General features: G+C 30.2%; 7 protein-coding genes across 13 annotated transcripts; 1 reads left to right on the forward strand and 6 right to left on the reverse strand.

Moving 5' to 3' along the window:
• Positions 1 to 1,349: 1,349 nt before the first annotated feature.
• Positions 1,350 to 3,928, reverse strand: LOC126836772 (uncharacterized). 3 transcript variants are annotated; one of them, XM_050570404.1, is made up of 7 exons: positions 3,756 to 3,928; positions 3,492 to 3,678; positions 3,341 to 3,394; positions 3,010 to 3,068; positions 2,685 to 2,865; positions 2,391 to 2,507; positions 1,350 to 1,542 (listed from the first exon to the last, which is right to left on the reverse strand). In XM_050570404.1, exons 1-6 carry the CDS (start codon positions 3,831 to 3,833, stop codon positions 2,428 to 2,430), a joined length of 639 nt encoding a protein of 212 aa, XP_050426361.1. In that variant the 5' UTR covers positions 3,834 to 3,928; the 3' UTR covers positions 1,350 to 1,542; positions 2,391 to 2,427. The 3 variants fall into 3 exon arrangements, with proteins under 3 accessions (XP_050426361.1, XP_050426363.1, XP_050426362.1); XM_050570406.1 differs by lacking the exon at positions 3,341 to 3,394 and having other exon boundaries at positions 3,501 to 3,678; XM_050570405.1 differs by lacking the exon at positions 3,341 to 3,394.
• Positions 3,929 to 9,691: 5,763 nt separating this feature from the next.
• Positions 9,692 to 12,816, reverse strand: LOC126836670 (uncharacterized). Its single transcript, XM_050570271.1, has 6 exons — positions 12,742 to 12,816; positions 11,935 to 11,960; positions 11,588 to 11,774; positions 11,104 to 11,162; positions 10,780 to 10,960; positions 9,692 to 10,555 (listed from the first exon to the last, which is right to left on the reverse strand). Exons 3-6 carry the CDS (start codon positions 11,724 to 11,726, stop codon positions 10,497 to 10,499), a joined length of 438 nt encoding a protein of 145 aa, XP_050426228.1. The 5' UTR covers positions 11,727 to 11,774; positions 11,935 to 11,960; positions 12,742 to 12,816; the 3' UTR covers positions 9,692 to 10,496.
• A 2,801-nt stretch (positions 12,817 to 15,617) lies between these two features.
• LOC126836654 (myotubularin-related protein 14) lies at positions 15,618 to 23,246 on the forward strand. 4 transcript variants are annotated; one of them, XM_050570244.1, is made up of 12 exons: positions 15,618 to 15,813; positions 15,875 to 16,073; positions 17,386 to 17,442; positions 18,271 to 18,635; positions 18,722 to 18,907; positions 18,979 to 19,201; positions 19,261 to 19,592; positions 19,668 to 19,778; positions 19,865 to 20,245; positions 20,317 to 20,391; positions 20,466 to 20,548; positions 20,640 to 23,246. In XM_050570244.1, the coding sequence occupies exons 2-12, from the start codon at positions 15,960 to 15,962 to the stop codon at positions 20,669 to 20,671; spliced, it is 1,959 nt and encodes a 652-aa protein (XP_050426201.1). In that variant the 5' UTR covers positions 15,618 to 15,813; positions 15,875 to 15,959; the 3' UTR covers positions 20,672 to 23,246. The 4 variants fall into 4 exon arrangements, with proteins under 4 accessions (XP_050426201.1, XP_050426202.1, XP_050426200.1 ...); XM_050570245.1 differs by having other exon boundaries at positions 15,618 to 16,073; positions 20,466 to 20,576; XM_050570243.1 differs by having other exon boundaries at positions 15,618 to 16,073.
• Positions 23,247 to 23,401: 155 nt separating this feature from the next.
• On the reverse strand, positions 23,402 to 27,877 carry LOC126836517 (protein Wnt-16-like). 2 transcript variants are annotated; one of them, XM_050570011.1, is made up of 7 exons: positions 27,430 to 27,877; positions 26,328 to 26,617; positions 25,293 to 25,449; positions 25,048 to 25,198; positions 24,841 to 24,981; positions 24,505 to 24,774; positions 23,402 to 24,442 (listed from the first exon to the last, which is right to left on the reverse strand). In XM_050570011.1, exons 2-7 carry the CDS (start codon positions 26,470 to 26,472, stop codon positions 24,341 to 24,343), a joined length of 966 nt encoding a protein of 321 aa, XP_050425968.1. In that variant the 5' UTR covers positions 26,473 to 26,617; positions 27,430 to 27,877; the 3' UTR covers positions 23,402 to 24,340. The 2 variants fall into 2 exon arrangements, with proteins under 2 accessions (XP_050425968.1, XP_050425967.1); XM_050570010.1 differs by having other exon boundaries at positions 27,092 to 27,877.
• A 2,570-nt stretch (positions 27,878 to 30,447) lies between these two features.
• Positions 30,448 to 34,529, reverse strand: LOC126837211 (carboxypeptidase B-like). The gene is made up of 7 exons (XM_050571032.1): positions 34,526 to 34,529; positions 34,199 to 34,414; positions 32,663 to 32,798; positions 32,377 to 32,605; positions 31,294 to 31,453; positions 31,000 to 31,189; positions 30,448 to 30,463 (listed from the first exon to the last, which is right to left on the reverse strand). The coding sequence occupies exons 1-7, from the start codon at positions 34,527 to 34,529 to the stop codon at positions 30,448 to 30,450; spliced, it is 951 nt and encodes a 316-aa protein (XP_050426989.1).
• Positions 34,530 to 35,875: 1,346 nt separating this feature from the next.
• On the reverse strand, positions 35,876 to 38,413 carry LOC126836668 (uncharacterized). The gene is made up of 2 exons (XM_050570266.1): positions 38,287 to 38,413; positions 35,876 to 36,396 (listed from the first exon to the last, which is right to left on the reverse strand). Exons 1-2 carry the CDS (start codon positions 38,350 to 38,352, stop codon positions 35,989 to 35,991), a joined length of 474 nt encoding a protein of 157 aa, XP_050426223.1. The 5' UTR covers positions 38,353 to 38,413; the 3' UTR covers positions 35,876 to 35,988.
• A 2,719-nt stretch (positions 38,414 to 41,132) lies between these two features.
• LOC126836742 (uncharacterized) lies at positions 41,133 to 43,594 on the reverse strand. The gene is made up of 2 exons (XM_050570365.1): positions 43,459 to 43,594; positions 41,133 to 41,646 (listed from the first exon to the last, which is right to left on the reverse strand). The coding sequence occupies exons 1-2, from the start codon at positions 43,489 to 43,491 to the stop codon at positions 41,245 to 41,247; spliced, it is 435 nt and encodes a 144-aa protein (XP_050426322.1). The 5' UTR covers positions 43,492 to 43,594; the 3' UTR covers positions 41,133 to 41,244.
• Between the last annotated feature and the right edge of the window lie 28,294 nt (positions 43,595 to 71,888).

Here is a 71,888-nt window from a genome sequence, read left to right on the forward strand (position 1 = left end):
AAACTGTTTCAATTATATTTTATTTGCTTCATTGCAGAGCTGAAAGGTGTTGGCTTTACAATGAATTAACTATTTTTTTGCGTGTTTATGGACTCAAAATGTACTTAAATTTTAAAAAAATGTACTTCAAGGCACTTTTCTTTAAAAAAAACGAGGAGGCGATAGCCGGTAGCTCGACCGGTGGATTCCAATGTTGTAAGCCAGCAGGCTTTATTTGAACGCCGTGGTCGTGTTTTTTGTACTGATTTGACTTTATTTTGAACTTTGAAGCATTTTAGCTTAGAACTCTTTTTTAATATAATAACGGACTTAAGATCCCTTAGCTGTGTTGAAACACTTCCCTTTTTCTACTTAACGACCATTTACACAGAATTAACGAAGTTGTTTTGTTTCACTAGAATTTACATAATATATTTTACAATAACAGAAAATTAATATGTCTGAGTCACTTCACCTTGTTCCCAATAGAATAATAAAGTATAATTTTTATAGTTTGTAATGCATATTACATAATTTTATAAGGATGTTGGGTACCCACTATAATGTATAGGTACAGTAAAACTGTAACATTGTATAATAATGTTTTGTACTCGTATTTTATAATCTACAAGCTGTCCGGACCCGGCGTTTCCCGAGATTTAGTCTGCCAGGGCTGAGTAAAATAATTCCTAGTTATGGACTTAGTTATGGATGCAATGTCCATAAAATAACAAGTAGATAATTTGAGACAAAAAAAGTACATCAGAAGGATCAGAAACCGCTGCTACTGAAGCATTAGTGTTTATGCTTGTGCGTCTACATGCAAACAGAAAATACCAGTTGGTTATGTTTTTCAGAATAAACTCAGTGCTATGTGTCAATCTCAATTAATCAAAGCTGTACTTAACTTAGCTCATAGCTCTGACTTACGTATATGGGAAGTGACATTTTATGGAGCAGTTACTAATTTTACATCATTTAAAATGTTGGGTATGTTTGGAACTGATATTATAGTTTAAAAAAAAATTATTTAAAAATTCTTACCTAGTCGGCTATCTAGTTGTAATATAATATGTCTGTGGTTGTAGATGCGAGTCATGGTATATTATGCCGCAGAATAAGAAAACGTAGTGACTGGATAATTGTATACAGGTAATAGTATTAAGGGTTATATCATTTATATGTTTACATGTACAGGTGTATCGGGTATACAGGAGGTTAAATCTTGAAGGAATATGTTTTTTTTTTTAATTTTTTGATATATTAATCAGCTCCGCATAGAAGCTTAATATATTTATTCAACAGACAACGAGTTGTTTAACATGTTTATAATGTTTTAATGTTTAAATATAACATTTACAAATCACACAAATAGTACAGTACCTAGTCGATAAACACAAAAATAACCCTTAAACTTTTTAGAATTTTAAGAAAACATACAGTTAAAATTAAATAAGCTACCAGCATACTACCCCTAAAGAGATAAATTAAATACTTTAAGTAGGCAGTTTAGATTTTTGATTATAGTGAACGTCGGTAGGATAGTATAGTAATTTTGTAGCCCTGAAATTTTGATAAAAAATAAAATAAATTTACAATGTGATAATAATTCAGTATATGTAAAACGTCGTAATAATCGTCTTAACAAAAGCATGTTTACTCTTTCTGAGCATATTGATTTTTGATTTTTTTGATATTTTATATCCCGACAATATTTTGTATGCGATTATCGTAGCCAAAGATTAGTAGGTAAAATGTGTATAATGGTCGTTGAAATTTTGTTTGTAATTTAGCACTAAATTTAGTTTTTATTCAAAAAAACATCTGCTCTAGGTACGTAGGTACCTACTGTTCCCCAAAATAGTGTAGCTGAGAAGGTATATTGTTTTTACAATGATATTATTATTTTTTTGTGCATAAACTCATGGCATATTCTAAAACTCTACACAGATTTCATTACGTGGCATTTAGAAAAAGTTCATTCTTCCCCCTTAAAAATTGATAAAAACATCCAAATATTGTACACATTTTAATAACTTAAAATTAGGACGCTCTACGACTTTTATACAATTCGTTTTTTTAAGTTTTTTATGGTATAAATTCATTAGATAATGTACTATCGAAACATTGACAAACCAACAAATATCAAAAGGCCTTTCCCACCAAAAGGGGTAGATAAATATTAATATTTCTTCTCTTTCTGGGTGTAAACCTCCCCTCCCCCCACTTAATGTGCCCCGTCTCCATTATGCCTGATCCCACTGTACTGGATTTTTAAAATATGTCGCAATTTTCATTTTAAGTTATCATATTAATAAAAAAGAAAACCATACTTTATAACGAAACGAAAAATGTACTGGTAAAAGGGTGAAATAATTACTCGCCTAGAGGCGGTAAAGTTTTTAACTCACCACTGGCTGGTTCTGTAGCGTCCACATTATTTAAACATTATTCAATCATTATTTCCACATAATAGTTGTCTTGAGATCTCATCAATTTTTTAAATTTCTTTCTTGTCATATGTTTATCTAGAAATCATTATAAAAGTATTCACTTTATAAATTACAAAAGTGTATTGGTTAACCTGTAACGAATGGACTGTTTATAATATTATTATTATTACGTTTATATATTATTACGTTATAACTTATATTATTATATACTTTACAACATCTATTACTGAATTATTATACAATTTAACGTACCCCGCAAGGGTGCAATTATCCCTTCGACTTGCCGTGCAGCTAATCCATGATTGTGGAGTTCCTTATTGAAGTATTTTCTCGCTCCATCCTTGGTTACTTTTTTTGTTACGCTCGTGCGACACCGCTTTTTTTCCACAATTGTTTCCCTTCTTTTAATCACATCATAAATTGCGTTGAGTTCCTTAAATCATAACATTCTTATTTTTAAAACATAATATGAATATTCCTGTTATAGAAAGAATGCCACAATAATTCACTAGGTTTATAGAGTATTTTTTTTTTCTCTAATGAATCATATATTTAGATAGAAAAAAATTCAAATTACCCCATCAGTAAATCTCTGATTCATTGCTGATTGAAATGCCTTTAAAGACATATGATGAGCTAGAAATTATTATAAAGGTATTTGCATTAAAATTTACCACATTATATTTCTGTTGCGGCGAGTTGATTGATTGCAATTAATATTATTGCGTTTTTATGTACAATAATTGGCCATAACGTGTGTTGCCAAAAGCCATCTAAAATCATCATATTGTTGGTTCATTTGTTTAGTTTTTTCAAAAATTTATATAAAATTGCTAGAGGAATGTCGTAAAATTAATATTTCAATATTAATTACAATTATTAGTCCAACCATATAAAATTATATTTACAAAACTTCAGCGTGATAGTATAAGTACTCCTCAGAAATCTTGTAAAAAAACATACTATCGATAACAACATCAATGTGATTATTGGTTATTTACATTTCACATATTATATATTTTACAATACTCATTACTGAATTATTATTATTCAACTTACGCCCCATACGTAGTATTATGTTGTGGACATCTTCTCCATCTAGGTTAGGCTTGTCTTCATCAAGGTATTTTCGTACTGTAGTTAAGGTAAAGCTTCCTCGTATAAATGGCTGTTTATAACAGTCAGCTAATCTTTGCCTGTTTTTTTTATCTTTAAGTGTTACCTTGTTATAAAAGTCGGCGAGTTCCTAAAAATATTACATTTTTATTTTTAATATAGGTACTATGTGAATTATAATACTATTATAGAAAAAATTCGAATTACCTCAGTAGTAAGTGTTGCATTACTTACTAGTAAGTAAAATAACATGTATAAAAAGATAATAATATATTTGAAATACATGATTAAATTATGTGAGAAACGTATAACACTTGATATTTTGCAGGGATTTAAGACTTTAGTGATTCTTATTCTTTATATTGGCTACTGTTATTGCGATTTCAGCATACAACTTAATAAATATATATATATATATAGTTTGTTCAACATATGTTCATAATATACGTATAATATTTGAAGCTGTGAATCATAAATAAACAGTAGTGGCTTGGCCGTTTGACAAACACAAAATATGTTCCTATTACCTGTTTAAACAACCATCTTATAAAAAAATAATATTTTTTAGCTTTTTGTACACTAACCGTTTTGTTTCATCGAGGTAGTACGTTAAGAACGAAACTACGTCATACTCTCTCTATTCAAGTGTACCTAACACTTTTAAAGAAACAATTTTTTATTCGTAAATTACACTTTAAATTGTACATAAATTCTATCGTATATTTATTAACTTAGACGCCTAAAATTAAAATTAAAAAAAAAAAATTTCAAAAATGTATTTTAGTGGGTATACCGGGTGCCTATTTTAACCACTAGTTTACCCTTAAAATGATTGCAATCATGTAGTGTTTCTTTTGGAAAATATTCTTATTTATGATTTAGTACAATATTCAGACAATATTAAAATTATTGTTATTCAAGTTATTCAAGTTTAAAATTTAGAACGGGAGGTGGAGTTGAGTGTGGTTGAAAAATGCGTGCAGATAAAAATAAACTCTACTCTCAATTGTAAAATTTAGAGCTTAACATTTACCGAAATAATTTTAAAAAGTTCCCACTATAAGTACTCATTAAAATCGAGTAATACAAACTAAATTATGACAAACATGTAATTTAATATGTAATTAAATTAAAAGTGTTTAAGGTTGAAAAAATATTATGTAAACGTGTTGAAGATATTCTCGATTTTAAAGAGGAACTGTTCGAACTTTGGCAACATTTGGCCCACAGAATTACTATTTAGCTCAGATATCTAATCTACAAATTTAGTACATAAAGGAGTTACATGCAGCTCAACGTCGACGCTAATAAATAAAAAAATATATTTATTTTTTTGTATAATAAAAATAAAAATTGCAATCTCATCAATAGGTAATAGCATTATTATTGGTAGGTAGTTTTAAGATAAGAATTTATTTGTGATCTATTGTTAAAGACAATAAAAATTGGAATTGTCCATGGATGTATTCCAATAGGCATTCTAAGTAAATTATTCTTAATTTAAAAAGCTAAATAAATATTTATGTTGTCATTTAAGTTTTATAAGTTAATATAACTCAAGAAAATACTAAAAAAGATATTTTTTTTAATATTGTCTAATAAACATAACCGAAAAATGTTTCCAAAAAGTATCACTGCAAAGTTGCAATTTTTTAAAAGTAGTAAAACTAGTGTAGGGCGTTAAAAGAATCCCCTGATATTCATAATTCATACACAAGTCTTCATAAATATAAGCCTAGTAAGTGAGCAACAAAAAACAAAATATGTTTTTATGGTTAATATTATAATTTCTAAAAAAAAACACACAATATAATATGTTTGCATCGTTTGTGCGTCATTTATAGGTGTTGTTTTAAATTATTATTGTAGCGCCTAAAATCCAATACTGTGTATTTGATCAGAGGCCCTATCATATTGGCAAATATATTATATAATATTATTGTGGTCGTGGTTACAGGAATCCTGCATTACAAAAATATTCAAAATTAACATGGCAATCAGTGTATTAATCAATAAAGGTTTTTAGAACTTGCTATTGTCCATGTGAACCGTTAGGCGACTGACTTTAATAGAATATTACCAGCGGTAAATTATAATACGACAGTTAGGTTAGTACTACCCTAAGGACTGTAACGACACATAATGTGTATAGAAATATGTATAAATATAAATCGCAATTGTCTTTTAAAAATACTGTTTTTGTTGATTGACAAATTGGTGTCCAGCATTATTTCACCATTGACCTCAAGTTTATCAGAAATGATAAAAGTTATATTTTATAAATTGTAATATTTGACAATAAAAATATTGATAAATTGATTATACAACGGTAATATGTATGTTTAAAATGTTTAGCTTAATGTTAAGTTTTAGCAAAATATAATTTATTAACTATTGGTTATTTGCCTATACAATGCGCCTTAATTAATGCTAGTATAGAGGCCCCTTGAGAACAATTTGCTGAGAATGTTGACTGGTCGATAATCAGTTTTGAAGGGTTACTTTTTAAGTTTTTAAAGGTTAAAATTTAAGTCGAGAGGTTGAGTGCGGTAGAGTAATTTTTATTTGAAAGCATTACACTTACCTACCGCATTCCACCTGCTGTCCTAAACCTAAAATTTAAATAACTTTAAAAGTAATTATCCAAAATTGGCTGTCGACCAGTCAAAATTCTCAGAAAATTATTCATAACAAAATGGCTGTATTTAAATACTTACCGCTAAGCCACATTATCTTATGTAGCTGCGTGTTTGTCAAACATTTTTTGAGTATCATATTCTTTAAAATATATATTCATACAGACTTTGTTAAATAGATATATTATCGCCAAATTTCATAAAATTCATCTATGATGTCCTACTCCTGTTATTTGTTGATTCAAGTTATGGAACAAAAAAGCTATACATTACAATTTATAACAAAATTCAACATAGTAAGAAATATGCAGAATATATTAAATTTAAGTAAATACAGATTTTTTATTTTTATTACAATATTTTTCTAAACAGGTATTTATTATTTTGTAAAAACACATAATTTAGGTTTACCTGAAGTATATATTTCTTTTAGTGTAAAAATAAAAAAAAAAAACCTTACATTAATTGTTTATAGTTAATACTGTCATGGCTTAGATGTAGTTTAATAGTTCAATTATAACTATTATTCACTATTACATCCACAATTTTCTCTCTAAATGTTTTTAATGTGCCTTAACCCGATAATTATCGTGTTTGAAACAGTCTTCATTAAAGCCCATCAACATTTTTCTATTCAAGTTATTGAAAAATATAAATATTGGTATTTAGTTATTTTAGAATATTTTCTGTACTACAAAGTAAATTTCTAATAAATCACTAATTCTATTGAATTGTTTGCTATTATAATAAATTGTGGCTTTTACATTTATATTCAATTTGTGATTTTTATTTTTATTTAATGCTTTTCTTTAACTCGATAACACGTACGTACGTTTGTACGGATATTTTTCAAATCTTCCAAAATGAATTTATTAATCTATTCACCAATTATTAAGTACCTTTAATATAGCTAAAAAGTAAAAAATAAAATAAATAAATAAAAAAACTTTTTTAAAATCATGATTTTCCAAAAAATAGGTAAAAGTAACATAAAAGTTGAAAGGCTAAAAAGTAAAAATCTTTAATTTTTGACTAAAAAGAAAAGCGTGGGCCCTATTCAACAAAGTCCAAATTCATAGAGTTAAGTATTATGAAATGTATGTGTCACACACTAATATTGAACCAATTTAAATTACAAACAAACTTACAATATAAAACATTGTCTGATAAATTCAATGAGGAACTTTGTTGAATAAGGCTTTTCTTTTTAGTCAAAAATTAAAGTTGTTTAACATTATTTAAAATTGCAGTTAATTTTCGGTTGTTTTCAAAGTAATTGAAATTTTAAATAATATGTGCTACAATTTATCGGTAAATTGTTCTTGTAATAAAATTTATTTTTACTTTTTAGCTCACTTTTAACTATTTTTTAGAAAAGCATGTTTTTAAAAAAGTTTTTTTTACATTTATTTTCTACTAAACGACCATTTACAGCGAGTTTTACGCGTGTTTTTGTTGAACTAGAATATATATTTTAAAATAATAAAAAATTAATACGTCTGAGACATTTCACCTTGTTCCTAAGTGGGAAAGAAAACATTATTTTCATAATCTGTAATGCATATATATATATATATATATATATATATATATATATATATATATAACAGCCTCTATATTCAACTTGATAACTTCTTTTTTAAAAGACAAACAATTTTGTATTTCTTAAAAACTAAAATTAATTCAAGGGAGTAAAGTGTTGAATGTAGTAATGAGTGTAAATGCACGAGGTAGTGCAAGGAGTACCTGAAAAAGAGTAAATTTTGATCGGTGGTGATATAAATGAACATTTAGGGAGTGATTGGACGAGTGGAGGAAATAAATCATAAATTCATTGTTTAATGTGGAGGAGAGAGAGTATAAAGCAGTGTAAGGATAGTAAAATAATTCCAGGTGACAGAGAGTGAACAAGAGGAAAGAGCTAATAAATAAAATGCCAAAAATTAAATGGTGGAAGTTAACGGATGAAAAATGTCGTTGAGATGACATTATGTTAAAATAATTTATTTTTAATTACAATTATAAATCTATTAGTTATTCCATTGATTTTTTCCTAATAGACAAAAAACATTTCTTATAGAGTTATGTCTTTAATATCACACATTGTGTAGTTAATGCTCCAATGTATAAAAACCAAGGAATGAGATTATAACAATATACACATTTTATAGATCTTTTCACAAACTAACCCCTGTGGGTTGGGGTTTATTTATTACAAGTAATTGAAAGAAGTCTTTTTTGCATCATTTAACCTGTCTATGGATTTAAAATATATACATGAATACATATTTATTATATATTTAATTGTATAAAAAACTATGTTTTCAGCAGAGCCAAGCAGTTTAAATACTTAGGGTTAGTACTAACTGAAAAGAATGATATAGATAAGGAAATTTCATATAAAATATGGTGTTCTACTATTAGCTAATCCATCTTGACTAAAACAATTATTATTAAAAAAAAAAAAAATTATTCAAAATGTAATTTAAGTACCATACTTTTCTATTAAAACAAATTACATAATCTAAATTGTAGTTATAGTAAAATGATTATCGGCACCGGTCCAAGGTACGACTCATTATTGTCCAATGTGCGACCAACACTTTTTTATGAACACTTAGACTTGGACCGGTGCCTGAGTATCTTACTAATATCATACCTCAATAGTATTGAATTTGGCTCTCCTTGATTTTTGAGGTGAATAGCCTGCTAATTTGTGTATTAAAGTTTTCTCAACAATGTCATTAGCATTGAAATGTAATGAACATACAAAAGCTACAACACCAACTCCTTTTATCTCGAGAAAAACTAAATATTTAATATCTGTTACCTTTATCTACATTTAATAGGTTTATTACTTTGAATTTGCAAAACCCATTTTTTTTTTCCTCATTTTTAGGAAATTTGTGAAGATGGATGTGTGGATTTTTGTTGAGACCTTTGCGCCTACTGCCACTTAAACATCCATCAAAAACACAAAGAGGCATTTTAAATTATATTTAAATAAACAAAATAAATATACTCTTTATACAGTCTTATTAGTTAATTATTCTCTTCTTTAGTTCTATTTATTATATACATCATTTACAAACTAAAGTTTTGGCGGGCATATAATTTCCTGATAAGATATAATTTATAGCCAATCACAGGCGGATAAAAGCTGTCGCCATTTCTGCGCATTCGATTCATAAACTCGTATTTTGACATCATACCTATCTATTTTGTCATGGGTAATAGTATTAAGAAATATATCACGGAGGTTTACATGTACAGGTATCCGGGTATACAGGTGAAATCTTTTAAGGAATATATTCTTTTTAAATTTGTTATACATGTTCATAATATTATTAAAACTAACCTGTGTCACTTAAGGTTAGCTTGTATATTTAATCGACAAAAAACGAGTAATTTAACATTTTTAAAAAATGTTAATGTTTAAATATAACAATTACAAATCACACAAATAGTATAGTATGAGATTAAACCAAAATAAACCCACACCCCCTTTAGAATTTAAAGTTAAAATTAAAATTAAATAAGCTAACGGCATACTACCTCTACATATTTTTTAGGAGATAAATTAAAAAATACTTAAAATAGTTTGGATTTTTGAATATAGTAAACGACGGTAGTATGTTATAGTAATTTTGTAGCTCTGAAATATTGTTAAGAAAAATAAAAAATAAATTTACAGTGTGATAATAATTCGTCTGTGGGGGAAGTCACCGTCTTCAGGAAGATTTATTGTTATATCTAAAAGTGATAAATTTACTCCATAAACAAAAAAAAAATGCTTTAGAAAACGGTAATGTGCACAAAATTGTACCTATTACGTTTAGTGTTTGTCGTTTCTCTACAATTATTGTCTATTGTGACCAATATATTATCGTAAATAATTTATAATATCATATTGAAACTATTTCTCAAATACCTTAAGTATACTCTAACAAAACTACCTAACATTTTACCACGGTTTAAGGATAATTTAATCACTTTTCTCTTTAGACTTTAAAGCCCAACTCAATACTCGGTCAAATTCAGAAAAATTAAATTAAACAAAAGCATGTTTACTCTTTCTGAGCTTATTGGTGTTTTAATTTGTTTGATATTTTATAACCCGACAATATTTTGTATGCCATTTTCGTAGCCATAGATTAGTAGGTAAAATGTGTATAATGGTCGTTGAAATTTTGTTTATATTTTAACATCAAATTTAGTTTTTATTAAATACATATCAGCTGTACATACTGTTCCACAACGTATTGTATAACTGAGAATGTATATTGTTTTTACAATGATTCATACACATGTTTCACTTGTTGTCTTGAGATCTCATTAATCTTTTAAATTCCGTTCTTGTCATATGGTCATCTAGAAATCATTAAAAAAATATTCATGTTATAAACTACCAAACTATAATAACCTGTAACGAATGGACTGGTTATAATATAATTATTATTATTACGTTTTTATGTACAATACTTGGCCATAACAACATCATTGTACAACATCAAAGTGATTTTTAGTTTTTCAAATTTCACATATTATTATATATTTTACAGCATCTATTACTGAATTATTATTATTCAACTTACCCTTCAAGGATTTAAGTATCCCTTCGATTTCCCATATATCTAGTCCATAATTGTTGAGTTCCTTATTGAAATACTTTCTCACTCCATCTTTGGTTACATTTTTAGTTGTTCTCGAGCCAAACCGCGTTTTTTCCACAATTTTTTCCCTTTTTTTAACCACATTATAAATTTTGTTGAGTTCCTTAAATCATAACATTTTTATTTTTAAAACACAATATGAATACTCCTATTATAGAAAGAATGTGACTATTATTCACTAGGTTTATAGAGTATTTTTTTTTCTGTAATGAATCATATATTTAGATAGAAAAAAATTCAAATTACCCCATTAGTAAATTTCTGTTTCATTGTTGATTGAAATGCCTTTAATGACATGTGATAAGCTAAAAATGATTATAGAGTTGTTTGCATTAAAATTTACCAAACTATATTAGGTATGTTGTAACGAGTTGATTGATTGCAATTAATATTATTGCGTTTTTATGTACAATATGTGACCATAACGGGTATTGCCAAAAGCAATCTAAAAACGACAATTTTGTTGGTTCGCTTGTTTAATTTTTAAATAATGTATAAAAAATTACTAGAGAAATGTCGTAAAATTAATATGTCAATATTAATTACAATTATTAGACTAGCCATTTAATATTATCTTTACAAAACTTCAGCGTGATAGTATAAGTACTCCTCAGAAATGTTGTAAAAAAATTTTCTATCGATAATAACATCAATGAGACTATTGGTTATTTACATTTCACATATTATATATTTTACAATACCATCACTGAATTATTATTATTCAACGTACGCCGCATATGTCGTATTATCTTGTTGACATCTTCTCTATCTAGGTTAGGCTTGTCTTCGTCAAGGTATCTTCGTACTGAAGCTAAGGTAAATGATCCTTGTTTAAATGGCTGCAAACAATTTAAACCTTTTGTTTTCATGCGTTTTGTATCTTTTTTTTGTACCGCTTTATAAAATTCGTCGAGTTCCTAATATCATTACAATTTTTTTTTGAATACACTATGTGAATATTAATATTAAAGAAATAATGTGTCTCAAATTATTAATAGTAAAATATTCCCTAGCTCTTAGAGCATTGTTTTTTCTTTCTAATAAATCAAATATTTAACTAAAAAAAAATCAAATTACCTCATCACTAAGTACTGCATTAGCTACTAGAAAATAAAAAGCAATGTAAATAATAATAATAATATACTTAAAATACATGATTAAATTTTGTTGAACTCGTAAGATACTTGATGTTTTGCAGGGATTTAAAACTTTAATGATTCTTATTCTTTTAAATGGCCGCTGTTATTGCGTTTTTAGCGTAAAATATATATATATATATATTTTTTTTTTGTTCAATAATAATCGAGGCCGTGTATCATAAACAGTACTTGTTTTGCCGTTTGACGAACACAACAATTTTTCTTGTCACCTGTTTACACTACCGACTTATGACAAAATGATAGTTTTTAGCTTTTTGTACCCCAAACGTTTTATAGAAAAGCGATTTTCTTCAAATCATTACCATCTTAGTACTTATATTTTGGACGTTTTATTATTTGCATTAGGTTTCTTTCATATAATTTCACTAGTGAACTTACCCAAGTTTTGTTAGGAATTGTTGATTTTATTTTCACTGTTGTTAAACTCTTTTTTTTTTTTTTTTTAACGAATGAAGCAAGATTTAAACCATATGAAAGAAACAACAAAGAATTATCGCCTACATAGTTTGTATTATAGTTTAGCCGATTTACAATGTAGCCTCGAAAACTGATTGCCAAAACCAACTGTTTTGAAATTATCTATTAACAAAAGATTAGGTGGTGGACGATTTCATTTCAATAGATATTTTTGTTCGTATGTTATTCTGTGGAAATTTTTTAATAATAATACGTTCGACAAGATTTTTGTTTTTTACATTAATAAAATTAATATTATGCGCCTTACTATTTTTAATGAAACCCGTTTCAATACCGCCTATATCTTGCTGCTTATTCTCCCCGACTGCCTCCGCCAAGTCCACTGATAACATTACAAGTTATAGTTGAACAGTCAGTCGACTTTATCTGCTATTATCTACAAAGATATGGACTGATAGTAGAGAGATTGATAAACGTACCCGCGTTTGAATAGTTAACTACACTGTATATCTACCTCCAGTCGACAGCTTCTAACGTGCCCCCAGCTGTTATCAGTTATGGTACACGTCACAATATATTATTATCAAATTGTAGCATACGGGTGCCGCACAACAACAGATTATACGTTATAATAATATTATTGTTTACGTCCCTTCAGAAAGTGAGGTTAGATTAGGGTGCGTTCTACAAGGCGTCGTAGTAAGCGGTAATATTGTTGTTTGCTCAGCGTTCACACAGAGTCAAAATAAAAAAATCGCGCCGCCTTTTGAAATTCGATTACTACGATTCTAAAACCCTTCTTCGCGGTTCACCGCGAGCGAGATATAATTGTAAAAAAAACCCCCGATACATCTATAAGCTGATATTATATTACTGTAGCGGTCATTGTCGTAATGAGTTTCAGCTGGGCCGGATAATACATATTTTCTATCCAGTGTTTACTTAATAAATTAACCATAGTTATAGATTACATTAAAGCGTTAAAATGTTCAATGAGAAACAAATCTCGGATTAATCGACGAGGCTTTTAACTTGGCATGCATTTTTAATGTTGATACAGAATTAATTAAATAAATACCAAAAGAGTCTAAATGACAACGTACACGGTACGAACTATGCACATAAACGTGCAAATATTGGAATTGCATTTTTGCAAACAAAAAAAATATGACAGACTACCGACGCACTACTGCCGACCGTGAGTGAATTATATTTATTTGTAATATTTTAGTAATACATTAGCTATTAAATGACACGAAAATCGATTGTTTTAAAAAAACCTTGAAAAAAATGAATAAATATTAATTTTGTGTCTCGAGAATGTCCTTTAAAATCCATTAAAACGTGTGGCCGACAATAATGGCAAACATAGATCTAAGTATGTAAGTAATGTGGGAAAATCAACTTTACCAAAAAAGCAATTTTATTTCAACCACAAATACCGAATTATATTTTTTCTCCTTTTAAATGTCAATAAGTGACTAATTGAACGCAAAACAAAATGTATTAATGATATATTGCTATTGTTTACACACCTAATAGATATTAGATATAATTTAACACAAGAACTATCTTGTTTCATTCAGAATTTGTGGTTTTCAGAAACAACCCTCCTATTTATTTGTAAACTGTGTTATATTGTACTCGAGATGAAAATAAGTAAATTATTATTATTATTTAAGTACAACTTACAATATAGGTACACATATGACATATTATAACAATTGATAAAATTAAAAAACCTATGACCAAACCACTACCAAATGAATACCTGTTAGCTTTGTTTTTATGTACAACTTATCTTTATTGGTGTAACTACAAGCTCTACAAAATAATATTGTGGTAATTAATTGGTAATATTTTCCAGAGGGAACACTAACATATTTAAGTCACGTCACACCACAAAAGAGGGAATACTTAGAACGTGTTCTTCGTTTGCATAATGTTTTAAATTCTTATTTTTTTTTTTATCATACACAAACTAACCAGAGCAATAATAGTGAATGGCAGCCAAATGTGATTCAGTTGTGTGCAGAAGTACATATAATAACGACAGACCTTATAAGGTCTGTAAGCACAACAAAAATTGTCGAGTTCCTACGAATTGCGTTTATAATACAATTACCATACCATTGTATTGTTATTGTTATTATTCGTCTGCGTGGGAATCATTTATTGTAGCAACTGTTTTTTTTTTTTTTAATAAATAAAATGTCTTGGGCGTGAGATTGCGTCGTTTAAGATAAGAGTTAACTTGTACAATTTTAGCTTTGACTTGCGCTTATTTTAAATCTATAGGCTCGCATTAGAGTAAGTATAATTTAAACAAATTGGGTTTATAAATGATAGCAAAAGAGATAAATTTTTTAAAATTTTTTATAAAGGGGCTTTTGACATAATATTAACTGTCTAACACGGGCATACTAAATTGACGGTTACGAATTGTGTTTATATAGTTACTATAGTATCAGATATATATAAAAGACTATGTTTTTTTTTTTTTGTAAATCATTATTGTGTGTGTGTGTGTGGGACCGGTGTTTGTTTAAAGTCAAATAAAAGGTATGCGGCGTGGGATTGCGTCGCGCCGTCCGGCTCTGTTCGATAAGAGTTTATTTGTTATACAATACATATTTGTTTTTATACTGATGACGTTACCTAGACGTGTTGACTTTACGATTTCGTTTTTTATACTCAACTTTGCCACTCGACAGCGTTTCTAATATCGAGCAAAACGACTATAATATTGATAATTGTTTTTATGTTTTTTTTTTATCGATGGCGTTACGGCAACAGCTGCTCTCTGCTATAGCTGGTGTTGGAGGTAGACTTTACGATTTCGGTTTATTCAACTCACCTTTGCCACACGACAGACACGATACGGAGCAAAACGACTGTATTATATTGATAATTTTTTTGTTTTCAAGTTTTTTCACCATCGCTGATCGCCATCGATCGCGTTACGGCTCTCTCGGCAGACGCTGCCGGCGGAGGCGGTTGCTGTTATCACTGGATCGCGGACCGCGGTTTGTTGTTAACGTTGCGAACGTGATAACGGTTATCATATACGATGCAACGTTATCACGATGAAAACACGACGGTCGGGCTGGGTACTGCGGCCGCGGGCTACGGCTGCAATAACGTGGGCATGACCTCATGAGAAGCACGTTGTTTTGTTGTTTTTTTTTTTTTTTATTTCTCCTTTGCCCGTGGGCCGTGTTTCCTTGTCGAGCGTGTCGTGCTGTGCTGTGTTGGCCGGACATCCGTGATGTATGCGTTTTGCGTGCGGTGTCTCATACGCAGTAAACAGTGACGACGACTGCAGCCTAGTGGACGGGAAAAAAACCACCAACTGCGGCGACAATCCAATACACTACTAGTAGGTGTAATAATAATATCGTTATTATTATCATTACTATGTGTACAACGTAATAACGCAGTTTCGGCGGAAAAAAAAATGCCATCTCACCGGTATCGGACCGTCTGATCCGCGCATCGGGCGACTAGCCGTCTTCTACGGCACCCATGGACCGACAGGACAGCATAATGGACAAAAACGTCGTGTCCGAAGACGACATCAGCGCGTTGATCGGGAATTTTGCCAAGGAAACGTTCAAGTGCACCAACAGCGATCCGTTTGTAAGTTAACCATTCGTATTGGTTCTGATTACCAGCTTAAGTATAAAATCTCTTTAACACCTATACCTACAATCCTTACTCGCCTCTTCAAACGTGGTTACACTTCTAATATCTACTCTCGAAATATATCGTAAGACGTTTGTGTCCACTGAAGCCCCTATGGAGACAAGATCGCACACAGTGCTCTTCCCTTATGGGTACAGATTTGTGTGTTTTATTTTTATAACTGTAGTCAATTGACTATTGAATATATTGTTTTTGTCTTGTCAGGTGTTTCAACACTTTGTATTTCAAATAGTAAACTTTTTAAACTCTAACCACTTATCAATATGACCTTTGTATATGACCCAACCAATGATCTTCAACCAACATGTTCCTGATATGAGTGTTTTTTTTTTTGTAATCTAGTTACATTGCATAAAATATGCATGTTTTTTTATTACATAGTAATAACACATGATAATTTGTCAAATGTCATTTGAGTTAACGAAGTTTTCTTTTTTTTCTAATATAATATATGAACTAAAACTATAAATGTTAATTTATAAATTAAAAAAAAATGTATTGCCGTGCTCTTATCATTTGCTAATGGTTTTAACTTTTGGTTAAAACTAATAACTATTTTTATTATCATTACCTTGACTCCAGGCTCGTTTTAATATTAACATCTTCAAATACATACTAGATATAGATATATAATATTATTGATTCCTCATAAAATTACCGCTATTTTTTTTTTTAAGAAAACATAATAAATTTGACATTTTAAGAAAAAAAAATGTTATTATATACCCAAAAAAATTGTATTTTTTTTTAAATAGAAACAAACAATATTTGACACTTTCTTAAAAAAGTAAAAAATATTGGAACATTTTTGAAATTGAGTTTTTTATATTTCTTATAAAATACATAAAATTAAACTGTAAAAATTAAAAAAAAAAACAATTACGAGATTGTAAAATATATTTGTAGATTACATACTGAGTACAATGACTTCCCGAAGATGATAATATATGATTTCAACTATTTAACGTTTCTGTAAAATATTTGTTTTCACATTTAAACATTTAATAGTTACAACAAAATTTAAAAGAATCAGTTAAAAACAATAATTTAGGTCTTAATTAATAAGAAGTTGGTATAATCAACTATTTTATTAGTAGACATCTTTTTCGGTTGTTTCTTCTTGTGGCTCTTTTTATTATTTGTTTTTATATGTTTAGATGTAGGTTAGGTTACAAATTAAATATTTAATAATAATTAGTTTTTATTATTTTATTAACCTTTTATTTTATTTTTTAATATGTTTTAGGCTCTTGATGTTATGGACAAGTGCTTAAATCTTCTAAGGTTGGATTATAAATTTATGGTAAGTTTTAAAGTTTTCAGTTATATTTATACATTTTGATTAAGTTTTACAAGAAAAAGTTAGTAAACTATACTTTTGTTTTTAGTGTTTTTTTACTATTTTATTTATATTATTAAACAATTTAAACTGAAAGTAGTTTTTAGCTTTATATTTTTGTATTATTACATTGTTGAAAATAATGCTTTGATTTAAGTATAAATTCTGATAAAGTATTAGATATAAAAAAAGAGCATTTAATTAAATTTGATACTTATATCAAAAAAATATGAATCATTAATTTCAAAGTTTACAAAAATAGAGTTGATGAGAGAGTAGTAAGGTGAGAAATTAAAATATTAACGTTTATCATAAATTTGTTTTTCTTGTTTACTATTATTACACATTAATTTTTTATATTTTATAAATGCATATTGTATAATTTATCTAAAACTCAGTTGATTTTGTTTATCAATCAATTTACAAAGTTCACTTTTTATATTGTATTGAAGTAGCCAAGGGTTATAAAATCTGTAGTTTATCAATGTTTACATTGTCTATGGAGTGCTATTTTTAATTCCATTATAACATAGCTATAAATATAAATTCTTGGGACTAAAATGATCAATGTCAATTGTTTGCGAAAATTAGAACTTTTTTTTTTTTCAATTGATTAATTTGTTTACCAAATGAGAAAAAATTAGCTTGGGAATTTGAAAAAACGAAAATGGTTTTTTTTTTTTTTAATTGTTAATATTGTGTTATATTTTTAGCTAAATATTTAGTTATGTTTAATGTGTTTACTTAATGTATATAAATACCTGTCTAAATAAATATAAATTTGTTTCCCAGATTATCGACAACAGCAAAGGCCGTATCAATGAACAGTATCCGCACAAGATACCGATAATACAACATGAAAGGTATCCAAGGGGCCCGAGAAATGACAGATCGTCGTCTAGTTCCGATGACGTTTCACCAATGGGAGCTTGCAGCCGCAAGAGAAACAGCTTGGGTGCTCCTTCTTCGAGTAACCACTCGTCTCCGGAGCCTTATGCCCGATCTCAGTCGCCTAGACATAGTCCTAAAAAAACTACCGACGCCATTGGCACTGACATAGTGTCCATCGACACATTAATTAACGAAGCAAAGTTTGCGCGGTGTCGAAATCGTTTTGTCGTTCCCGTGATATTATATCAAGGAAAATATATTTGCAGGTATGTTGCTAAATTGTTCACAGGCATTGTTGTTTTGCTCAATATTTTAAAATATATATTAATTGTATTTTATAACTTTTTTTCAGATCTTCTACTATAGCCAGAATGACAGAAATCGGATTAGGAACGGCGTCCGAAAAAGGATTATCATTTGAGGAGTTCCGGCAATTAGATAAAAAAAGAAAATGTGACGTTGAATTACTTAAAGCATGGAAAGTTGGAACAATTATCGACTTAATGGTTGAAAACGAAAAACAGAAGTATTTAATTGCGTAAGTGATGTTGTTGTGTGTACCGAAAGGTTTGAATTGTTTCATATTTAATTTAATTATATTTTCTACAGCGTCACGTCATCGGAAAAAGTCGACGACACACAAAAATACGCCGTATTCAGAATTATTCCGACTCCGTATCCCGGTTGCGAATTTTTTCACGATTTCAAAAAGAACAACTATAACTCTGAAGGTCTAATGTTTAACTGGTCTGATCCAGCCATTAATTCCACACTGAACGTAAAACCCAATCCTGCAGTCGATCAACTCGACATCCAGTGGAATAAATACAAGGTATGCAATTATTGTTAACATTTTCTAATCAGTTTTAAGAGTATATTTTTATTTACTAGGAATGGGACTTGCGTCAACTGACCGAGAACTACTTGAGTTTGATGTTGAAATACATTTGGTGTTCGTCAAAAGGAATACTCATTCATTGCATTAGTGGTTGGGACCGCACGCCTTTGTTCATATCGTTGATCAGAATGTCTTTGTGGGCTGATGGAGTCATTCATAAGTCGTTATCACCGAGCCAGATGTTATACCTAACTCTAGGATACGACTGGTATCTGTTTGGACACAACCTAGAAAATCGGCTCGAAAAAGGAGAAGACATCATGCATTTCTGTTTCCATTTCTTGAAGTATATATTTAGCGACGATTTCAAGACGCCAACTGTTCCGTAATTATAACTACGATTGTTGCAAAATCCGATAGAGTTTATTATTTACATAACATGTGTACGTCTGTCTTATAGTTCTGCTGTTACTGCGCCAAACAGTCCAAAGTTCTCTTCGTACATGGGTGAATTTGATTTAGCCGATTTGGATCATTTAGAAATACGTTCGAGACACAACAGCAACGGCAGGTAAGTTGTTGGCTAATAAACTGATAAGAGTGGTCCGTCTTTCCAAACGCTGTAAAAGTATAATTGTAATTTATTTTATTTTGTAGCAACGAAGACTTGACAATCGGCAAAGTCTACGACGGGTTCGACGATTATCATTCGCAGTTTGATTTCGATCAAACTGTTACGACAAAATTGAAGTCGTTGAAGAAGCCGACCGAAAAGTTTTTCATCAAGGAAACCATTTACGAAATGGACGATATCGAAGATATCGACGACGATGACTTCATTATAGCCGACGAAGTAGAAACAAAACGGTATAAATGTTCGTCTCCCCGTAGGCGTTATCGTTCTATGAGATCGCCTGATTCGGACTGTGATATAGACGATTTCGAATTCACCGCTAACGTCGAGAGGACAATGCCCGTCGACATGCCGTCGTCCAATAAACGAAACCGGACATGTTCCAATTCGAGCGAAACTGACGAGTAAGATATATATTTGTTCTTGACACCGATGTGCTCGCGTTTGGTATAACATTCGTATTGAATATTTTCAGATGGTCGATGGTAACCCAAACCGGTAGCTTAAACGGAAACGATATTACCGACAATAAGTTTAGAACTATTTCATCGTAAGTTGAAGAACGAAAAAAATACATTCTGTCAAGTTGATTAACTCAATTTTTTTTTACATTTTTTATTTTAGACGAGAAAATCGATTGTCCGCAATTCGAGAACTGTTTCACAAATGTTACAGTACGTACGGTTACAAAACTGACGGGCCCGAAGGTATTCTTAGTAAATTATTATTTTAACGGTACGTGTGAACACCGATTAATGTGCGTATATCACGTTAATATTGTCTTTGTCGACACTCCAGCGTTCAAACGTCCTACGTACCTACGTGTCTAATGTTTGACGGACTGAATCATACTAAAAGGCTGACATTTATTGGATTAACTACATTTGAGAAAACGTCCCGTGCTAACGTATCGCGTCTTTCACTCGATTTTGTGTGTTGAACGATTTTGTGATAGCCAACGTTATGTAGAAAATGTTGCCGGCTGTCTGGCCAGGTCCGACATAGTTTGAAGTTGTTTTTGTTTGTATTCGTATACTTAGACTTGATTTTCTTCGATATTAAAACTATTTTCTCTCTTTCTCTCTTTTTTTTTTATTACATTTCAATTATCGCCACATAACGTAGTCTTGTCTTATAGTAACAATTTTTCTTTTACGAGTTATCCAATAGCCACAATTACATTCGCAAACGGTCAAATCTCCAATGCATTAAAAAAAAAAAAAACTATTACACTTTTTTTAACATCTTTTTATATTTATATAATATATATTATACAGTAAATCAATTATAGTGGTGTATAATAATATACTTGAGCAATACACGGGGACGCGACATCCTAACGTGTGTTTATTTTTTTGTTCTTCGCCGAGGCTATCATCACACGTCAACAAATGAATTATTGTAAAAAAATACTTTTGTATAAATTTTCAAACCACGTATTAAAATGTATGTAAAAAAAAAATGTAATGAATTATATACAGGGTGATTGCCTGGTGAATTTATGTTACGTATACTCAACTTTATGTATACGGCTGTGTTCAATCGGAATCATTTCCAGCCAAATTTCAATGTTTTTTTAATGTTATAATTACTATTTATTTTTATCATTGTATTATCTTCTTTAAGCTGTTAGTAGGTATTGTATGATTTTATTATTTTTCCTTTTGTTATTGTAGTCTATATTCTAGCCACACCCGTTATGTTGACGCGACACTTATTTATTAGTTCCCACGAACAGACTATGGTTTTTTTTTTAACAACTTTTTGTTTATATACAAATCATCATTTGCAATATTATTACTATATGTGTACTTCTTAATGTGTGATGATGACTGCCAGTAAACAATACGCTGTATAACTAAATATCTAAGTATATAAGGGGCAAGTCTACACTGTGCGTGATTGTTTGTTACAATTTCTTTTATATCTACCAACCCGTTACGGCGCATCTTACGAAAACTAACAAGTTTCTCTTTTACCAAAAGAAATAACCATTTTTTTTTTTCTACATATGTTTATAGTTAGTCTCGGTCGGTGTAAGGGGATGGCTTTTCGCCTGACTTATTATTAGCAATAACAATAGGGAAAAAAATCAAACTTGTTAGTATTTCGTAAGTGGCGTCGGTTAAATATTGTGATACATTTTGAAATTAAAATTAGTAATAATTTTTTTAATATATATACATACAAACTTTTATACCGGGAGGTTTTTTTGATATTTAAACATTATCACTGACTTTCAATATTGTATACTAAATGTAAACATCATCTTATCTATCGTCAACAATTACTTTGAATTTTTTATCGTAGCACCCGTGTACTCGCACAGTATGACTTATTCAAGGGGTACTTACTTAGTAATAAGTAATTCGTTTAATATTTTAAGCAGACATATGTTATAGCCATTTTTTTTTTTAATATCTTATCATATTTACTACCCAAACAAGCACAGTTGAATGTAGTTCAGTTCAGTAGGTCATGAACACTCTTTACCGAGCCAAGACCGATTGAATGTGTTACAAGTTATAATATAGTCGATCGATCACATTTCAACATAACATAAATTTAACAATACAACATTTCAGTTTAATATTATTCTTGAATGCCATTTTCATGGTATAACTTAGAATCACATTAACGTTCAACAGAAAATTGTCATTGGGGGCTTTCCCTAGACGAATACCGAAACGCCTTTGGCAAGTCGTTCCTATTTTTATTAATATATTTCTTACCTTCATTAATATACATAAATTTGAATTTAATAAAATAATTTTAATATTAATTAATCAAGGTAAACTGTGAGGCTGTTGAATTTTTTTTTTTTTTTTTGTATTGTACTTAATATAAATAATGTAATAATAATATATTAAATGGTAATAATTTGTGTTCGGACACATTTGTTAAAGTCGCTATAACACATTTTTACGGTTGTGCGTTTGATGAATTGTAATACATTGTGGTTCACTTGAGAAAGTGGAAATCGGATTAGAAAGCGATATCTTTACATTTCGAAAACAATTTTTAACTAAAGTAATTTAAGTCAGCAGAGTAATATATTTTGTAATATCTAGAAATAGTCGTATACACCACATCATCTTTATCGTGTCTTTTACTCATGTGTTCATAGACATTAAGTACTTAATTGTTTGTTAACTCGGCTGTGTCAGTTACGAATAGCACATGTAAATTATAAGAGAAAAAATATCTCAACACAAGTTGATTGACGTTACATCCGTTTGTGATCTTAGCTTTGTATTAACAAAATACGTATTATATTATTATACAATATATTTAAGAAATGCGTTTTGTTATCCGAAACATAATTTTATATGTTACATAAACCGATTTTTTTTTTTTTAAATCTTATTATATAATATTGTTAATAACATTCTATTTAATAATAAAATATACTGACTAGAAAGAACGCATATTTTATAATACATTTCATTACTACGTGTAAACAGGATTTAAATATCAATTTTATAAAATAAAAACAGATTCAGACAAATATATCTATATTGTATTTTCTTTATTATAAACGTTCATATAATATTATGAAATATAAATAAAATGCATAATTATTCGAGTAGTTTTAAAGCAATAATACATTGGGGAGGGCAGATTGCACAAAAATATAATTCAAACAAGTTGGGATGTAGTTCAAATTTTTAACGCGCTTAAGAAATGTAGAAATATTTTTATTTGTAAGAGATTTTAATTTATCATAAAAAAAAAAAATTGTAACCACTAAGGCATTTGGTTGTAAGGAGTCTTATTAAATTGATATTATTAAAAAAATGTACGCCAAAATTTGACTTTTTTCTAGCCATTCTGGTTACTTTTTTTTTTTAATTGTCTCCAGTCGTACAAAACTTATAGAACAAAAACAAAAGCTTCCTCTTTAGCTTGGAAAATAACCAAAAATGCTACACAAGTTTTAAAAAAATATCATAAATAAAGATTTTTTACACATCATAACTAATTTAACATTCAGATGTTGTTACAAAATAATTTTATTTTCATACGACTGAAGACATTTTTTTATCAATATCAAGTGAACGTATTTTAAGCAGTAACTAACTACTAATCACTTACTTAATTTAAGTACTCCCCATCCCTAGTAATATTATTAATAGTAACTACCCCCGTTAATATTAAAGGTAAAATAATCTAGTTTCGATACAAATATTTACGTATACCTTATATTATAATTACGTATAACTGACAATGCCTTAAGCGCTAAATTTTGAGTAGTTGGGAGAGGTTATACGACACATGCAAGGGATGGCTTATTGGAAGACGCTGCGGGGTGTGTGAACGTACAGGGATCGACTAAAACTTGTACAAAAACGGAAACGGGGCTATGTAGTCCAATGTAGGCGACATATTATTATGATTTTGATATGTATGGAAAAATTCTATAAATTGTACTTGAACCACCAACAGAGGAACCCCCCCGGTGGCTGACTAGAATATGTTTGATGTTCGGCGTCACTGAATTATTTACACGATTTCTGTTCGACGTTTTTGTAGCAAGTGTCGCATTTGACGAAACAACACCAGACAAACTTGCAATTGCAGTGCTCTTCTTGTTTGACCACCTGAAACAACAATGGCGATTGAAAATAAACATCCCAAATAGGAACGCATCAGAGTCCATTACGTTTGTCATGTGACCGCGACCGCAGCACAGTTTGTTACAAGAATCGGGTCCGGTCGACGTGCCGTTGCATTTACGACCTTCCGTACCCAACACGCCGTTTCGATAGTCTTGTTTGCAATAGTTTGGCGACTTCTGTATGTGCACTAGTTCTTTGGGTTCGGCCAACAACGGTCGTTTGGACCTTTTCTTTTTGTGGGCCCTCGTATCGCGTTTCCGGTGAGTCGTTACCGTGGAGTTTTTCTTTGACGATTCGCCCGCGTTGTGGTTTATCTGTAACGCAAATAATCGGTTTCAGTTATTTAATGTTAATAATCCTAAATAATAAGTGTAAAATACCAAAATAGCTTTTCCGTATTTTTGCTTGAGTACTTTGCCGATTTCACCGAACGAAGGCATAAATTTCCAACAGGTTTTCAGTTCACACGAACCCGATACGCCGTGACAACGACAATGCATTTTCATTAGAGACATTACGGTCTGAACAGAATACATAAATATAAACAAAAAAAAAAAATTGACGATGGCGGTCGATCCGAGAATTACCTGTCTTCCGACTTCGTTGTTGTGCAAATTCATTTTAAAGCGACTGGACCAGATTCTTTTTTGCTTTGTCGTCTTGAAATTATTCGGACGTTCTGGTTCGGAGCCGTCGACAAATTTACGTGAAAATTGCAAACCGAAACGCAAGTTGTCACTGTTGAAAATTAAAAAACAAAATTTATATTTGACCACTAAATATAGCAAATTTTTTGTAATGACTTTTTTTAAAGAAACCAATTGCGCCATACCTACATCCTCCCCATTTCCAGCCTTCTGGAGTAGTCTTGCCGTGTTGCATGGCGTCGCAACTGCATTCCGTTAGACTGCCCGAACTGCAAGCGTTAGTTATGGAAAAAACTACACCCGCACTAGTGATTGCATAGATAAAAGCAGTTTCTTTACTTCCTGAAAAAAAAAAAAATTAATTAAAATTATTTATTAATAATTTAAGTATAAGAGCAATTTGTGGTTACTAAAACTGTAATAAATATTTATTAACATGAACACAACATATTCATTATAAACCATTGTCACAAAAAAACGTTATCTCAGTTGACAAAAAAAGGTTTTGAATACATTAAAAATAACATTTTATAATTATGTTTTGTCAACAAATTGAATGTATTACAAATAGTATTGCTATTTATATTGCTAACGAAATATTGTTTAAATATTCAAAAAATGTACAGTTTTAATAAAATATTTAAACAACATTTTATAACCAATATAAACTAATTTCTGACCGGAGAGTGATTGTAAGATAATTTTAAAATACTGATATTTTTATTTTAACTGGAATTCACTGTACAACAGTGATTTATTAAAATTAAATAATTGTTGATACAATAAAATAATAAAGAAGCAAAAACAATAAAATATTTATATCTTAAAATGTCAATTTAATTTATAAATTCATTAAATTAAAAACATTTAACTTCAATGAATAAGTTTTATGTTAAAATTATTTGTTACATTAAAGTTATTGTAAATTTAAATAGTTTGTTCATTTTTTTGTTATAAAAATTGTACAATATGCAAAAATTAAAAAAAATTTGATAATAATAATAAATTTGATATTTATTGAATTTTCCAGCATATTGTCCTCACTTTTAAGATAATATTTAAGGTTTTATCATATTTTGAATTAAACTTTTTTTTATATAATAATCCTTACCTTAGTTTTAATAGATTACCAAATAATCTTTTTTATGTATTGGTTATTAAATCAATACCCTTTTATTGTTATCGACAAAAGCAATATTTAAAGATTAAATAATAAATACCTCTGTCTAATGTCGGACCAAAGACACTCTGTTCGTTTTCAAGAATTGAGCAGTTCCATCGTTCGTGGCGAAATTGATACTGACATTGTTCAATGGCTTTTTTCGCTCCGTCCGATACTGAGTAAATAGCATTTGGATGTTTCATACAGATGTTTATTTGTTTTGTCGCCAATCCTGGTAAACCACCACATATGGCTCTGGCTTGTATCTTGACTGGGTCTTCGAGTTCCGCTCCAGGTGACGCTTGTTGTTGTTGCAATGGCGGCGGTATGCCTATAACTCCTAGGTACCTATATTTTAATCAAATCGAATAATTATTGCAAATAATGTAAGGAAACTTAAAAACATAAAAATAACCTCGTTTAAGTATTAACTAAAGGAGTAACAAAATTCATAAGTAGGTAATTTATTAAATTCAAAATGGGCCTTTAGGGAAACAATCTACAACTCAAGCCAAACAAATTAGAAAGCAACTTGCTATCTCTACGAAAATAAACAATTAGACGACGTAAATTGGAATGTCGAAAAACAATAACAAATCAAAAAGGCTCACTAACTGCCACAATTATACAACACATCAAGTTATAACGACCACTACTGAATTAAAATAAATTTGTGTTTATGATAAAGCATTACAGAAAATAAAATTTGGACATTTACTAATTAATATTTACAAAAAAAAAAAAGGACAATGTCTAACATTGACAACTGGATAAAAGCAAAGTATTTCTATCGCTGATTGACAGTAATTAAACGGCACTTACATCCAATTGGGATTTGCCGATAACGCAAACGGCAGAAATAGCAATATCAGTCGGAAGATACTCATCAAAGGTTTCATATCGGTTTAAACGTAACACTTTATGTTATAAAGAGCAGTCCTTAAGTTATCAATATTGTTATTAAAATGTTTACAATTAATCAAACGACGTCATCCCGAAAGTATTTTTTTACCATGACCTACGGCGGCACGAGTGCAATGCCATCGGAAAAAACCAACGAAGCCCCCGGACCGAGTAACCGAGCCTACGGATATGTTCACTGGTACGGTTTATTAGCAATTGTGTTTTCAACAGATCCATCGGACGTTTGACGGACTTACGGTGTTGGTCGTAGGCATTGTCGTTGCGTAGCTGATCAATCACTGTCGAAGGGCGGCTCTGCCTCTCTTTGTTTATTTTTTTTTTATTCGTTTTCTCGTGGGGCGAGCAGCCTCTTGTTGTGCGTGGTAGGTAGGTAGGTAGGACGCCGGAACGCTTTTCAGTGTAAATTATTACTATACACACTGTGCACTCGAATAATATTATTACTACCCCGACTGTATAGTGGACGAATTTGCCGACGACGGTGGGTAATTGATTTGTGGGTCTGTGACACGTTTCGCAACGGACAACCCGAAACGGCGATGAACGTATCTGCCGGCGGAAATCGGCAGTTGAATGTTTAGTTAAAATTGAATTTACAAAAAATAATATTAACAAAGAAACAACGTAAAAAAAAGGAGAGATGCGACGCGCGTTATCAACGGGGCGCGTTTACAACAACACAACACGTTAACGCTCGGCCGCCGCCTGCCAGCTGCGTCCCCGTGGTCCGTTAAGGGGAAGCTGTTATTGACTTTACAGATACACTTAGAGGGGCGGTGTACGGGGAGGGTAGGATTCGGGTACTTACACCGACCCTTAGAAAGACAAACGAGGTGAAAAAAAAAAATACACATATATATATATATACATATAATAATATTCAAGTACCCATACTTGAGCGTTTACAAAAATTTCCAACCGAACGGGACGCGATGAAACGTTTGTTGAATAATTTCAAAAAAGAAAGCCAAAACCAATAATAGGTTCTATAGGGAAGCATAATATTGGTTATTATTATTATCATCTCGAGTACCTAACCAAGAGAAATGTTTTAAAGAGGTAGGTACTCGGGTACAATGTAAACCGTTGAGCGTTAGGTACATTGTTGCAGTTGCAATGCAAGTGGTTTTGTGATGCCCTTTGAATGGTGTTCAAGTAAAGTACGTTTTTTGTTCAATCGTTTCCTCGTACAAAACTACAAAATTAAAACGGTCTTCACTCGTTTTGCGTTTGGATTTCATGTACTTAGATCAACGCCTTATGTTGACTTCACCACAATGACTTATTGTCATTAGTACCTACATATAGGTACAACGTTTGTACAGATTGTTGTTATTCTAAAAATAATAAAAAAAACTATCAAGTGGTACCTACATTTTTTTTACAAATATAATATCGTCACTATCGTTATGAAAAATTAGTATCTACTACCTTTTATTTTTCAAATAACTATGTAGGTTCATATTTTAATACTGAAGAAACAAAATACAAGCCAGACAAAATGTCGACTACTATTAAGATGGTCCAATTTCAATTCTGTACTAGTTCCTTGGCAATTTTAGTAGGCTATGTAGAAAACAGATTTTTTGCTTTTTTTATATAAAAAAATTGGTTTTAATACTGAACAAATTTCAATTTCGTTCCACAGAAAAGAGGAGTATACCTATTTGGTAACGGGCGGTAACCGGATTGGTAACCTGACCTAAACAATCCAATTACCACGTTTGAATGTTTAAACCTCTGTTGGATATAAAATTTTGAAACAAATGTTTATATTTTTCTTTGAAATTATTAAAAACTCACGCCAATCGTTTACAATAACTTCTTTTTTATATAAACAAACGAGTAGGTATTGATCCCTTTAATTAATTATTATTTATCTAATTGATATTACTTAGAGTGATGTGTTAACAATAATTAGCACACACTGATACATTTTCAAGTTAAACACTTAAAAAAAGGTAAGTGTATAAAATATATCCTTTTTTTTTTTACAAACATTTATTCTATACCGGCTTTGTTCGTATTTGTTTTATCTTTGTGTTTATAGATTTTTATTTTCGATTTTAAATTTTCTACATAATATATTTTCAGCCCATTACATTTTTGACGTTTTGTTTTGTATTGGCTACATAATAATAAAAAAAAACTGTACTAGGTATTTTAATTTTAATTTATAATAATACAATATATATGTATACCGACGTTAGGTATAACCCGTTATTGTGTTTTTGACACGTCCAAAGAATTAATTATGATGTATTACATTTTTCCGCGGCTTTTGTCGTTTCGTGACCTTTTTTTAATATAATATTATACACTTTATTTTATTTTTATTTTCCCCTAACCCCCCCCCCCCCTCCCAAACTACCGAAACCGATCGACTAAATGAATATTACAATAACATTATTTCACGAGGGCCAAAAAGGGGACCAATACTAAATCCATATAGAGCAGACCTCTAATTTGCATACTTTTGCCAGTTAAATACAATACAATACAACAAGGTCTACCCTTACAGTGGTTACACCCCCTCTTCATGTCGGCATGACAGATTTATAATATAGTGGCTGTACAGAAGGTACTCTAAAACGCATTAGTTATTATTATTTAGAACATTACACAAAAACGATTTTATATATATATATATATATTCAATGTTGAATGTTAGCCGTTTTGTATAAATTTACATATTTTTAATTTTACCTTAAAGACAAGCACTTAAAAAAAGTTTTAAAAAGGCCTCAAATGGGCACTACATTAATTTTGAGGCAAGTTCTGAATTAAAAAAATAAAAATATTTAAAAGAGTTTTAAAAAATTATTCAAACGTACTTAAATATCAACATACTCATTTTATAATTAATATACTAATTTTAATTTTAATCCATGCTGTGTATCTTAATACATGAATTAGGAAGACCTGAATGTATAGAAATTACTTAAAAACACAATTTCAAAAAAATAAACTTACTACTAAATAAACAGTTTAAGTTATTTCATAATTATAGTTCATTCAAGTTTCAACAACAAATACTTTTTGAAATGATACAAATTGACTGTTAAATTTTTATAAATTAAAAAATTGTCATTATAATGATAGTTATATTTTTAAGTACAACGTGAATAAGACAATGACTAGATATGCTTATGTTTAGTGATGTGCATTTAAGCCATTGAAAATACAATTTTTGAGGTTTTCTCATTTAGTATTAATTTATTTTATCAAGGTAAGAGTAATTCAAACCGTGTGGTTTACTCTTGAAATTTCCTGTATTTCAAAATACAACAAAAGATAATTAATAATATTACTGAGACTATTTCTCTCCCACTATAATGTATGGGTACGTAGGTATATACTTCGACATCATCTACCATATTTCTTAGTGCACTTAAAACTTTTGAAAAATTATTTCTGATTGCGAACAAAACTTGAAGGTAATTCGGACGTTTTTCCAGTCGTGACACTTAATAGTTATTCATTATTTGTATTTGTATTTTTTTTAAGAAAAGTGAGCACTTTTTTACTATTGCCTATGTATTGTTGTATAACTATATGACCTATAGGTTATCAGGCGTATAAAAGTCATCGATTTGATGGAATTTGCAAATTATACATACAAGTTTGCTAATAAACAATTTGAATTTTTAAAATCAGATACAAAGCAGTTATTTCCTTTAAACAATTAGAGTTATAATAGCTCTTGTTGTCGAACAACAAAATTATAAAAACATCAGTACGCATTACACGTAGCTATTATTAATATAATAGTAATAATGTAATACAAGACCACCGACGGTCTATACGTAGAAGATATTGATGGATCTGTAACTTTAATATGTTCGGCTACTACAGAAATCACACAAAAAGCATTTTGTCCGTTTGGAATTATTTGGTTTTTTTGCAAAAGGAATCCATTTTTGCCAGTGTCTCCCAATTCGACGGCATATACATATTTTATAAGCGCTTTGCCTTTTGCCCAATCGATTGCCGTTCCTGAAAATATTATTGGAAATAGTTTTGGACATATTTTTTTTTTTTATAACATTTTTGCATTATATTGTTTGTTAACTGACCATATGTTCTATCGACTGCCGTACTCGCGGAGCCAACCTTGTATTCTGTAGAAGTTTTATTTAAAATTTCCCGGGAAATCATTTGTCCCACCGTGTGCAGATCAGCTTGATCTTGCAGCTTTGACTTTGTGTACGCCCATGGGTAGAGAATTAGTTGACCGTACGAATGAAAGGTTATAAAACCCTGTCATGAGTAATTTTATTCAAATAAGAATTCTGACATTCAAAATTTAAAATATAAAAAAATGTCTTAATATATTTCTTTACTACAATTTCTCCAAGGGATTGTTTGATATGAGCATGCGGAAAGATTTTCATTGAAACAACATAAAGACACTAAAAAAATTTGGCTAAAAAGTAAGTAGGTTTAATAAAACAGTTGAAATTTAAAAAAAATTTTGGTAATAAGGTTTCAAAAAGAAGAAGAAAATCTGCTATGATTGGAGACTGTGGAAAAGAACGGATACGAGGAATACAAGGAGATATGGTGAGGAGAATAACGTGTCGTTGGACGAGGTGGAAGAAGGCAACAGCAGGAAAACTAGGAGAAAATAGCTTTTCAAGATGGTTTGAGCATGTTGTAGCAAAATTATAGGAAATGAGCGTAGAGAGGACTAGAGGTGGAAAGTAGTCGGAAAAAGAAGTGAGTGAATAAAATACAGTATGGAAGTCTTTAGAGAAAATAGAGTAATGTGGGGAGGTAACTAAAATACTAAAAAATAATATTAAAATAATATTGAAGCTGAATAATTAGAAAGATAGCTTTTATAGGATAACGTTAAAAAATGGGTAAAAAATTGTAAATAAAAAAAATTAGTTTTAACATGTATGCACGATAAAATTAGATAGCAGAGCTTAAGGGATCATTTAAGTTCTTGTTTTTTCGTAAAACATAGTTGGATGGGTACAAGTGACAATTTTTTTTTAAAAACAATTTCACAAAGAGATATCGAAGTACACAAACGGTGTAATATTAATCAATTGCCATTTTGCTATCCTGAAAAATAACAGGTATAAAAATCACTTCTACTCATTTTGATTGTTATCCCGTGCGGTTATTAGATCTAGAATGGAACATTCGTACTGATCAATAATTGTGTCACAAACTTTTATTTTGTACCGATTTTCTTCAATGAACCGACTAATGGCCTTGACTTCAAATTCCGAACTCGGATGTGAGCCTCGGTACGTCTCCGAGCAAGGGTCGCGGTTCGAACTTAAGCCGTACCATTCGTAATCCCAATTTCGGTTCAGGTCAATGCCCAAACAGTGTTTGTGCGACGTGCCGGCAAGATTTTTCCGCCATAATCTATCTTTTTTGTGTGAATACATGTATCTAAGTAAAATGTGAATGTTTTAAAAGTACGCCGTTTCCACTTACAATCGTCCCTACCCATCAGGATTTAAAATAGGCATTAGGAAGAACTCTGTGTTTTTCATCGTGACCGACAGCGAGTTCCTGTTGTTAACAAACACGTCCAGTACGTACAACACAGACGATACAGTAATCCATTCTCGAGCATGAGTACCTGTTGACAGTATAACCATTTTTGTTTAAGCTGTTTAAGCCTTGGACTTGGACGACAGTGCCGAAGCGCACACTATAAGTCTAAAAATTGCCTAGAAGTGATGGCCATCGAACATGTCTTATAAACGTCAAATTTTCCGTCTCTTTCCGTCCGATGACTAGATATCTAGAAATTCCCATTTTCGCCATCTCATCCAACTTATCTATCCATACTTAACACTATATTATTTTTGCATTCCTTCCACATTGTGTCACAACGCGTCACGTGTTAAACGAGATTTTGTTTGACATTTCGTCAAGAAAGTATTTGAGTTAGTTGTGTTTGAGAGAATGATGTAATTGTTTTAAACTCCAATTAGACCATTTTTTGTCATAGTCCTATTTGCTTAACATTACAATCTGTGGTAATAAAATTTCCCGGTCGTAAAATTGTTACCGATACATATTTTAATGATTTATAAATTTGCAATTGCAATGCGGTTACCAGCTGTTATAACGACAAAGGACTATTGTAAATTAAATATTTTGATTTACTGTACATAAAAATATGTTTCAATATAGTTAAAATGTTTTGAGTCTGAACGGTGGGTCTTATTTATGATTTGAAATAAGATAACAATAACACCATAATACCATGATAATGACACCATTGATTATCTATTTTTCTTTTTCAATTTATTTAAATAACTAAATAATTTGGTCAAGTACAATCACTAATTAATTAAGCTGCTTTTAGCTTATTTTTACCTGAGAAGGTATTGTATTTACAATGATGTATATTTTTTTGCTTTATAATTACTTTTTCAAGCAAAGTTTTTGGTATTTAGGTCTGAAAATTAGACCGAATGTGGATCTAGAATGGAACTATAACATCCGTTCCCACCATGCCTCGACCCCACTGTACTGTTTTTTTTATTATAATAATATAATATAATTTATAAAGTTCCACCATGGCTAGGTAATAAAAACCAATAGCATTTGCTTTATTACAAAGTTCATGCAACGCTAATAACATTTTCCTAGTTAAAAAAAATCTACTGTCTACTTAAAGCCTAACGACTAAAATTATAAAACATTGAGCATGCTTAAGCCCCTGTTGGCTCCTGAACTGTGATTATTTCTAATCTATAATCTCTTTGCTATTTATGATGATAGTACAGTCTTAATTATATTTTCTGGCCAAATAAACAATAATCGTGTTGCTTAGTTTGTGCGCTACTTTAGTATAGCAATTTAGTGTCGTTTTCGGGCTTGGGGGCCAAGGCTAAAGCATGTCCCATACTAATATTAATTTAGTGCTTTTCAAATGTGTAAAAATATACTCTCACCGGTCACTATGAGCTGGCTTTGGGCAGAAAAAGATACCTTAAAAAATACAAATAATTTAGTCTGCACATTTACCTCCGTCGACCCAAATACTATGATAATCTTCATTTTCTTCTTCAGGTATGATTCGTATGATTTTCAACGGAGTGCCTTTGATGGTATGACCGATGGTTAAAATTTCTATGAGTTCAAAATTATCTTTTGCCAACTTTTCGATTATATCATATACAAGGTTGGTGTGGTAAAACTCCAATGCAATGTTATATTTGTCTGATGAATTGATTTTTAACGCTGAACAGATATGAATAAGTCTCACTATAACAATACTAAACGGTCCACCACACAGCTTCATTATTGTTCTGTTATTTGCACATTACAGTTAAAAAAAAAATTGTTTCTGACTCATTGTTTTTATGTATGTTTCCATAACAATCTACACTGTTCAGATAACTCTTTTGTTTCCTTTAAGTACTTGTGTAAAAATTACCATAGGAATAAATAAATAAAAAAACTTGGATAAAAAATAATTTAAAAAAATAGACCTACCTAAGTCTTATCACGGATAATACTTGGGTCTGATTTTTTTTTTTAGTTGAATAATACAAATGAAACGTTGTTAAATTTTAAGATTACAAAGTTGGTCAAACTGCCAAAGATAGCCTAAACAAATTTGCTAATTTTTTTTACTTTTAACTTTGATCTGTTATACCATCTCAACAAATAATCAGATTATGTCCATATTAAGTATATTGACTTTCGTTTTTTAGCCCGACCGACTTTATTGTTTGGTACATCAACCAAATAGAAATCTTAACTAGAAATTTATCAGGAATTTTAAAAGTGAAAAAGTTAACTCTCATAAACGAGGAAAACCGAACATATACAAAAATGTACCAGGTGTGTCAAAGTTGAAAATTGTAAAACTAGAATTTTTTTTTATTAAAACCTAATACTTTCAACGTAATGGAAAAAAAACAATTTGACAATCAAAATTGTGAAAAAACTTTTAAAAGTAAAAAAATATGTATGTTAAATCAATTATAGGTATACAAACTTTAAATTTAGTAAATTATAGTCTTTTATAAGTATCTTAATAGTTACTTCGGGCATTGTGAACTTATTTAAAAACTTAAATGTTTCAAATATATATATTTATGTGTATTGAATAAAAGATATTTTTAAAAACTGATTTTTTTTTAAATATAAAATTATCATAAACTAGAATCGAATAAGTTATTTACAAAATTAAAAAAAAAAAATTTACTTAACTCATTTTTGAACAAAATTATAAATATTACTCTAAACAAATGAATAACTCTAGCCAATATTAGGTATAAAGCCACTAAAATGTATTATAAAAAAATATATTGATTTTTTTTCTTTTATTTTAGATGTGGCTAACTGAGAAGGTATTGTTTGTGTACAATTATGATTTATGTGTTTTTATTTGTTTTGTCCGGACACGATATTTGCTAAACCGCTGACGAATCGACGTTGGCTGGATCTAAACCGCTACTTCTAGCAAGTCTATTTGTGAAATCGTACCTAAAAGGTACTTTATTTAAAATATTTAAGAAGTTGGCATTTTTTTTTTGTTTTGTTAATGTGCATTTGGTGTAAAAAGTCGTTAACAAATTGGAGTAAAATAATATTGTTGTTGTGATTTTCTAAATTAAAAATGAATAGCTCTAGGACAAATCCAAACCAGATTTAAACAAATAACAGGAGTTAAAAAAAAAAAAAAAAAATCAGTACAGCATAAAGTGTTGAGCATATATTTTTTAAAAATGACATGCAGATAAATCATTGTTATTAGAAAATATATTTTTAATTATTTTACGGTAGTTGGTGATAGTGAGTAGTTTTTACCATAAACCCCATCCTTCTTCACTAATAGTGAAAACAGGGTCGTCCCCACAATTGAGTTGGTCGGCTTGTTGGTCCGGAAACAACTTGTTTTGCATATTCATCAATCCTTTTTTGACGATATCGAGATTAGGCTGATTGCCGTTGAAATAGTAGTCGAAGAGCACGTTGAATTGCCTTTGATACTTCTGCGCGGTTTTAAAGTCAGCACTGGGAAGCGATTGTTTGTAAGCTAAATTCCAATATTTCACATAGAGTACCAACAAGTCGGGTAGTTCGTCCATACATGATAGGTACCCTATCATTGAAATCGGATGTATCTTGTTTAGTTGTACACTAGCTGGGCATGTATTGTCATCAGTGTAGGCGCTTTCGTCGGAATCGCTTAGAACGCAGCGTCCAAAAACCTGAAACAAGAAAATCACAATAAATTGGCGGGGCAAATTATTCAGTGTTATTTTTTATTTATGTAGCTTACAATATTGAATATTAATGATAAAAAGTTTGACTACAGATTGCCGAGAAATCTGTATAACATGTTACAGCACCACGCTAGATTTATCTTTTGTCTAATTTTTAGACCTCAAGTCCTAAAAGTTTGCTGGAAAAAGCGAAATAATAATAAAAAGTTTCCACCCTTTCTAGGGGAAAGGTTTTGCGAAGGTCTAAAGAATTGCCAATACAAATTCGACTGTTTGACTAAAAACAATTGAAGAGCGCCGTAATTTTAAGTCGAAAAATAAGTTCCTTTTTTCGGTACGGTTTCTGATTTACAGAGCTGTTACACAAAGAAATCGGTTCGGCAATTTAGAAGATTTCGTGGGTCCAGAGACACACATAAAAAAAAAACACAAAATTGCAAAAGCGATAACTTCTCAGCTCCGCGTCGAAGCTAAAATGTAGAATCTATTGTTATTATATAGGCATCTTACGCCATTATGTCATATTTTAATTTAAAACCGACAAACATACTTTTATGACAACCACCAATAACCACTCTATGTACATTGTATGTGCAATATGTATGCACATACAATATACAATTGTACCTTCTCACTAAATTTAAATTTTGTACTCATTTATTTTGATGTGTTTTTAATACTTAAACACTATTTATGGGGATTTTTGGCTCTGATTATCACCACTGTATATTAGTTTGATACCGATACATGTGATTTTTTTTGCCAAAAAAAATAAAAAAATGATTAACATATATATTATATATATTAAATACACATGATATTTTGTTTGCATGTATAATTAGTTAATAAAATAATATTGGACAGTTTTATAGTATAAAAAAAAGTTATGTTTTATGGCAAAAGTGGATCACATTGAGTTTAATTTTTAGATCTTAAGTCATAATATTACATCTAATTAAGCGAAACAAAGAAAAAGTTTCTTCGTCTTATGAGAGCAAGGGTTAATTAAATTTTTTTTTTGATTTCTCGCTGTATACCGGTAGTACTATATGTAAAGAGTATACAATTCTGAAAATGATTCAACTATTATTCAACAAGTTATAGGAATCCGTAATTTTAGAATGAAGATATGTAAATTGTTTTTCTCAATAACTTTAAAGGATAATTTGAGCATCTTTGATTTCGATTTCTAATCCATAGACTTGCTACTTACATAAATCGTCTCAGATGATTAAAAGATTTCGACAAAGTGAGGTCAAGTCAGTTATCAATTATTAAAGTATTCGAAGCTACATGGTATATATGCATTTTTGGTAATTATAAAATCGTTCATATACATACTAAATATCAAGGCACTATACTGACATTGTTATTAAAATGTACATTTCAGTAGTTTATAGTAATTTTGTAGTTTTTTGGCTGCACAAATCTTTTTAACACGTTTTAGTTGTATTGGACTTATATGCCTATTAAATGTTTCAACATTTTTCAACTGATAGGGTATAAATTGTGTTAGTTAGAACTTAGAATAATATTTATTGATTAAAAAAAAAAAAACTGAGCTATATATATTTTATATTTTTTTCAAGTGTCATCAAACTTGTAAGACTCTATGACTTTTTATAAGCAAAATAGGACAGCTATTAGCAGATCGATAATAGTGATGAAGCTATAACGGTCCAATAAGAATAACGATTACCCTCAAAGACTCCTCATTGCTTTATCAATAAAATTATATGAAACCTTTATTTTTTTTTTAATTAGGATTTGAAAAGTTCTCTTAATTATAAAATAACATTTAATTTTTTAATATACTGGCACATATTTTTTTTTGTAATCTATACATTAAAGAACAAAATAAAATATAATACTTACCATCACAACGAGAACGACTACGAAAGTCTTCATTTTTAGCGATTTTACAGAATTGTCAATTTGCATAGTATATAAACCAATGTAGATTTAATTGTTTTCAGATGAAAATCTAAACAGTTAACCTATATTTATATATATCCTACAATGCAAACTGTACGAAAATCTGTGTAATTAATTGTTTAGGCTTAACCTATCAGTATTCAATGAAAAATAAACACATTAATTAAAATTTATCATCCACCTATTGTATAAGATATTATTCACTAAAATCCATACTATAATAGTATAAATCATATGTATTACTGACAAAATAAATACATTTAAACAAATAAGTAAATTGCTACACTGTTGACATAGGTATTAAATGACGCAGGTTTAATTAAGGCATTGTTCATACTTTGTTGAAAATAAATGCCCTATTTGTAGAGAGAGATAAAGAGGGTTCGAATTGTGTAAAGCCAATTTAGTGTCTAGTTTTATTTTTTTTTTATTTAACACCGCATAGAAATTATATCGAATTAATCACAAAACGACAAATATGATAACTGTTAAAACTAATTAGTTTAAATAAAATGTAAGATAAAATTAGGATAAATAAATTGCTAAAATTACTGTAAGAAAATTTATTAGAGCATCGTTTAAATGGCCAAAACCTAATTACAAAATTTTTATTTATATGATATAATATTTTACATTATTACACAATATAATACAAAATAATTTAATGTTGCAATAAAAACAAATGTATTACTATTATGGAAAATCGTAAAGTATAACATCGTTTTTTAAATTTAAAACTTTAATATTTTAAGTAAAAAGTATTAGAAATTAAAATGAATAATTATAGTTAGAGTATTTTTCCATCAGACTCATTTTCTAGTCTTTTGATTAATTATTTTTAATTTTACCCTTAGGAAATAATAGTTTGAGATAATTATGTGTGAGTTTTAAAGCACACGAATTTGATTGGCTAGCTGAGGCACACTTTTACCTTAGACACGTGCAATGGGATCATTTAAGCATATTGTAAAGTATATTTTATTAAAATCTATTAAGAAACATGATCATTACTTCCTTTCGACTTTCTTGCGGTTGTGGTGTTTTAACTACAACACAATTAAAATTAATAATATAATTTTTTTTTTAATATGTATACATTTTATATTTTTTATAATACCTCATCAAAAATAATGTCTTAGTGTACCATAAGTAAAAAAAAATTATATTTTTTTATGGCTCAGAGTAATTAAGTTCAACTAAATTTTCCATCATAACTTGAAATGGTAATGAAAAATCTTTTGTAGTTAAACTTTCAAAATGTTTGGTACATTTATACAAGACACTAAGTTTGTATACTTTATTTTTGTATTCAAATATTCTTTGTAATAATCTTATTTTATTTTATGTATAACATTATGACGTCATAATCGACTAAAATAAAAAACTTAGCTGTACATTTGAAAAAAAATGATAAATATGATCACTTCTACTCAATTTTGAAGTAAACAATACAATTATTTTGGAAATTGAGTTTTTCTCTATTGCAGAAAACGTTACTTTTTGAGCTCATAAGTATTTTATTTGCAATACGTTTCGTTCAGCGTTGTATTTTTCAAAGCTTAAGTATTGTTAGTAATTTGAAACTTGCTAGTTTCTTATGAAGTGTGAAGTGTCGACGTAGCTTACATAAATTAAGTTATTTATTTATTAAAATTATCAAAATGGACTATTAAATAGTATTTATCTATCAAAAATAACCAGCAATTTTTGATACTAAAAATACATACTGGGACTCTAGTATCATAATATTTAAAATTGATTTCTTAACGACCACTCTATGTACATTATAAAATACGTATACAAAACTTAAAACGTTTAATATTCTTATTTTTTTTTTTTTTATTCATCTTGAGTATGTTTTATTGCAATATGGTTTCAAATATAATTGTATTATTTACTCCAAAATAGAAGTAATTGTTAAAAAGTATCATAAAAAAGAATTATGTTTTTCTTGTATTTTTTCTTACAGTTATATATTGTGTGAAATTTTAGGTATAGAACACAATAATAATTATGAATTTGGATGGTCCATGTGTCTTTTATTGATAAAACTCTTAAAATAGCAACTATCGCTAAAAAAAATGTATTGACCACATTTTACAGTGAGATATAAAAAGGTTAACACTTTAATCGGATTAAAAAAATAATTATTTAATGTTCAAACTGTTTCTTTATGAACTACCTCTACCTTGTACCTATACACGAACTGTTAAAAAGTACACACTACAAACCTAACTAAGTAAAACCCTAGTACAATTACAAACATTAACAGTTATAAGCTAATAAAGAAAGAGGTAGCAACACTAGATAGCCAACAATACAACTGAAAAAAAAAACTACTATTTTGTTTGTACTGTACTAGATTTTTAAAAATTATGTAAAACAACATAATATATTAGTAAGTAACTATTGTTAAAAGAAAGCCATAATTTATTATAAAGTAGCAATACTCATTCATTAGTCATCTATTAAAAAAAAAACATAATTGTTTTGACCAGTACTGGCGTTTCTTAATTATAATATTTCTTTTTTTTCAAACGTTTGTCCAATAGATATTGTGTATATCGAATATTTTATTTAGTAGTTATTTCTTGTAATATAATTGTATATTGGCCTTGACCTGAGAAGTGATAGCTATATAATATAATATAGATTAGGTTCATCAAGCGTGTAAATGTTGTCAATAAGTAATATTATGATGTCATCGTTCTGAAATCTTAGTTAAAAAAAGCCCGGCATTAATCCAAACCGGAATTATAACGGGTGTATTAAAAAAAAACAATCAATTCAAAGAGTCAAAGTGTTTAAAATATATTTTCATAAATGACACTCGGATAAATCATTATTATTGTTTGTGACAAAATAGGTCAATTTTGGTTGAAAATGATTTGAACTCTTTTAGAAATACTCTTCTTCCAACGTGAAAGCAGCTTTGTCGTCACAACTCATCTGGGAGAGTTGGTGGTCCGGATACATTGTGTTTTGTAATTTCAACAAGCGTTCTTTCACGTATTCCAACGCGGACGGCTTGTCCTTAAATAAATCGTCGAATAGTAAGTTGAAATTATCTAAATTCTCCTTTGCGCCAACAATTTCTTCACTGGACATCGTTTGGACATAAGCTGTACTCCAAAATTTCTCGTAGATCAGCTGCAATCCGTCCAAGTCGTTGTAACATTGCAAGAACGCCACAATTGCCCTAGGATGTATGCCTTTTAATAAGTCATGAGGTGGGCATGCAAGGCCATTGTTATCGTAGACTTCTTCGGAGGAATCGCTCAAAGCGTAGCGTCCACAGACCTGGAACAAAATAAAAAAAAATGCACAATAAGATAGCGGTAAACTAGTGACATGAGCGCAGAATAATCACACAAAAATACAACATCTATAGTACAATGTATTTTCTAGAAATGTATAAACTTTTGCAACTCAAAAGTTAACAAATATAATTATACAATTGACTTTTTCAATTTAAAAAAATAACTCCCTCAACATTTTGATATTAGAAATCGATAGCAATATTAATAATTATGATGTATGTTGGTAGACAGCGTTAAAAATGATATTAAATCACAGGTTTTCCTAAAAAAAAATTACCTCAACCAATTCACTAACAGAATTGAGATTCGAGACAGGATCAAAAACAAAACAATCAAAATTATGGTTTAGAAAACTGTTTACTTCTAAACTGTCTTCTCGTGATAATCCAATGTAAAACTTAACTAATATTTGTGATAGAGTTTGTAAGTGAATGACACACAAATATTTAAAGAAAAAAACTACAATATTATTATTTCATGTTTAGAATAATCAAGGGTCACGGGGAAAACATCAATTTTAATTTTTTTGTGAAAATGATATACTATTTTATTTTTCAATTTTCCTATAAGCAAAATATTGTTTTTATTTTGCTTTTACTTAAATATATTTAGTTTACCGACAACATATGTTTTTCTCTCACTCGAACCCTTGCTAAAATGTCATTTTGTAAGTTAGAAAATTTCAAAAAATTGACATTGATCTTTTTTCCCGTGATCCTTTACGTGTCTACGTTAAATTGGTTAACCTGTATGAGTCTAGATAAAAAAAAAATGTTAAGGACAAATTAGCAAAATACCCAAAACCTTTTCACGTATAAAATAAGTTACACACAAATTAGGAAAATAATAGTTACAAATATTTGTGTGACAAATATTTTATATTTGTATTAGGTTAATGCAAAAATCATAAAGATGCTATCATAAAAATTACCATAATATGGACATTATGGAGTAACAATCAAAATGAAAATATGGTTTTAAGATATATTTTTAGTAGATGAAAATAATAAAATGTATTATTATTATCTATAATAAAATTAATATATGTATTTTAGAGAGAAATGGGTACATTTTTGGCCTTACAAGTACTCTTTGATTAAGATTTTCAATCTTTATTTTAATGCTTTTAAAATGTACAATTCAGTATGTTATAGCAATTTGAATTTTTTTCGCAATAAAATAATGCAGAGACATTTTAACTATACTTATTAGATATAGTAAATTGAACTTTTATTTAATGGCTGATTTTCAGTTTTTAATTCCATAATCGAATGCAATTTATAATCTATAGCCTTGCTACATAGGAAAAAATGTTTAAACGGTTTAAAAATATTCCTTAGATCTTTAGATAACTGAAATTAATCATTATATATATATCTAAGTAGGTACACCAAAAATGCTTTTAAAATTTATACTTCAATAAATTATAACAATTTTGTTATAACAAGTTTTTTTGCAAAAAAATAAAATTTGAGTTAATATTCAATTGCTAAAATTCTGTTTATAAGTTAAAAATTTGAGTTAAAAATTTTTTTACTTTGATCGGTAAAGAAGGAGTTTTGTTAACGTTTTACTATAAAGATTTTGTCAGTTAGAGCTTTAATAAAAACGTATTTAATTGTAGTTAATCACAATAAATTGTAATACTGTTTTTACGGGCTATGCAAATTTTAAGAATCTATTAGTTCTACGGGCGAAATAGATTATTAAATAACTGACTGACAATAGAAGGGAAATCGCACTTTTTATTTTTGTAATCTGTATATTAAAAATCATTATACAAAATACTTACCATCACGACAAGAACAACTGCGAAAGTCTTCATTATAATGATTTTACAGATTTATCGATTATGTATAAAAAATGTAAATTTACTTAAAAATCAAATTAAGTTTTAAACAATTATTTTGCGTCATGCCATACTTATATATCTGTACCTGCGCTACAAACTATATGGACATCTGTATAATTAATCATTAATGCCTAACCGATGTGCTGTTAATGGAAAATAAATACATTAATTATTATTATTTTTTTTAATGTTTTTGGAGTACTTATTGTTAAGGCCTATTGATTAAGCCATTAATCACTTTAGCCAGTATTACAAGCGTAATTATCAATTGTTAAAAAATATATATACTATTAAATTGTGGTAAGTAAAATTTAGGTTATTTTTAAATTTAGTAAATTGCACTGTTAACATACTAAATGATGCATTTTGATTTGAGGCAGTATTTAGACGTTATTGGTAATAGGTTTAAATTTACTCTTTTTGAGGAGTGAGAGGATAACAAGTGTCTATGGAAGTTTTAATACAGTATTAGCTGAAATCAACAAATAATAAGAAACGTTGAACATCAGTGTAAATTTCTGTAAGTTTTACGGCTATTCATCGAATTTTCGGTTATTTAATTTTAGTTGTATTATACAGACACCAGTTAAATTATTATAAACACCATTATTGTAAAGGCCTTTTCATGTGTATTGAGATTCAAATATTTGATCTGTACACACATTCTTAACTAGTTCATTAACTATCTTACTAATAGCTCAATTTAAATTAAATTTTTTTTTATTGTTTCATTGATACATTGATAAAAGCAGAAAAAGTGTCGCAATATTTTTAGCTTCGATGCGTAGGTTAATGGTTTTAGTATGATGAGAGTTTTTTTTAGTCTGTACCCCCTCTTACTATTATAATACTCGAAAATTTTCTTGGAGTAGCAACTTTATAAATCATAAATTTTATCTTGTCGGTACTTTGGAAGGGGTAAAAGTTGAAAAAGTTCACTCCTTCACCTTTAGAATCAGGGAAAACCCTCCAAAAAAACCTATATGAATTTTCAATTTTCAACTTTACTAGCTATAATTTCAAAAAAAATTACTCAGATAAAATTAAAATAATTGTACCTAATATGTTATTTTTACACGTTATTTTATTACAAATTTAATATATTTTGTTTTTGAATACTCAAAGTGACAGTTGAAAAATAAATATATGTTTTCAAAAAAATCCTAAATTGTATGTGTGTGCGACAATATTGTCAACCTATGATTTATTATTAATATTCACACTAATATTTAAAAAAAACAAATCATTATGTTACAACTATTTATTTTAAGTATAAAGTATAACATTCAATTCGATGTTAAAAAAAAAAGTAACCAGTCTTTCATCCTGAATTTTGCTGTAGAAAAAGGGTATTCTAAAGAGTTTATATTTAATAGTTATTTTGCATTCACCTTTTCAAATAACATAATATTTCTCTTAGATTTTTTTTGTTGTAATTAAAATAAAATAAGTAGGCAATATATTTGTTTTTAAAGAAAATCAATATAAATAACTTTAAAACACTGTAAAAACACGACAAATACATTGTAATGAAAATAATGTGCTCAAAATTGTATTTTTACTATTAGGGAGCTTACTGTTGGGGTTGATTGATGGTGTTTTTTTTATTTTTAAAGAGGAGGTGATGATATATTTAAACTGTTGTGTATTGACTCGATAAAACACCCTTCAGGTACGATTTCTGATTTATAGACTTGCTACATATTAAGCTCTGTTCCCACTATGCCCCGCCCTCGTTGTACTATTTTTTTTTCATTTATTAAAAATATAAATAATTGACTACTAGGTAAATCATGTTATTCCATCAAAAATAATTGACCATTTTTGGTTTTTTTAAATGTATAATAATTATGGCGATTTAATAATGATATCCCAACGGGAAACATGACATTTTATAGCTGTATATATATTTTCAAATGTAAACATTTAACATCTGCTGTTATAGCAGGTATGTAAAACATTAACAAATGCAAAATTTAACGTACATCATTCATTGTTACACGATGGTCACAACACTCAAAAAGTACGGGGATTGATTATAAATTATTTCTAAAAAAATGTACACCGATGTTTGTTAAAAGCCGGGCAGAAGAAATTAGACACGTATTATATTATAAATTGCGTCATTGTCAAGAACAAAACAAAAAATAAATATGTTTTTTTTTGTTAAAAGTTTTTATTTTAATTATATTAGCCAATTAATAATGATAAAATGGAATTTTACATTATACAATTTTAAAAATATATTAAACGAATGACTGTTGTGGCTTTGTTGGCAAATGAGGTGTTTCAAGTTCTGTGCCGATTGGATTTTCACATAATATGCTGAACAGATATTTCGTTGTGTACTATGAATTCGTTGCTATACTATTGTTGCGTTTCTTTACGGGTTATACATGATACGGGTCGTTTTTGAATCCGAATCGTACTCAAAACCGAGAGAGGAATAGTCGAAACCGACTAGATTGTCGTCGACGGTTGAATTCACCATTAGTTGTATATTATCCACTATGTAGAGGGCCGGAAAGTATCTGTCTAAATCCCGTAGAGATTTCGTAGCTTCGGAAAGACCATGGTTTTCTACTTTATACAAATTCGGCTTGCAAAATCCAAAATAGAATTCAACCAAGCGTTTTATGGCGATTATCAAATTTTCTAAGATAGAATTCAATGTTGCGACGTGGTATTCTTTTACGAGCGATTCCCTGTCGAAATCCAAGTTATCGTAGTAACTCTTGAAATGTTCCATGGCTGTGGACACCTCTTTGCAGAACGACGTGCCTGGGAATAGTTGGTAAATACACAAAAGCGTAGCTTGCATACGCACCACCATTTGATCGATTTTTCTGATCATGTCCACAACAATGCCGACACATTTTAACGATTCGGAGAGATCGTCAATTCTTTTACACCGGATGATTGCGTTAATGTTGTAATCGTAACACTTTTCTAGTAAGTAGGCATACTCGCAGCTAAACAACTGATTTACTAGGCGAATTTTAGAAATCGCATTTTCTTTAGTGACCGTTTGGCCATTTGGGTCGGTTGTTAGTACAACAGCCGCAGTCCCCAATAGTTCGACGCCGTCCCTCCTTCGCACGACTATCTTGATACCACTGCCTCTCGACCAGTTCATCCAACCGGGATGTGTGAAAATATGATTCAAAACGTTAACTTGGTATGTGGTCACCTCGTCTGCTGTTAAAGCGTGTACGTAAAGCGTTAACAAATACAAAATATGACGTACGACTGTCATTGTTACACGATGACCACAACACTTACAAAATACCGGTATCGACAATAAATGTTTTAGAAAATTGTACACCGATGTTTCTTAAAAGTCGGGCATAAAAAAAAAGACACGTATAAAGTTCTTATTGGGTAAGTATAAACCTTGAAAATCCTGTGTAAGGTAAACCACGGCGTAAAACTAAAGTTAATTTTTTTTTTTTTAATTTAGAAATCGTAGTCGCCGCGTATGAAATATTTGTTCAGGTGTTTCTTCGAAGTCAAAATAAAATTATATAGCTTGCGTACGAGTCCGCAACACTAGGGGATACATTTTTATGTATCTAAGGTGGCTAGTAAACATATCCAGTTTCTGGCTAATATTTTAGTGTTTTCATAATATCTGGCCCAAAACCGTTCATAGAGTATTTGGCCCCTTCAATTATTGAATTTGTTATTCTTTTCTATTTTGAACGTTGTGAATACAACATATATGTGCCCATAGCGAATACATGAAAATGTCAAAAACACAAAGCCGTAAATTGTAAGTATTGGTATCTAAGAAGAATACTATTTTATCTGATTATAAAATGTATATAAAAAAGCATTGCAATGATAGTAATGTGCTTGAAATTATATTTTGAATATTAGAGTGGTTTGGATGTACAACAAGCACGTTTGGTATTATTTTTTTATTTGTTTATTTTATTGAATATTTACATCTATATAATTATGCACAACAGTAAATTAGTAAACAGTAACAAGTGAATAACATAACATGAAGTAGGGAGGCACCCAATGGAACTACCTACTTTGATTTTTGAGTGTTAGTTTATTTATAGGAGGCCTCTGCACCATTTCCTTTTTAATCTTCTTGGCGGATTATCTGGGATATGATTAGAAGAGAGGTAGTTTATGTTAGGGTTAGGGTGATAGTTGAATTTTTTATAAAGTTTTTGGTAGGCAGTTTTGGCGATCTTGTTCACATAATTAATTTGGAGATCACAATGAAGGGTTTTATTTGAAATATAGTGTGCGTAGGCAAATAAATTGAAATGACTGGATTTTTTGGATGTTGGATGAAGCGGCTCAGCCCCAGATTTGGGTACCGTAATACCATAGGGGAAAGAGAAGAGTTTTGTAGATGAGTGTTTTGAGTTAAAGATTAAGTTTGGAACGTAAGAAAGGGCGAAGTAGATGAAGTCTGGTGTTTAATTGTTTTCTTTTTTCAGAACCTAACCTAACCTGCAGGGATCTCAAGAAGCACCATACACAAATTTTGAGGGTTCTGTGCATAATGGAAACTTTTAAGACAGAGTAAATTTCAAAGTTATAAGTGTTTTTATTATTAATTTAGATTAAACATGTAAGGACAGGCCATTGGGGTATACAATACAATTTTTTTTTTTGGATAACGAAAAAAAAGAATCTGAAAAAAGATCTGGAAAAAATATATATATGCAGTGATTACGATTCACGGGCTTAAAATTGCAATTATAACCCATTTTTAACGGCCTTGTTTACCACACGTGGTTTATTAAGCTTATGGGCTGACCCAATCATCTTGTAACAATTAAAGCTCAACGTTATATTTTGTGTTTTTAACGCCTTACGTGCATACTTTAACAGCCGAAATAGATCCGTCGTGCCGCGTTAACGCTATGAATTATATTTTGCCACAGCCCGGTTGGCCAGACTTGGCGTATCACGGTGGTTTTCAGATAAGCGACAGATGGAAGATACCGTGGAAAAACGTTTTGTCTCGTGTGATTTACTGGCATCCGGCAGGAATTGCAGAATAGGCCACTGACGATAACGTGGAGTGTAAAACTCGTCAAGCACATCAAATTTTGAGTTGTCAGTGTGCCAATGATCTAAAAAAGTGTTACGATTTCACCGTTGGCGTAATCCAGCAGTGTAAGAAAATTGACGATCCCTCCGAATCGTTGAAATGTGTAGATATTTTTATAGATATGATCGATAAAATTGATCAATTAGTGATGCGCTTGTCAAGTACGCTTTCGTGTATTTATCGGCTTTCCTCGAAAGCGTTCGACCAGGACGTGTTCAAAGCCTTGAATGTTTTCAAAAGTTATTACGATAATTTGGATTTTGACAGCGAATCTCTTGACATAGAAATAATTGACAATATCGAATACAATATAAAAATAGCCATACAACATCTCTTGAGTCTATTTTATAATAATTATTGCGGACCAATTTCGGATGAAGAAGAACATGGTACTTACGAAGCTACGAAGTTCGTACGAGCGTTAGAAGGAGAATATCCGCCACTCGAATTGTCGTATGAATTAAAAGAACTGGTGATTTCAATCGTCGACCAGGTTCTAAACAAGTTCAACCAGCTCTCACTAGGCTTAAAGTATGATTCGAGTTCGAATATAACACGTATAATTTACAATCCGGAATGAATTCCAAAAAAAAACTAAACGAATTTATGTTACATAACGAATTTCTGTTTAACAAAATTGAAAACCCATTTGTTACAGTACTCAAAAAATCTCATTCGTCGACAAAGCCACGATAGTATGTTTTTTAAATTTTAAAATACATTTTATAAATTGAAAAACCTATACAGCTGTATGATTCCATGTTGTCGTTATTATTGACTAGTATAATTCAATTATACGTTCAAAAAAATCAGAAATGTCTACTTTTTTTTTATGTAACAATGTTATTTATTAGTCGACTTAGATTATTTTATTAAATAACAAAAAACAATTTTAAAAACATTTTATACAAACTTGAAATTAATCTGACTAATTAAAAAACAGTCAGTTAGCTCCGTCAATTAAAAAAACTGTGTGTCATAGGACATGTTTTTAATGTGATACTTAGATCTTATGTTGTACATTGACACAGTTTCTTATTAATTGGTTTATGGGAAAATAATGAAGAAAGTGATATTGAAAGCAAAATAATTATTTAGATATTTGTCGATAAAATATTTATAATAAATAAATATTTTATCGTTTATAAAATATTTATTTTATTTTATAAACGTTCATAAAACTATAACCATATTGTTTTTCTGTAGTATAAGTTTTTCTTAAAATATCTTAACATAAAATTTCATGTTACCAACAGGTGTTTTTCATATGTTTGCAATGCGACGGTCTTTGTGAAAAGTCTAGTATAGAATTTAAGAAAATAATATATCATTTAGGATTTAGTAAAATACGGATTTTTAACTAAAACCGAAAATTCTTTTGTATACGTCCTATAATAATGCATGCAACACTAACTTCAAGTAGCTACATGTCTTGATGGGTGGTATAATATAAAAATTCGTTCTAAACACATTAGCGATTATAAAATACGTAGGTACAAAATAGGTTTTCGCTAAATTGTATGTGAATATAGTCTACTGCCGTGCCAGAAAATAGTTCAAACATTTAAACAAAAAACAAGCGACCTAACGTAAAACGTTTAAAAAAAAAAAGATTTTCTCATACTAGAAAAAAAATGTACCTATACTTGTTTGTAGGGTAACATTACGCCTAAAAAAATAAAAAAGTCAGTACAGCGGGTTCGGCGAATAGTGGAGGTAAATTTCTAGGTTGTGCTGTATGTTGCTATCTTTTCAGATACCAATAGATACAATTTACGGTTTTTGTGTTTTTTTTTATTTCGATTTCAAAGCCACGCCTAAATAAATACGCATCGACTAAATCCAAATTTTAATAAATAATTCAATACGTGTCTTTTTTCATGTGCCCCACTTATAATAACCATGGGTATAAATTTTGCTGAATCGTTTTTTATTCAATCCCGTATTTTGTTACTGTTGTGATCGTCGTGTAACAATGAAAGCCGTACGTCATATTTTGTGTTTTTTAACGCTTTACGCGTATGCTATAACAGCAGAAGTGGATCCGTCATTACGCGTAGATATTATGAACTATGTTTTCTCGCAGCCCGGTTGGCCGGCTTTAACGCGTTACAAAGATTTAAAAATAGTCGTGCGATGGATGGGTGAGGAGGATAGATGTTTTACCGTGGATGATTTACTAGCAACCGGTGCGGATGGCCAAATAGTCGATTACGACAACGTGAAGTATAAAACTCGTCAAGCACATCAGTTTCTGAGCTGTCAGTTTGCCAGAAATCTAAAATTGTGCTACGATTACATATTTGGCGCAGTCGACCAGTGTAATAATATTGACGTTCCCTCCGAATCGTTGAAATGTGTAGGCATGTATTTGGACATGATCGGAAAAGTCAATGCAATACAAGACCGCATGCTAGATATGTTATCGTGTATTTACCAGCTGTCCCCGAAAAAGTTTAAACAGGACTTGTCCATAGCCTTGACGGATTTCAAGAGATTCTACAATAACTTGAATTTCGACAGGAAATCGCTCGACAAACGATACCATGATAATACAATTAACGATACAGAAGAAAATATGGGAAATCTAATTTATTCCTTGGGTGAATTCTATGATAATTTTTGTCTACCGATTTCGTATGCAAAAAAAAACGGTGGTATTTCCAAAGTTACAGAATACATACAAGGGTTAGACGGACAATATCCGCCCCTCGAATTAGTGTTTTATATAAAAGGCTTTGTGAGTTCAGAAGTCGACAAGATTCTAAATGAGTTCAATACGGGCTCTCTTGGTTTCAAGTATGATTCTGATTCAAAAACTACCCGTTTAATGTACAGCACAATTGAAAATCTAATGGACACAGAAATCGAAGCATCGGATTTGTCAATATAGCCACAACCTTTATTCGTTTAATACGTTTTTGAAATTGTAAAATACATTTATAAACTAACAACCTATATTACTGTAAAATTGCATTGTATCATTTTTAATTGACTATTAAAACTGAAATATACGTTTAAAAAAAAACAAAAATTTCTAGTTCTTTTTCATAAAATAATGTTATTTAGTTGTCGATTAAATTTTTTTAAGAAATAATAAAAAACGTTAATAAGTTTGAAATTAATCTGACTACTTATATAACAGTCTTAGAGCGTTGTAATATTACAAGGGATGTACCAAAAACCTTTGAAAATAAAAAAATACCTCTATAATTAAAAAAAATGAAAATTACATTTAAGCTTAAAAATGATTCGTCAATCACTTCTGGTGGTAAGCTGGCAAAATGATAACAAATGAGACTTATTAAGTGGATGGAAAGCGGTAGGTTTTTTTTGCATTTTAGACCAAAAAGAGTAATCAAATTTCGTCTATCCACGGTGTTCCAATTAAAAGATAAAGGTAAAGATATACGAATTATTTGGTTACATTATTATGTAGTAAACGGAATTTTGATTTATAGCTCTTTTTTTGTACAAAAGTTTTTCAATATTGATAACTTTTCAAATTTAATGTATTTAATAAAAGAAACTGATTTTTTTAGAGCAAATAGGTTTTCTACATAATCTAGTAAAATAGAAAAAAACCTCAAATCTCTTTACAGAATTGTAATCGGACCATCTAACGTAGGCGTAATTTTGTCAGGCATTTAGGTCTAAAATACCACATAAAAAATAATACTTTAAAGGGTTTTTTATTATTATTTAAAGAATGTTTACAATATATGGTACAATGCATAATAAGCAAATAGTTACATTAATACAGGGTGATTTTTTTATCATGAGCCTTTCAACATCTCATAGGATTTAATAAGAAATTACATTTTTTTTCTTCATATTGTTCTTATACAATGTGATCTCAATATTTCACATTTTTTTGTTGTTTTTACCCCCCTCCGAACTTAGTTTTTTTTTTTGATAGCAACTTTAGAAACTTAAATGGTAACGTATATATTTTATTGACTTTTTAAATTGAGAATAATGTACTAAAAAAATTGACTAGTCGATAACTAGTTTCGGATAACTTTTTTTGAAGTTATTGAAGTTTTAAGTTTAGTGCAGGAGGAAAGGTGGAATATAGTATTATTTTTATCTGCGCGCATTTCCCAACCGCACTTCCCATCCCATCCTAACTTTAAAACTCTTATAACCTTATAAATATTTATCCGAAACTGGTTATCGACCCGTCAAAATTGTTAGTACATTATTCTTAATTTATAAAGTTGATAAAATATATTATACGTTACTATTTAAGTGACACATTTCTTACTCTTTTCCTGGTTAGTCCAAACTTGTGCTATTTTTTACAAACATATATTAAAAACTATCAAATAAAAAATTGATTATCTTTGAAAAATTGTTAGCCAAAACGATTATTTTAAAGTAACATTTACTGGCTTTTACTGATTTAAGTATTGAATAATTTTTGTGGTAAAAATTAAAATTAAGCTTTTCAATTTAAACGTAATAAAATTATTTTAAAGACTATCACTTTGGCTTAAATTAGGATTTATTATATCGTTTATAGCGGATTGAAATATAGACAAAAAAAGATTTTATTCGTTTTAAAATGCAGATAGTGTTTAAAAACACTACTGCACTGGCCTTTTAAAAAACTATTGTTCATTTGTTATTATTCAGCTAAATTTTGCTCTCCTTTTAACATTTCACTTGGCGTTCGGGTAGACTACTATGTCAATAGAAAAAAATAACTATTTATTTCGTTTCTCACATCTGGTACACCGTAAATGGGGATTTGTGTGTAAAAGACTTCAAAAGTGCTCTAATTATATGTTTTTAATAACGCTAATTTCGAATATGATATCTATTTTCAACTTTACTCAGCCAAAAAGAACTTAAGTAAAAAAAAATGTTTAAACCAATAACTTGTAAGTTGGTACTCAAAACTTACTGAAATCATTCTAAAGAGAAGTCTATAAAAATACGTGATTTAAGGATTGTTTTTTTAAGGTTAAAATTGTTGCAAAGATTTGATAAATTTTTAGATTTTAAGTGTTTTTGTATAATATACAAAATCTGCGAAAAACACAGTTTTCGGCTAACAAAAAAAATCTTTAGTCCCTAATTTGTCCTTTGTTTAATATGTTATAGATATATATGAGTTCTGACACCTGTCGAACTTTCTTTGCTACGAGTTGCTACTCGAAGGAATTGGTAAAAAAGTAAAAGTGAACATGGACACAAAAAAAGCTTAAATCATTGTAAAACCAATAGCATCGCTGCACCGCATCGAAGCTAAAAAAATATTTTTTCAATATATTGTTAATTGTGAAATATGGCTAACAACGTCCACAAATTATTATACTTCGGCGTTCAAAACCTAATCGTATCCACCCTAATATTAAAAACACAATTTTAAGTACAGTACTATCATTGAAATATTTTTGATATACTTTTTATAATCCGATAAAATAGATACAATATCAAGCTACCCCAATAGATACAATTTACGGATTTGTGTTTTGCCATTTTGATTTCAAAGCAACATCTCAATAAATATTCATATACAGCGACCCCGATTTCCGTGATTAAAAAAATAATTTTAACTTATGTTCATCGCCGTCTTTTGCCATGCATGGGATTTTAGGCGTTTATATTTGCCCAGTAAGAATTTTATACGTGTCTATTTTCTTGTGACCGACTTTCACCAAACATCGCTATACATTTGTCTGAAAAGGTTTTCAGTCAATCCCGTATTTTGTGATCGTTGTGGCCATCGTGTAATAATGAAAGCTGAACGTTATATTTTTTATTTGTTAATGCTCTATGTGAATGCTGTTACAGCAGAAATGGATCCGGCATTACGCGTTGATATTATGAACTATGTTTTCTCGCAGCCCGGTTGGTCGGCTTTAACGCATTACAAAGATTTCAAAATAGTCGTGCGATGTATGGGTGAGGAGGATAGATGTTTTACCGTGTATGATCTACTAGCAACCGGTGCGGATGGCCAAATAGTCAATTACGATTACGTGAAATATAAAATTTGTCAAGCACATCAGTTTTTAAGCTGTCAGTATGCCAACAATCTAAAAGTGTTGTACGATTACAGCTTTGGCGCAGTCGACCAGTGTAAAAATATTCACGTTCCCTCCGAATCGTTGAAATGTGTTGGCATGGTTTTGGACATGATCAAAGAAATTGATGAATTGGTGGAGCGCATGCTAGGTTTGCTGTCGTGTATTCACAAGCTGTCCCCGAAAGAGTTCGAACAGGATGTGTCCATAGCCTTGATAGATTTTAAAAGATACTACGGTAACTTGAATTTCGACAGAACATCGCTCGACAAAGGATACCACGATGAGATAATCAATTCTATCGAAAATAATATGGAATTTGCCATACATCTCTTGGGTGAATTCCATAAATATGTTTGTTTACCGATGTCGTATGCAGAAAAAAACAGTGGTATTTCCAAAGCTACGGAAGCCGTACGGAACTTAAACGGAAAATTACCGCCCCTCGTCATAGTTGATGATATAAAAGGCATGGTTAGTTCAATCGTCGACGGTGTTCTAAACGAGTTTGACCAGTTCACTTTTGGTTTTAAGTATGATGCGGATTCAAAAATCACCCGTTTAATGTACAGCACAATTGAAAATCCAATCGACACTGAACTCGAAACATTGGATACGCCAACAGAGCCACAACAGTTATTGGTTTAATATGTTTGTGAAATTGTAAAATATATTTATAAAATGGTTATAACAGGTTTTAAATTCCATTTTATGATTGTTACTTAACTGTTATAATTTAAATATACGTTTAAGAAAACCCAAATTCCATAAATTATTTTTTATTAAACAGGTAATGTTATTTAGCATTTGATTTTCTTTTAAACCTGAATATCTTCCAATAAAATTGTCAGTATTGTACTGTAAATCTAGCGAGTGTCGACTGATCCCAAAGAGGGGATATATTCCCTAACCCTCCCCTTCAGCACTGTATACCGTGCCTTCAGCACGGTATACAAGGACACCGATTTACGTGTTCAAAAAAATTATTTTATCCCATGTTTGTCGCCGTTGTTTACCACATATGGTATTGTTAGATGTCCTTACGCAATAAGAATTTAATATCTCTGTAATTTCTTTTGCCGAACTTTAAATGATCATCGGTTTGGTGATAAATGAAAAAGTTTTTTTGTGACCGTTGTGATCATCGTATGACAATGAGAGCTAAATGTCATATTTTGTGTCCCGACATACCGTATTAACGCTATGAATTATATTTTTACTTATCTTACGCGGTTGGATGGATTTGTCGAAAGGCGATCAAAATAGTCGTGCCACGGATAAAAGTTAGATGATTAGTTACCCCGCGAGTAGAAAATCATATTCTATGATACAAAGAGTGATCCAAGAAAACCCAAGGACCAAAAGGCCGCTGGGTAGACCAAATTTACGTTAGGAGAACGGTATTAGCAAAGATTTCCTAAATGACAGAGGAAAAAATTACGGAGGCCGAGACTGGTAGGTGGCAGTGGAGAATAAAAGAGAATGAGAGGTTTTGTGATGTGGCAAGATAGTCTTAAAGGCCTTATATAATAAAAACTTATTGCCATTGAATTGCTGTTTCATATAATTTTTATATATGGATAAAATAATATTCATATTAGATACCAATACATACAATATAAAAATAATGTACACATTTTTCAATGCCCAAGTATCTGTTAAACACTCAACATTTTTGCGCTTGTGAGCGTAGATGTTTTAATACGTTTTTTTTTAAACTGTCATCGATGAATGAATCAAGACGTACACACACAACAATAAAATCGCCCAGTAATAGTAGGATCTAAGATTAATATTTTAAAGTAATTGATTTAAATATTGAAACATTATTATTGATAAATTAAAATTGGGCACTTCAATGTAAATTAGTGTAAATATTATAAATTACAAAAAAAAAAGGCTAGGGAATTTGTGTCCATCCGCCAAGCACACAGATAAAATATTTTATAATAGTTGAATCGAGTCGACTATGTACTACATGTAAAATCATTAGACAGTCAATTGTCAAAAATATTTTCTAGAGACAGACAAATTATATTTGAACAGTTCAACCAAATATAATCGCTAATGGCTAAAACGAAAACAGTTTTTTGTGTCTTTCTATCATTTTGGAATTATTATCTACAATACAGGCCCACTTTATTTATTCTCTTTCATCTCTTTATATACAAAACAAAAATAATTTTGAAATGATTTACTGTTACAACTTTTATTAAGTTACATAAAAAAATATAGGTATTTCACAATTTTGACTTGTGAATCTTCAGCCGTCGCAGCTGTATCGAAAAAAGATTGTTGTGAAAAGTATAGTTTGACAACTGTCAATAAATGACACCGGTTGTTCGACTGTTTATAAGAATTTTCCGCATCGTTAGTTTTGCACCGTTGTATACATTACACGAGTATCCAAACGTTTATACTTACCCAATAATAATTTTATACGTATCTATTTCTTATGACCGATACTTAGAGAGCATCGCTGTAAAATTTTCTGAAATAATATTTGTCGATCCTAGTGTTTTGTGAGCGTTGTGATCATCGTGTAACAATGAAAGTTGTACGTCGTATTTTGTATTTGTTAACGCTTTACGTGCATGCTTTGACAGCAGATAAGTTAACGACATATCAAGTTAACGCTTTGAATCATATTTTTACTTATCCCGGTTGGATGGAATGGTCAAGAGGCAGTGGTATCAAGATAGGCGTGCGAAGGAGGGATGGTGACGAACAAATTGCGACTGTGAATGATGTATTAGCAACCGACATAAACGGCCAAATAGTCACTAAAGAAAACACGGAATGTAAAATTCGTCGAGGAATCAGTTGTTTAGTTGTGAGTATGGCCACTTACTAGAAACGTGTTACGATTACACCTTTAACGCAGCTCTTCTGTGTAAAAAAATTGACGATTCCTCCGAATTGTCGAAATGTGTAGGCATTGTTTTGGATATGATCAGGAAAATCCATTCATTAGTGCTGCGTATTCAAGCTACGCTTTCGTGTATTTACCAGCTATTCTCAAGAACCTTGTTCTACAAGGATGTGTCCATAGCCATGGAAGATTTCAAGAGTTCTTGCGATAACTTGTTTTTAAACAGTGAATCGCTCATTGAAGAACACTAAGACGCAATAATTAGTTCTACCTTAGAAAATTTATTAATCGTCATAACACGCTTGGGTAAATTCTATTTTAAATTTTGCAAGCCGAATTTGTATAAAGTCGACAACAATTGTATTTCCGAGGCTACGGAAGCTCTACGGAAGTTAGACGGAGAATTTCCTATCCTCGCTATAGTTGAGAACATAAATCTCCTGGCGAATTCAGCTGTCGACGATAATTTTATTAGTTCCCCTCTAGGTTTTGGGTATGATACGGATTCAAACACGACCCATTTAATGTATAACCCATAAAGAAATACAACACAATTTAAAAGAATTCATACTATAAAAGGAAATGTTTGTACAGCATAAATGAAAATCCAATCATAACAGAATTCAAATTATCATATTCACCAACTAAGCTATAAAATGTATTAATGAAATATGTTTTTAAAATTGTAAGATACATTTTATAAATATTTTAAATATATACAGCTATAAAAATGTCATGTTTCCCGTTGGAATATTATTATTAAAATGCTATTATCATTTAAATATACATTTTTATAAATCAAAAGTGCCCAATTGTTTTTAATAAATGAAACAAATAGCACAGTGAGAGCTTATAAGAGCGGGCCCCCCTATTATTTGTAATAGAATAATATTTCTTAACACTCTATTTTAATATTTATTTTAAAAGAAAAAGCTATATTACAGTGAGAGCTTGTTGGAGCGGAGGGGGGGGGGAGAATCATAGATCTATTTGCATGTTTACCACTGAAAGTGATAAAATGGTTAAATGAGAATCTGTAATGATAGAACTACAAATATCGATAAAAGAATTTTACTGTCAAAAAATTGTAAAACCTAACCTAAACTAAATTCAAAGGACTACTTAAACATGTTTTTGGTACTAAAGTCTTTTTTACTGGAATTATAGTAGTATACCAATTTATGTCTTAAACAGAAATTTACCTACTCAACCATTTCGCATAATAGTAGGAAATATATGTAATCTAAAACAAATTAATGTTTTTTTTTTCGATCGTATTACGTACAAACTATTTTAATTTGCATCAACCGTAGACACGTGTTTTAAAGGTAATAACCGTTTATTCAACTTAGAATATCCTGTTTCATCAGCAATGTTTTACTTGTTTGTACGAATTATATTTTATTAAATTAACACAATGACAACTTAAATTGAAACTTAAATGACTTAAACTCTTTTTATAAGTAGTTTATTATTAATTATTAGGATCGTTCCGATTGTATTCGTTATCGCTTTACGTGCATACTTTAACAGCATTCTAGCTAATAGGTTGTTTATACACTTAGTATTTTCATTTTCAATTGTTCTCACTTAAAACTAGTTTTTCAACAAGTATACGCCATTCTGGTGGTATTATAAACCTAGAAACCTGACAAAATTATGATTCTTTAGATATTCTTTTGTGTTTTTTTATTAAAAAAATTTAGTTCGGCTAATATAAAACATGTATTTAATCAAAACATCTAAAAACAATAATAATAAAAAAATTTGACAATTTGAAAAAAAAACAAATTAAACGAACAACTGTTGTGGTTTTGCTGGCGAATGTTATGTTTGAGTTTTTTGTCGATTAAATTTTCAATTATGCTGGAAAGATATTGTATTTTATTGAATTCGTTTGGTTTTTGTTGGAATTCATTATGGGTTATACATTAAACGGGTGGTATTTGAATTCGAATCATACTGAAAACCGAGAGAGAGGTTGTCGAAACCGATAAGATTCTCGTCGACGAACGAATTCAACTTGAGTTTTATATTATTCGCTATATCGAGGGGCGGAAAATATCTTTCTAACTTCCGTACGTCTTCCGTAACACTGGATATACTGTTTTCTCCTCTATATAAATCTGGTTTGCAAAAGGTAATATAGAATCTACGTAAGCGTTGTAAAGCGTTGTAAATATTTTGCCAGGTAGTGTTAACTGTTGTGTTGTGATTGTCTATTATGAGCGATTCACTGTCGAAAGTCAAGTTGTCGTAGTACCTCTTTAAATCGTCCATTGTCTCGAACACGGCCTTGTCAAAAGCCGTAATCGGGAATTGTTGGTAAATGCACGAAAATGTAGCTTTCATACGCAACACTAATGGATCGATTTTCCTGATCATGTCCACAACAATGCCTACACATTTTAATGATTCGGAAGGATCGTTAATTTTACCACACTGGGCGATTGAGTTAATATTATAATCGTAACACGTTTGAAGTACGTTGGCATACATACAACTAAAAAAGTTATGCACTAAACGAATTTTGTATTCCGCGTTTTCTTTAGTGACTATTTGGCCATTTGTGTCAGTTGCTAGTATATCATTCACGGTCGCACATGTTTCAGCGCCAGCCCTCCTTCGCACGACCATCTTGATACCACTGCCTCTTGACCAATCCGTCCAACCGGGATAAGTGAAAATATGATTCAAAGCGTTAACTTGATGTGTCGTTACCTCATCTGCTGTTAAAGCATGCACGTAAAGCGTTAACAAATACAAAATATGACGTACGACTTTCATTGTTACACGATGATTAACAACTACACAAAATACGGGGATCGACAACAAAAATTTTTTAGAAAATTGTACACCGATGTTTCTTAAAAGTAGGGCATAAAAAATAGACACGTATAAAATTCTTAAACAACGGTGCAAAACTAACGATGCGGAAAATTCTCTAAAACAGTCGAACAACCGGTGTCATTTATTGACAGTTGTCAAACTATACTATTGACAATAATCTTGTTTTCGATACAGCTGCTTGACGCTACAAAATATATTTAAAAGTGAAATTGTGAAATTTAATACCTATATTTTTGTATGTAACTTGATAATAGTTGTACCAGTAAATCATTTCAAAATCATTTTTGTTTTGCATGTTAAGAGATGAAAAAACATTTCAAAAAAATACCGTACCTATATATTACTACCGTGTAACAATGAAAGTTCTACGTCAAAATTTGTTTTTTTTTAACGCTTTCCATGAAATAACCAAGACTATGCAATACAACTCTTGCGTGAATTTTATAATAACAATTGCGGACCGGTTTTATATGCAGAAGAAAACGGTGATATTTCCGAACCTACGGAAGTCGTACAAGGGTTAGATGGAAAATGTCCGATAACGATTTCTACTATAAAACGGAATATCTGTCCAACATATTTGAAAATTTAATGGACACAGAACTCGTAACACCTCATTAGCAAACCACGTTACAACATTTAATATGAACTTTAAATTATTGTAAATTGCATTTTATTACAAACCCTATACAGCTGTAATGATAAATGGCAATTATAATTCAAATATACGTTAAAAAAAAACAAAAATGTGTAGTTATTTTTTTGTTGTTGTAATAATGTTATTTATTAGTCGACTTTTTAATAAATAAAAAATAAAACAATTTTTTTTTTTTTTTTATTAAAATAAAGACAATATTTACAATCTGTATACAATAAAACAATAGGTGAAAGAGCTGAAATAGAAACTAGACAAGACGACGTGAAAGATGGGAGCGTCCATTAACACTACTTCCAAATAGGAATTTAAATTTTGAAACAATTTTAAAAATGTTTTAAACTAATTTGACTACTTATTAGATAGTCATAAATCGCACGGGTTACATGGGTTGTATAAAAAAAGCTTTGAAAAATAGAGAAATACATGTATACACTTATAAAGGAAACACTGTTTAAGCAATCGGCGGCTATCTCCGGCCTCCGCTGTCCGGCTTTCCTCCCCACTTGCCCGTCCAAGCTTTTTTGTTCACACGCCGTGCGCGGCTACAATGTTGTTGTGTTGTTTATCTATTATCACTAGCGGAGTACTTTGTTCAGCATAAAAGAGAAAATATTGTTATTTATTTATTAGCATTTTTATACGCATCATAACCTTGATAACATTACCTAACCAAAGTAAGTCATAGGACCAACCGTCTTGGAAGGAGCCGGTTGGCGGAACAAAGACGTTTAAGACATAATTAAAGTCTTAAAATTATTATTCATCAATCAGTTGTGGTGCAATGATGACGCCTATTATTCCAAATGTAGCCATGCATATTTTGCATAGATAGTATACATGTTATGTTATCGTCTGTAATAAACTGGTTTCGGAGAGCCGCTATTGTCGTGGTTAGGTTGATTTCTCGAAGACAGGAAACCGTGGGTGCGAATTCATGGAGCTACATCTGATATCCTTCCCGCTTCTTCAGGTGTTCCTCGAGGGGGTCAACTTTCTCCGCTACTCTTCTCGTTGTTTATTAATAGTGCTAACCTTGTCTTACAGCATTTGCAGACGACATCAAACTGTTTTATCAGATTGACTCTTTAGACGATTGCCACATTCTCCAAGAAGAGTTAAACAGTTTAGTCTCTTGGACAGATAAGCTAGGGCTGCAATTTAATAGTGCTAAATGTCCATATTCAATTTAGTTATACTATAATGGGATCAGTTTTAGTGTCACTTGACAAGTCTGTCACTGATCTAGGCTTTGTTTTCAGTCCGACGCTTAGTCCTAATTTGCATGTGGAGAAAGTTTGTTGTAAAGCTCTCAAAACATTAGGTTTTATTAAACGTGTGATCTCAATTTTCCACATTTGTTTTTTGTTTTTACCCCCCTCCCAATTTAGATTTTTTGATAGCAACTTTTGAAATTTCAACAGTAACGTATATATTTTATTACCTTTTTAAATAGAGAATAATCAGCCGGTTTCACCATTATTTGTTAAGACTTATTGTTAATTATATTTAACAACTAGTTAGTGAAAATTGGGTTTCATCGAGATTTGTTAGCCTTAACACATTGTTAAATTAAAACAATTTATATAAATTATTTATGTAAACAGAAACGTTAAAAGAAAGTAAAAAAAAAATGCCAAATAATAACAAATTGACAAATAAAATAATACAAACACTTAGAGCGTTGGAATGAGAACGTTGGAATCGAGGTGGCCGCTTTGGTAACCTAACTGACGTTTTGTTAAATTAACGAATACAATTTAACAATAATAATGTTAAAGTGAAACTTATTTCATTTAACCAGATGTTAAATTAAAATGAACTCATAACTAATATTGTGTTAAGAGTGTATTTAACGATAGTTAGTGAAACCGGCTGAATGTATTACAAATTTTGACTGGTCGATAAGTTTCGGGTAATTATTTTTATAAAAGTTTAAAAGTTAGGACGGGAGAGAAAGTGCGGTTGGGAAATGCGCGCAGATAAAAATAATACTACACTCCGCTAAAGGGGTGAAAACAAAATAAAATTGGGAAACATTGAGATCACATTGTGTAAAAACAATTTGAAAAAAAAAATGTAATTATTCATAAAACCCAGTGAGACATTGACTGGTTCATGATAAAAGAATCACCCTGTATAAAAATTATAATTTGGAGCGCATCATTGTCATTATATACGTACTTTTTATATACTTTTTACAATCAGACAAAATAGATTTCATTTTACATACCAATAAATGAAATTAACGGTTTTGTGATTTTTATTTCGATTTCAGAGCACCGACTAAATAAATATTCATATGCAGTGACTCAAATTTACCTATTACAAAAAATATTTTCGACTCGTATTCGCCGTAGTTTACCACGTAAGGTATTTTACATTTGCAATTATCCAATAAGAATATAATACGTGTCTATTTTCTTATGCTCGACTTTTAACAATAATCCGTATACATTTTTCTGAAATTAATTTTAGTCAATCCCGTACTTTGTCAGCGTCGTGATCATCGTGTAACAATGAAAGTCCAACGTTATATTTTGTGTTTTTTAACGTTTTACGTGCATACTTTAACAGCAGAAATAGATCCGTCATTACGCGTTGACTCTATGAATTTTATTTTATCTCAGCCCGGTTGGTCGGACCTGGCGTATCACGGTGGTTTTCAGATAATCGTGAAACAGATGGAAGAGGCCGTGGAAAAACGTTTTGTCTTGTGTGATTTACTGGCATCCGGCAGTAATGGCAGAATAGTCACTGACGAGAATGTGAAGTGTAAGACTCGTCAAGCACATCAATTTTTGAGTTGTCAGTGTGCTAATGATCTAAAAAAGTGTTACGATGTCACCGTTGGCGTAATCCAGCAGTGTAAGAAAATTGACGATCCTTCCGAATCTCTAAAATGTGTAGGTATCGTTATAGATATGATCGATAAAATTGATCAATTGGTGGTGCGCGTGCAAAGTACGCTTGAGTGTATTTACCAGCTCTCCCCGAATGCGTTCGACCAGGACGTGTCCGACGCCTTGAATGGTTTCAAAGGTTATTACGATAATTTGGATTTTGACAGCGAATCTCTTGACAGCGAATCTCTTGATAGCGAATCTCTTGTCATAGAAATAATTGAAAATATCGAATGCAATATAAAAGCAGCCATACATCTCTTGAGTCTATTTTACAATAATTATTGCGGACCAATTTCGGATGAAGAAGAACTTGGTATTTCCGAAGCTACGGAATTCGTACGAGGGTTAGAGGAAAAATATCCGCCACTCGAATTGTCGTATAATCTGAAAGAACTGGTGAGTTCAATCGTCGACGAACTTCTAAACAAGTTCAACCAGCTCTCACTCGGCTTGGAGTATGATTCTATTTCAAATAGAACACGTATATTGTACAATCCGGAATGAATTCCAACAAAAACTAAACGAATATTATAAATTGAAATTTATGTTCAGCAAAATTGAAAATCATTCATTTCGAATGTAATTTAATAATTCAAATAATATTTAGTGTTATTTAAAGTATAATAATATTTAATAATTAATTCATTTTTTTTCTTTCCGACAATAAACGACATAAGACTTTTAAATTTGTTCTGTCTTAAAAATATCCATCATACACATGTCAACTCTACACAGAACCCTTAAAAATTGCGCATGGTGCTTTCGTGAGATTCAGGCAGAATCGGTGTAAAGAAATAAAAAATGTGTTTTCAATTGAAAATCCTCTTTAATAATATTATGATATCGTGTTGGATCTATCATTTTTATATTTTATTGACAAACACCACGGCGATTTAGTTATACAATAATGTAACGTTCATAAAACTATAAAATGTTGTTTTTCTGAAGTAAGATTGTTTTTAAAATAACCTAACATAAAAGTTCATGTTACCAACAGGGGTTTTTCATTTGTTTCCAACGCAAATGTCTTTGTGAAAAGTCTTGTATAGAATTTAAGAAACTAATGTATCATATAGGTTATAGTAGAATACGGATTTTGAACTATAACCAAAAATTCTCGTTGTATAACAATGCATTTAACACTATTTTCAAGTAGCTACATGTCTTGAGGGGTGGTATAACATTAAACTTCTTTCTAAACACATTAACGGTTAAAAAATGTGTATGTACAAAATACGTTTTCGCTTATAATGTAATTATAGTCTGCTACCGTGCCAAAAAATAGTTCTAACATTTAAAAAACCAGCAACCAAACGGACTACGTTTCAAAAAACAGATTTTTTTCTTAGTTTGGAAAAAGTAACTTGTTTGTAGGGTAACAGTACGCCAAAAAATACAAAAGCCTGTACAATGATTTCGGCACAAACTGGAGGTAAATTTCTAGGATGCTAAAACAACTGTCAATAGGTATTTGAAAATATAAAAAATACATTTTTTTTATATAGTTTTTATAATCACATAAAATAGTGTTCTTTTTAGAAACCAATAGATACAATTTACGGTTTTGTGTTTTTTTTTTAATTTCGATTTCAAAGCCACACATGAATAAATATTTATACGCAGCGACTACGATATATTAATATTTTTCTATTTTCTCGTGCTCGACTTATAATAATCATCGGTATACATTTGTCTGAAAAGATTTTCGGTCAAACCCATATTTTATGAGCGCTTTGACTATATGAAAGCTTTAAACGTTTGTACATACGCAATAATTAGTTAATATCTCCCTATTTTCTTTTGTCAAATTTTTACTAATCATCAAATAGGATATAGTAGAAAATGTCTTTTTGACTATTTTGTACTTTGAGAGCGTTGTGATCATCGTATAATGATCTTTGATCGCCAATGAGTATGTAAAATGTTACGACAATCTCTTCGTTGGCTTTGAGTATGATTCGAAACCTAACCAATTTCTTGTGATGGTAGCAGTGTTGGGAATTATCTAGATAAATTATCTAGATAAAAAATTGTAATTAACATCTTATCTAGATAAAAAAAAGTAAATCATCTTATTATCTTATTTAGATAAACAAATCGGTTATCTGAGGTAATTAATCTAGATAGAAATTGTAACTATTTTTTAAGTTATTTATTCGTGGGTTTTGCAAAAACAGGTTTTGGGATCCGACGAAACGTATAATGTAGTCCTAGCCTAAAAATATTAATATACCTAGGGCCTAATGAATAGTGATTAGTGATATAACAATATATTATTAATACATTGGGGTTGGCTTGTTAGACAAGTCCAATATTCCATTGTAATCCAAAGTATTTTAGTCGATTATACAAAACGTCTTTTACCTATTTTTAATAGGTAGAAGTAGATAAGAGTTATATATGTATTATCGTATAATTTATTATTTATATTCGTAGTTCTCGACTACAGTGCTCAGTTTTTATTTAATGTTGATAATTTTTTTCCCAGTACTCTCGAAATAATTACTAGTGCTATATAAAACGTGTTTATAAGAATTTTTACGATAATAATTTCAAGATTAACATTGACCAAAATCCCAACAAAAAAAATGGTCGAAGTGCAGGTGTTTATTTGAGCAGAATGGTTATAAATTATATTTTACAAATATATATACATGTCAGGCGAGTCCTGTATCAGTAACTACATATAGGGTAAAGAGTAAAGAACATAAAAGTAAAATAGTAAATAGTAATACAAGTCCAATAAGCAATGAGCCGTTTCCAAAAAGTTATTTGTATTTTCAATCAAAATAAAATAACAAAACCTTGTAATAAACATTTTAAACATAATGTGAGCTCTCCGTAGTCCGTAGACCGATTGTGGCCAAAACGATAGTTAAGCCTCAAAAAAGAACAATATGTTTATAAATAGTTTCAACCGATAATGAAATGTCCCGTCATCGATTATAGAGTTTGATAAACTCGTATTTACTTTTTATACCTATTAATACTATTACTGTTGCCTACATGAAAGATGACATAAACAGAGTACATGAAAATAATAAATGACAAATGAACAGAGTAGCCATAAATCACGAAAACTAATATAAGGAAAATTTGCTCTTTGACGTAACTGTCCATTTCTTAGTACCTACGTCTTATTGGTTATTAAATTATTCTGTAATCCGTGAAAATACTTTGTTTCACTCATACATTTTCGTATAACATTTTATGAAGGTTAAAATTAATTTATCTATTTTTCATCTAGATAAAATTGTATTTATCTTTATCTTTTAGCTAAATAAATGTTAAATGAATAATTTAATATCTTATCTAGATGATATATTACTCAATTATCCGTTATCTTATCTAGATAACTTTATAGTTATCTTTTCCCAACACTGGATGGGAGCATATTAGGGGGAGGGGCTCACAGATCTACAGGGTGATTCTTTCCATCATGAACCACTCAATATCTCATAGGTTTTAATAAGAAATTAAAACACTTTTTTTCATATTATTGTTATACAATGTGATCTTAATTTTTTTGTTTTTACCCCCTCCTAAATTAGATTTTTGAATAGCAACTTTTGAAACTTAAATGGTAACGTATATATTTTATTACATTTTTTAATTGATAATAATGTACTAAAAATGTTGACAGGTCGATAACCAGTCACGGATAATTATTTTTTAAGTTATAAAAGTTTAAAAGTTCGGATAAGAGTGTAAGTGCGGTTGGGAAATCCGCGCAGATAAAAATAGCACTACACTCCACTAAAGGGGTGAAAACAAAATAAAATTGGGAAACATTGAGATCACATTGTGTAAAAACAAATTGAAAAAAAAAATGTAATTATTAATTAAACCCAGTGAGATATTGACTGGTTCACGATAAAAGAATCACCCTGTATAACAATTATAATTTGGAGTTGCTATCAGAAAAACTATGTTGGAAGGGAACATACTTCGAAAACTTGTTTACTCTATTGGATTTTCTCTAAATTTTGGCACACGTAGTTTTTCGACCGGAATACAAACATTAGATGTACTCCGTGGAGTTTCAAAGAAGGTATGATTTAAAGATGAATCCGTCCGGGCTCAGGGTAAGTGTACAACAGCGATTATTTACATAATTTTAAATTTTGTCTTCGCTATGTTGTTGGCGCGTTCTTTTTCGACTCCTAATCCCGCTCCGTGTACTCGACCTACATGACATTGCAAACTAGTAAGACATGGCTTCGCTTCTTCAAACACTCCCATATTAGCGCACAAAATTAAAAAGATATAAAATAAGAACCAGCCAAACAAGAACTAAACATATATATTTTGTGTTAAAAACCATACACACTTAAACAACAAAATTAGTTCATGTGTAAATTAAATTAATGCCTTCCGTGTATTATGCGTATTATTCTGTATTTTTTTTTATTTTTTTACTGAAGCGCGTGGATGCGCGTTGCCTTCGCGGTACGGGGGGGTTACGGTGTTTATTCTTGATACCAATAGATACAATAGCGATTTTGTGTTTTTTCGATTTTGAAAGCAACATATTCTAAAAAAATATATCTATGTAGGACACCTTTTTACTTGTTTAAAATAATAATTTATACTCGTGTTTATCGCCGTCACTACCGCATATATGGTATTATAGATGATTGAACTTACCCAATAAGAATACAGTACGTGTCTATTTTTTTCGCCCGACTATTAACAAACATCGGTGTACAATTTTCTGAGATCACATTTCTTAGTAGATCCCCGTATTTTGTGAGCGTTGTAATTATCGTGTAACAATGAAAGTCGTACGTCATATTTTGTATTTGTTAACGCTTTACGTGCATGCTTTAACAGCAGATGAGGCAACGACATACCAAGTTGACGCTTTGAATAATATTTTAACACGTCCCGGTTGGACAGATTGGTCAAGACGCAATGGTATCGAGATAGTCGTGCAAACGAATGATGGCGTCGACGAAATTGTGACTGTGAATGATATTATAGCAACTGACACGAACGGACAAATAGTCACTAAAGATAACGCGAAATATAAAATTCGTCTAGTGCATCAGTTGTTTAGTTGTGAGTATGCCTACTTACTAGAAAGATGTTACGATCACATTATTGAAGCAATTTTCCGATGTAAAAGAATAAACCATCCCTCCGAATCGTTGAAATGTGTAAGCATTGTTTTGGAAATGATAAGAAAAATCGATCCGTTAGTATTGCGTATGCAAGCCACGCTTTCGTGTATTTACCAGGTATTCTCAAGTACGTCGTTCAACAAGGAAGTGTCCAGAACCATGAAAGATTTCAAGAGTTACTACGATAACTTTGATTTCAACAGTGAATCACTCATAAAAGAATACCATGTCGAAAAATTGAATTCTATCTTAGAAACTATGTTAGATGTCATAACGCGCTTGACTAGTTTCTATTTTAGATTTTGCAAGCCGAATTTGTATACAATAGAAAATCATGGTGTTTCCGAAGCTTCGAAGGCTCTACAGGAGTTAGACGGAAAATTTCCACCCCTCGTTATAGTCGATAACATAAAACTCATGGTGAATACAACTGTCGATGAGAATCTAAACGGTTTCTCTCTAGGTTTTGAGTATCATTCGGATTCAGATAAGGTTCATTTAAAGTAATGCAACAAAAAACAAACAAATTCATATTACACAACGAAATATCTGTTCAACATCATGTCCAGTCGACACGGAACTCGAATTATCTTATTAATGTAATATGTTTTAAATTGAAAAATACATTTTATAAAATTTCAAAATAAATATCATGTTTCCCGTTGGGTAATTATTATTAAATCGCTATTATCATTCAAATATACATTTAAAAAAATAATATTATTTAATGGTCATTTTCGTTTTGTTTATTAAATGAGTGAGGGCTTATTTATGGCGGGGGGGGGGCACTTATAGGCCTCTGTGAATTTTTACACACGAAATGATTAAAAGATTTAGTATCAAATGCTAAGAGTGACTTAACAAAGTAATTTCTGCAACGCACTACAGATTACACCAGTACTACTATTATTCTTATGTTATTTGTTATTATTGTTGTTATTAAGCACATAATTGTTGTAATCATCGTGTAACAATGAAAGTTTTACGTCATATTTTATATTAACGCTTTGCGTGCATCCTTTAACAGCAGATGAGGTAATGACTTATCAAGTTAACGCTTTGAATCATATTTTCACTTATTCTGGTTAGTTTGATTTTTCGTGAGGCTGTGATGTCAAGATAGCCGAGGAAAGGATAGAAGGCGGCTTAGAACAAATAGTCACTAAAGAAAACGCGGAATACAAAATTCGTTTAGTGCATCATTTTTTTAGTTGTATGTATGCCAACGTACTTCAAACGTGTTACGATTGTAATATCAAAACAATCGCCCAGTGTAGTATAATTAACGATCCTTCCTTTAACTTGACCTTCGACAGTGAATCGCTCATAATAGAATACCGCAACATAACTATTAACTCTACCTGGGAAAATATGTTATTTTTTAATTTAATTTTTTTAAAAATTTTTTTTTATTAAGAAATATATTTTATTTATTTACAATCTATACAATATGTATAATCAGTAAGTCTGATGACAAAGATACAGTGACAATATTCAATAATGTAGGAATAGGAAGGCTCTCAGCAGTGCCACCTGACCAGAAAAGGAAAATATGTACATCTTCTTACGACGCTTAGGTATATTCTATACAAATGTTTGCAAACCAGATTTATGTAGAGGAGAAAACGGTAATAACGGTTTAATATGTTTTTTCAAATTGTAAAATATATTTTATTATTATTATTCGGCTGTTATAACTAAAATATTACTTTTATCTTACAAATATATTTAAAAACAATTTAATACATTATCTTAGAAATATTATTAGCTAAGACTATAATTGTAACATTTACTGGCCTATCAAATTTTCAAAACTTTCTATAACATTAAAATACAACTAATTTTGAGTGAAAACAATGAAAAAATTAAAAATTAAGTGTATTCTTATGCTGGAAAATTGAGTAGAGAAATATTTTTTACTATTTGGGGGATTGCTTGCGGTCTGTTTTTAAGGATAAAAACTATTTCATAGGTGTCTGTTTTCAATAATAGCTAAAAACATATTTTTTTTCAAAAATGTTTTTTTTTTAAGTGGCCACACTGTATTACATAGAGTGCTTCAACCATTGTTCCAGAAGTTATTACTTTGACTTAATGTTTATAAGTTGAACAATTTAAAAAAAAGGTTGTTGCTTGTCGCAGACTGTTGTGAACTGTTGCAGAGGTAGTAAGAGTTGTTATAAAGATACACGTTACCATTATTGTTTCAAAAGTTGCTATCAAAAAAAAACTAAGATGGGAGGGTGTAAAAATAAAAATAATTGTGAAAAATTGAGATCACATTGTATAACAATAATATGAAAAAAAGTGTTTTAATTTCTTATTAAACCCTATGAGATATTGAGTGGTTCATGATAAAAGAATCACTCTGTGTAGATTTACAGTACAATAAGATGTTACTGTATAGTTTTTAAATCTTATAAGACAATTTTATTGGAAGACGTTACGTTTAAAAGGTAATCGAATTCTAAATAATATAATTTAATAAAAAAAGAAGTAGGATATTTTGTTTTATATATATATATATATATTTTATATATTATATTTGAATTATAATAGCCAAGTAATAATCATAAAATGTAATTTTAAACCTGTTATAACCATTTTTTTAATGTATTTTACAATTTCAAACACATATTAAACGAAAAATGTTGTGGCTATGTTGACAAATCCGATGCTTCGATTTCTGTGTCCATTAGATTTTCAAATGAGCTGTACATTAAATGGGTAGTTTTTGTATTCGAATCATACTTAAAACCAAAAGTGAACTGGTCGAACTCGTTTAGAATACCGTCGACGACTGAACTAACCAGACCTTTTATATCATTCACTACGACTAGAGGTGGAAA

Source organism: Adelges cooleyi, unplaced genomic scaffold (assembly GCF_023614345.1).
Source record: "Adelges cooleyi isolate 19-005CV unplaced genomic scaffold, UGA_ACOO_1.1 ACOO_flye_CR_arks_rails_tigmint_CR_PRNA_247, whole genome shotgun sequence".
In the NCBI taxonomy this organism is placed as follows: Eukaryota; Metazoa; Arthropoda; class Insecta; order Hemiptera; family Adelgidae; genus Adelges; species Adelges cooleyi.

Excerpts from the sequence above, each read along its gene's own strand:
- LOC126836772 (XM_050570404.1), bottom strand. The coding sequence starts at position 3,833 with ATGTATTTCAAATATATTATTATCTTTTTATACATGTTATTTTACTTA. Across the intron at positions 3,395-3,491 it reads CATAATACTACGTATGGGGC|TATGTTTTTTTACAAGATTT; the intron begins GTAAGTTGAATA and ends TGTTATCGATAG. Across the intron at positions 2,508-2,684 it reads GATAATTGCACCCTTGCGGG|ATAAACATATGACAAGAAAG; the intron begins GTACGTTAAATT and ends AATGATTTCTAG.
- LOC126836670 (XM_050570271.1), bottom strand. The coding sequence starts at position 11,726 with ATGAAAACAAAAGGTTTAAATTGTTTGCAGCCATTTAAACAAGGATCA. Across the intron at positions 10,961-11,103 it reads AACAGAAATTTACTAATGGG|GAACTCAACAAAATTTATAA; the intron begins GTAATTTGAATT and ends TTATGATTTAAG. Across the intron at positions 10,556-10,779 it reads GATACTTAAATCCTTGAAGG|ATGACCATATGACAAGAACG; the intron begins GTAAGTTGAATA and ends AATGATTTCTAG.
- LOC126836654 (XM_050570243.1), top strand. The coding sequence starts at position 15,960 with ATGGACCGACAGGACAGCATAATGGACAAAAACGTCGTGTCCGAAGAC. Across the intron at positions 16,074-17,385 it reads GCACCAACAGCGATCCGTTT|GCTCTTGATGTTATGGACAA; the intron begins GTAAGTTAACCA and ends AATATGTTTTAG. Across the intron at positions 17,443-18,270 it reads GGTTGGATTATAAATTTATG|ATTATCGACAACAGCAAAGG; the intron begins GTAAGTTTTAAA and ends TTTGTTTCCCAG.
- LOC126836517 (XM_050570010.1), bottom strand. The coding sequence starts at position 27,168 with ATGAAACCTTTGATGAGTATCTTCCGACTGATATTGCTATTTCTGCCG. Across the intron at positions 25,450-26,327 it reads TGGTCCGACATTAGACAGAG|GAAGTAAAGAAACTGCTTTT; the intron begins GTATTTATTATT and ends TTTTTTTTTCAG. Across the intron at positions 24,982-25,047 it reads ACAACGAAGTCGGAAGACAG|ACCGTAATGTCTCTAATGAA; the intron begins GTAATTCTCGGA and ends TATTCTGTTCAG.
- LOC126837211 (XM_050571032.1), bottom strand. Across the intron at positions 32,606-32,662 it reads CCTATTTTAAATCCTGATGG|ATACATGTATTCACACAAAA; the intron begins GTAGGGACGATT and ends CATTTTACTTAG. Across the intron at positions 31,190-31,293 it reads ATACAAGGTTGGCTCCGCGA|GAACGGCAATCGATTGGGCA; the intron begins GTACGGCAGTCG and ends TAATATTTTCAG.
- LOC126836668 (XM_050570266.1), bottom strand. The coding sequence starts at position 38,352 with ATGCAAATTGACAATTCTGTAAAATCGCTAAAAATGAAGACTTTCGTA. Across the intron at positions 36,397-38,286 it reads TAGTCGTTCTCGTTGTGATG|GTTTTTGGACGCTGCGTTCT; the intron begins GTAAGTATTATA and ends TTCTTGTTTCAG.
- LOC126836742 (XM_050570365.1), bottom strand. The coding sequence starts at position 43,491 with ATGAAGACTTTCGCAGTTGTTCTTGTCGTGATG. Across the intron at positions 41,647-43,458 it reads CAGTTGTTCTTGTCGTGATG|GTCTGTGGACGCTACGCTTT; the intron begins GTAAGTATTTTG and ends ATTTTGTTCCAG.